The sequence below is a fragment of the Lactuca saligna genome, chromosome 9, assembly GCF_052625555.1.
Source record: "Lactuca saligna cultivar CGN05327 chromosome 9, ASM5262555v1, whole genome shotgun sequence".
NCBI classification, from domain to species: domain Eukaryota; kingdom Viridiplantae; phylum Streptophyta; class Magnoliopsida; order Asterales; family Asteraceae; genus Lactuca; species Lactuca saligna.
In genome coordinates this window covers 173,256,751-173,328,839 of record NC_136425.1, presented here as the reverse complement: position 1 = coordinate 173,328,839, position 72,089 = coordinate 173,256,751, and the positions used below count along the sequence as shown (strand labels likewise).

Sequence of the window (72,089 nt, the reverse complement as noted above, 5' to 3'; positions counted from 1 at the left end):
AAATTTTCATATGTTGAACCCATATGCGAATATTAACCCAATTGACTTCAAATTGATTCATAGATGCGAACACTCGATTGTTTTACTTTCGCAAAATGAGCATCAACAACTCCACAATCGAATTTTTAAATTCTTGCAAACAACAATTTCATAGTCCTTGACTTCGCGTTTTTCTTCATGAATCATCCCTCAATCATCAATCCAATTGCGAATCAAAAACTCATATGTTCTTGCTTTATCGATTCATCGACCTAATACACAAGGTTTAATAGAGTTGACCGGCTTGACTTGATGACCTGACTTGACTCAAGATTGACGATTGTCACAAATTGACCCGAATATGACGGTTGTCACAATGTCACTGACCAAGTCTGACAGTCATACAAAATCAAGAGGCACTAGCTTTGCAAATGAATTGTCTTAAACACTCTTAGGCCCTGATTGATATGTGTCTGACCGAGTCAGGAGAGACATTTTTGGCTAACTCGGTCAGCAGAAGTTGTTTGATAAACAACATTTAGATGGTTGACTCGGTCAACAAGATATGCGTGAGAAAGAGGTTGGGGCTTAGCTGACTGAGAAATGGAGAAAGGATTTCTAAAGTTACCCATGGGATTTTAAAATCTGACAGTGGAAAAGAGGATGATAGGAATCGAACCCATCACCTCACACTCACAAACCCCCATATTTACCACTAAAATAGAAGTTTTCTTTTGTTATAGTTGCTCAAACATTGTATATATTGTATAACACTGATTATTATTATAATTTTTATTATAATTATTATCATTTTCATTATTATTATTATTATTATTATTATTATTATCATTATTATTAGTATTATTATTATTATTATTATTATTATTATTATTATTATTTCATAGAAATGTATAGAGCATCATGGTAAAATGGGCATTTTGCATCAGTTGGCACATTTAGTCAAATGTACAATCAAACAACATGGTTTCTTACTCAGTCAGAATTTCTTACTCAGACAGATATTTCCTAATCAGCACTTTCTCAGTCAGCAAGTATCAAACGAAACCTTAATTTAGTTTTTTTAAAATATGAGAACTTAAAGCAGTATAAGTGTTAATTCGATTTGGCGATTATTAAATGGGGGTCTTAATATATGATGGAGTTCGGTCATTTTAATTAGTTTATTATTGTGTTCTCCTTTTGTATGAATGGAACCCACTTCCTGAGTATTAATTTAATCAAACATCCACAGTCGATCATACTTTTGGAAGTAAGGAGTGATCCAAGACTATCATGAGTATTACCAGATTTTCCATAATGATTGCACATAGCATAGAGATTGTACTAACATTCATGAGTACTTAATAGAGATTTAAGTATTGGACCAACCCGCGCTTAGAGAATACTTCATGGATCCAACCATGAGTAATTCTAAGACAATAATATCTTCTATTCTTCAAACCTAGATACATTTGGGATTTTTCTCTATGATTCTATTATGCATTGGTCTACTCCAGCACTATCCATAACTGGTAGTTATAAAGGGAATGTCCATGTGTGACATGATGAAATAGACAAAAACTATGTAGTTGAAGTTTATTCGTTCCTTCTACTTTAACAGGAGAAGAAATATCTATGGGTCCCTCAATGATTTGGTGCTGACATGTAAAGTGCTTGGCCGAGCCTTGGCTGGACTTGATGTGCTCAATTTAGTATTCAGATTCCTTCGTCACAAATCTATATCGGGAAACATAATATTGAATTCTGAGATTGACCTTTATCAATGTCTTGAATTCATACAGATATCATACAATGAAGACATAATTGATCACTTATCTAAGGGTTGAATCTTGATTAGATCAATAGTTTGGTATTTGCATTTGATGGATAACTCTCTATTGATTATTGGAGAAATATTAGTCCTCGTATAGTTGTGACTTGTCCAACTGGGAGACTGGTGGAAAGTGTGTCCAAGATCATTAACTATTGGTAATATTTCTAATAATAACAAGGTCCTTTTGGGTTGTTTTCAAGACCCAAATTGAGTAGAATAAATAAAGGAGAAATTGATTTATTAATTATTATGGTTAATAATTAATTACAAAAGCATTTTGGGAATTAATTAACAGATAAATTAATTAAAGGGTTGAATATTCATTAATCGATAGTTGGTTAAACAAGAATATTCCAGAACCCTTATGGAATTAGGGTTGGATGAAAATCACTCCATCCCACATGGGAAAATGAGTGAATTTCATGGTTACCTCCTCATCCTACATGGGAAGGAGTACAAAACCTAGGAAGGGGTCCAAGGATATAAATAGGGCCTTAGGGATTTCATTCTTCCTTGCACCTTGGCTTAAAGTTTTGCCAACCCTTCTTTCTCCCCCTCATAGGGACGATTTCTAACCCTCTTAGGGTTTGTGAAATTGATCCTTCTACTAGTTATTTTTATTCCACTCTTTGGTGTCATTAGGTGTGATACCATTAGAGGGATTCTAGTTTGTGTCCTCTCATCCAAACGACTTCATGTACGATCAAGATCTCAAGCATGGAGATCAATGGGATACATAAGAGGTATGTTTTCTTCTTTATGTTTATGTTTTCATAAGGTATATGTAATTAGCCTGAAACCATAGATCCATAGGTTGCATGTATACTTAGGTATATTGTTGTTTTGATTTTTCCGCTACCTAGTTTAGAGTATATTTGATGCTTAGAAAATTTAATAGTCTCCATGGCTCCACCTCCCAAAGTGAAGTCTACCTCCTCCCACCAATCTCGGGTTCTGTCTTTCAGAAGACAAGAGGCAAATCTGACCTTCGACCCCTCGGGGAAGAAACTCGTCCGGAAAGCATTAGCCATAACAAATAACCATCTCCTACTGGAAATGAGGTCCTTCTCCCCAAAGAACACGGGAGATCCACAAGCACATAACTCACGAAAGGAAACAACGCGAGCTCCAACAATATACATAACCTCAGTACGAAACACGCCCAGATTCTCACCCAAAATCTCCATAATCCCCTCCTTCACCATACCAAGAATCACTGGAGTCTGCCCTAAAATATTACGGGTAATCTCCGACGAGATGAACTCCCATGTCCGCTCATCAATCTGCTCGGTACCTGCACCTGATCCAAAACAAAAACATGAACCCCTTTCCCGAGTGCTCATCACCATTCTGAAAAAACAACCATGCAAAAAATCATAACATAACCATGAATCCTTATCCAACACCCTTCCTAGATGCTTTGCGACTCTCCTCGATTCGAGTATGGATCTTTTGCTTTCAGTATTATGGGCCCAAAACTACCTTCCACACCTATCCATAATTTCCTCCAGAATCATCTCGAATCCTCCAAGTCACCTTCTCAAACTGATACTCTGAGTACTCGCTAAACAGCATATGCCAACCCACTACAGCACATCCTAGGCTCTCCTAAGTTCTAACCTCACCTTACATCAGCTACTGAAGAACTCCCAATAATGTCAGTTAACTACTTCATGAATCCAATCATATGCATCAAAGATTAGATAATCCTTCGAGTGAAAGAATCATCCCTACAATGGTTAGACTCAAACGAGAGCTACATAGTAGGGTCAAATCCATCACTCTGAGATTATTTAACCTATGGAACATGTAACTTAACATATTCACTCAATAGTTAGCTCACATCATCATGAGTACCACAAAGCACAAAGCAAGCCGCATTCATGCAGTAACACTCCAAGTCATAGCCAAACATAGAACATCTCTACCCACGTCCTAACAAGAAAGATTTCAAATATAGCATAACATCCAATTACTCATAGGCTATACGGCATCATATATTAGTCCAATCCATCCACCAAACATTTCTACAACTGATTAATGTGAAACACACTATGGATGTAACTAAACAACTCAGAAAGATCCAGTCGATAAGCAACCCGACCCACCGAGACCAAAAGCCTAAAAGGAACCGATGTACCTGGGGCAACCACCACACTACTTACTGCCTTCAGATGCATAAGGAACTTCCCCTAACACCCTCTAACTAGCTCAGGAATGCAATTACATATCGTCGACACCAAATAATTTAATGAGTGGAAGGTCTCACACTACAATGCTTGGACTCAAACAAGAGTTGCGCAATAGAGTTAAAACCTAACTTTCTAAAAATTTCTAGTCTCAACAATATGTAACTTAATATAATCGATTACTAGTTAGCTAAGATTAATGGAAACTCCTAAAAGCACAAAGCAAGCAGCATTCGAGAATTGAGTAATCAGAACAAGCATAACCTAAACAGGCCATCCTATCACTAAATGATCAGTACAAGCATGCAAGTCTATAAGCTCATACAGTAGGTATATAAAGACATCTCTCCTAGCATTCTATCATGTAAACCCTGAGCAAATCCTTAGCCCTAACTAGCATGTGATTCACAGATTCATAAATCAAAGCATATCATAAACATATATGGGTATTTTAGGAAAACTTACTTGAGCTCGGCCGATTGCATGCACCACACCCTTTTTCTTTTACTAGAAAACCTTTTTTAAACATTTCTTTCTGGAAAATTTTACCAAACCCTCAGTTTGAGTTCAGACACACCTGGGGGTATGTCTGAATCCCTTAAACTAAGGCTCTAATACCAACTTCTAACATCCCAAAATTCAAGACAAAGAATTTAAATCTTATACTAATAAAACCATTATCCAAAAAAATCATAAAGCCATAGTGAACTCAGAGTATGTCAATAAACGTCCAAATACATGAGAGTTATATAAAATATGGGACAATATGGTGTGTGTAATGCAGTCGTCCCCAGCTCTTCCTTTTTTGAAATCGAGGTACATGAAACATAAACTGAAAACTATAAGCACGAAGCTTAGTGAGTTCCTCCAAAATACCACATACTAAACAAACATACCGCAAAGCATATCTAGGTGTTGGCCTACCCCATCGGTCTATTTCAACCAGATACTATCAAGAATATATGGCAGCTTGCCTACCCCTTTGGTTTATTTCAACCGGATACTACTAAGTATATTTGGGTGCTTGAAATTCCGTCGGTCCATCTCAACTGGATATCGGGTCTATCTCACCCCTACTACTACCACATAATATCACAAGAAGTATTACATAGTCATCAAGCAAATATAGGCATAACTGAAAATTTTCACAAAGACAATCATCACACTACATCATAAACTAGTGGGTCAACATTGGTGCCTTCGACCCACGAATGCTGCGAAGGAAGACTCACCTTAAACAACTAATAACCAACTAACTACTCGGGTCGCTAAACCAGATAACCTCACACCAAATAACAATAAATACAACCTTAATTAATAATAAACCCGATAACTCAACATCTGAGGCCTACCCCATAATCCAACTTCGTAAAGGATAAAAGATGATTTTACCCTTTCCTTACAAGGAAAAAAACCAAGGCCCATCCCATTTGTTCAAAAATCCTAATTTCCTAAAAGGTATCCCAAGGCCTAATATGTCCTATTTTCCTAATTAGGCCCAAAAACCATCATGGACCTAATTACATGAAAACCATTAGTGTATCCATGGCCTAATAAGGCCTAAAGCTTAAAAGGCCCAAAATTGACTTACTGGGGAGTATGCCTCGTTTACACACCCACAAAGCACAAGGTACAATCCATATATGCACAAAACTAGCATTATGTTGAGCGTAAATACTACGTACACCCAGTGTACTCATCAGAGTCCCAAAAATATGAAATTGGCTCTAAATGGTTAAGTCAAACACATCAAATCCTTATTTCGACCCTAAATGATGTATTAGACCATAAACTTGAAACCTTTAAGCCTTTGCATGGATAAAGAGGGCTAAATCTCCAAAATCCTTACTTTCATAACACTCAAAACCACTTAACTCTTACATGGTTCTATGGAGACAATCAAGCAAACATTTTTATGACTCATAACACTCCAAGACCTCAAAAGGACAGATAATATGCTCTAGAAGATTCAAAATTTGGGACAAAAAGCTTATGAAACTATGCCATAAAAAGATCTAAGAATTGAGTCATCAAGATAGAAACTTTATACCTCTAAAAGATAGATCAAGGTGCATAAAGTTTGGATCCAAAAGCTTCAAGCAATTCCACACTTCTCCAAGAAGCTCCTTCTTATTCAATGATCACCAAAATGTATGAAATACCACCAAAAGCTCAAGAACCACAACGATGGAGGCTATGGTTTTGTTTTTGGGGTTTAAAGGGATGGAGACTAAAGATAATAGGGTTTGGTGTTGAGTTAAGGAGCTTAAATAGGATCCAAGACCCTAAATCAAAGTTTGGGTCTGACTAGAGTACGCCACGCGTAAGTCTAGTATGCCTACCATACTCCAAGGAGAACTCGTGATGCATCTTCCTAATACGCCCAACATACTCCTATGTACGCCTCGCGTACTTGGCTTAACCCCAAAACTGCCAATCTTCTGAATGCCATAACTCCTTTGTTCTATGTTTGTTTTCGACTATCCTTATATCCACGGAAAGGTAACGAGAAGCTCTACACTTCTATCAATTCATCCTTTCCATAAAACTTCCCGAAATAAAAGCCAATATTCATAAAATTCCGAACTACCACTTTACGGTTATACCTTGGGCTCCAAATCACAAACCGAACTCCCGGATCATCTAACTTACCCTTCTCAAATCCAAATATGTCTAAATCTCTCTTTACCAAAGGCCCTATGCCTTATGATAATCGATATTTGGGTCAACTCCCCGAATTAGGAAACGATTCAAAATAGGATGTTACATTTGTTTTAGTGTTTGCGATCATTCCATTGATTTTTGTTTAGTTTTTTCTCAAGCCAAAAAAAACATTTTCCTTGACTAAGGTCAATGGAATGTTAATTTCGATTATGCTCATCTTGGTTTATGATAAGGATGTCATGGATCAGAGATTATATGGTGAATCAACCATGCAAAAATTGTGTGATCCTCGGATCAAATTACACTTGTGATCTACAAGCGCCACTATATTTTCAACTATATTGTCAAATTGATGTGTTAGTAAACCGCACATGCTCCATCAACATGTTATAAAGAAATGTGTGTTTTTCATAGGAATCGTATGATTCACATTATTATTTATATAAACCAGGATTTTGAATTAATACTTTAACTTAATACTTTAAACTTGAACATCATCCTATCAAATCCTTTTGCTAACTCTACATAAAACACAAAAAGTCAATGAGGGTGGTAAACAATAAGCTTTTAAAAACTGACCTCGTTAGGATTCTAAGAAACCTCCTTAAACCTTTCTTATACATTATAATGGGTGAACCTAGTCATGATAGGAATGACAATGTTATGTGAGAACGCAATGTTGTATATATCTCTCACTCATATAGATACTTTTCTATTATATATAGGTTAACTTCAAAATTTAAATTTAAGTTCCCTTTATTAATTTCATCCACTTTCAAAGAATAGATGTTTGCTTGAAATCACCATGAACATGTTATCTTGGTGTGAAAATAAAGAGGAAGGAAAAGAAAGAGAATTATTCCAGAATGAATATGTTTCTCTTATTGAAGAAACAAATGATCTTCATATTCTTAAGATTATTGAATTTCAAGAAATGGGAATTCAATGTGATTTTGATGAAGATGAAAAAGTTATTCGTTCAACTGGAGTTCAAACCGATCATATTTTGTGTTCTTGTGATTCGTTTGAAGGAATGATTCCTTATCAAAAGCCATCAATCCAAGAAATTCACAAATATCAAACTCCAAAAGATTTGATTCAAACTTACAAAGTTGAAGTTGTCAACAATGAAGTTGTTCTTTAATTCAAATCTTCAAGATTCAAAAAGATGAGAAAGAAAAAGAAGAAGAAGTACAAAAGTAAGAACAGATGGGTTTCTTCACAAAAAATCTTCAAATGTTGTTGTGAAGCCGAGATCTAGGAAGCAAATTTGGGTTCCTAAGAAACAATCATCAAATGTTTCAATGAATTTGAATTCGATACCCAAAAGTGTTGATGGTTCTTATGAAGATGATGCTAGATCGTTGAAGAACATGAAGAACGAGTTGTACAACACGCATCGTAGGTGGTATAATGTAAAGAATGGTAATTTTCTTTTTCCAACAAAAGAACCAAGATCATCAATGATTGATTCGTGTTTTGCAAATGGAAAAAAAATCGTCAAGAATATTTCTCACATTCTTAAATGGATTCCAAAACATTCTTTATTTTTTATGATCCCATGAAGATCAACCCAGGTTTTATCGAAATTCAATTTTAATTTTGATTCGTAAATTTTGTTTTTCATTTTTGATCATTTTGATTCATTGGATCTATTTTGTTTCAAATCCCATTGTTGATCCAATTAAATTTTTTTGCTTAGATCAATCCAAAAATCAAAATCATATTCTCACATTCTTTTAATTTCGAAATCAATGTTATTTTAGCCAACCATTTCGAGACTCTCATTGTTCATAAAGCCCAATCTTATTAATTCGATTATTGCTCATCTTCAACCCAAATTCGTACCATTTCTTACTGCTATTTCCTTCGAAGTTCAATAAACTTTCATTTCCTGATCTTGTAGTTAATTTCAAATCAAAAAACATGTTCTGATTCTAGCCAAAACTCAAAATCATGTTTTCATTATTCATTCTAGATTCACAATTTTTGTTTCCAAAAATGATATTTGATCTCATTCTCTCTTAATCGACAATATATGTTTGATAAATTCAATGCATATAATTTGAAATTAGTCAAAATCGGAGTGAAAGACAAAGCGAAATTTCTCTAGATATTGTAATGAAGAATAACATAATGGAAAAGACTGGATATCAATGTTGATTGAGAAGTGATAATAACGCTTTTTGATTTTGGATTTCAATTGCGAGATCGAGAATGGTCGATTTTTGTTTTCAAATGGTAAGGATTTTAATCATATGAGTCATAGAAGGTAACTACGAGTGGTTTGTTGGGTTTCTTTGATAACAAAGATTGGATTCATTTTATGGGCGTATACGAAATTTTTTAGCTGGATTTTGAATGAGTGAGTGATTGATTTTGATTTTGAATGGTTAATTGAATATCAATTTTTTATAGAAATGGCAAAACATTTCACCCTAACATTGAGGGGGAGAATGTTAGAGTGCAAAGTCATGTTAGGATGCTTCTAGTAGCTTATCCTTTTGTTTGTAAGTAATCAGTTGTCTTTATTATAAACAGGAAGTGAGTGACTATAATTTTATGTATGAACTTGTGAGATATTAGTCTAGTGAGAGAAATAGTACATGACTTACTTTATAATACTTTCTAGACTAATGAGAACTTAAAACGAGATTATTTACATCCTTTTGTTCTTCATTTTCATCATTCTTGCATCGTTCACTAAATTATTTCATATTCTGATTTTGTCATCATAGATAGGATCACTACTAAAATTGTAAGCACAAAACTTAGTGAGTTCACCAAAATACAACATACCATACATATCCTTGGGCCTAACCCCAGGGTATATTCCAACCCAATACACATATATGGGCCCTGCCCTGGAGCCTCACTCTGGGGTGTTTTTCAACCCAATAAACACATATGGGCCGCACCCTAGGGCCTCGTCTAGGGTATCTTTCAACCTAATCATACTATAGTGGGCCATGACCTAGGATGTATGTCAACCCAATCGTATGTTAGTGGGCCCCGCCCTGGGGTATATTTCAACCCAATAAACAAATATGGTCTCCGCCCTGGGGTTTACTTCAACCCGAACATGCAGAATGTGGCCCCGCTTTAAAGTTTATTTCAACCCAAACATGCAATACCTATAAGCCACATAACAGCAATCATAGCATGCAAGATTCATAAAGACAGCTAGCATATAATAGATCCTAGTGGGTCAGCATTGGTTCCTTCGACACACGGGTATAGTGAGGAGACTCACCTCTCCATCTAAAAGATCGCAGAACATGACACTTCTCTAAATATCAACTCTGTCAGTCACCTATTCATTGGAACATAACCAAACCTAACTTATAATCAATATACCCAAAATACCACTAGGTTAAACTTGGACAAAGACAAGTCAATGTCGACAAGTCCAAAAAGTCAACCGAGTCAACTCGGCTAAGTACGCCCAGTCTACTCAGCTTGTACGCTTAGCGTATACAATCCATGACCAGAAACAGGGTGTTGACCTCGTACGCCTTGTGTACCATAGTGTACGCCCGGCGTACATGTAGCCAGCATTTCCTTCTATTAAGAGCTTAATTCCTTAAGCTCTTTCATCTGAATGCTAGATCTAGTCCTCAAATGGTGTCCTTAACTATAAAGTTTCGAACTTTATGGTCTTGCATGGCCATTAATTGCACAATACCAAAAACCGTAACTTCTTAACTCTTTAAGACATCCTAGCTCATGTATGTAAGGAAATTAAGGTCTAAGATTAAATTTTTATGGTTCTTAATAACTCCACAATGGATAAAGTTTCCAACTTTATCCATTAGAATGGTCCAACCAACCAATATCTAGTATTTAAGTCTCAAAAAGACCAAAAGTGCATCTTTCTAACTTAATCCATTAGGTCTTAGTTTCAAGCCTTTAGATCTGAATTAGTATAATGTTTAGACGAATAAAGTTTCCAACTTTATCCATAATAAGGTCACATACTTTCAATATCTAAACTTTATGCACTAAAGTGACCAAAAGCTCATAACACACAAGACTAGCAAGATCTGTCAAATGCATCATCAAGATTCTAACTTTATACCTCTAGAAGAAAGATCAAGGTGAAAATAGTACGAATCTACAAGCTCCAATGTAACCAAAACTTCTCCAAAGAGTTCCTTCCTCTCCAAGATGCACCAAGAACACTCCAAAGCACTCAAGCACATCTTATTTTGCTCAAAAGGCTCAAACTAGGGTTAGTGTTTTCAAGGAAGGGTGTTGGAGAGATGGAGGATAAGAATGGAATGGATTTGGAGAAGTTAAGGAGCTTAAATGTAACGTAAAACCACGAAAATAGGGTTTGGGAACTGATCACGTATGCCCGGCATACTCAAGGTACACACATCATACTCCAGGTATGCCTGGTACGCCCAGCGTACTAGACTAAGCCCAAAACCTTCCTGACTTCAAACAGTGATAACTTCTTTGTTCCAACTCCGTTTTCGGCGATCTTTATATCCACAAAAAGGTATTAAAGAGACGTAAAATATTATCTAGATATCTTGGACTAAAAACTTCCTGAAAAAATCCATATTTCATGAAAAAAAAACTCCAAAACAACACTTTTCCCGTTTTACCCTTTAACCCCAACACAAACCAAACTTTTGGATGTCGTAATATACATTACTCAAATCTGAATGGGTCTAAATCTCTATTTCCCAAAACCTGAAGCCTTATGATACTTGATGATCCGGTCATAGCCCCGAATTACGAAATGACTCAAAATAGGGTGTTACAACACTAAAATTAGATTTTATCCTCAAAATCACTCCTTGCTACTTTCCATGAAATCAGACGATCTGAACATATATATTCCAGATCCCTGATAAAAGTCGACCCTAACATACAACGTCCTTCCAATAATAGAACCCATCCTTAGTAGAACTCACATATTGACGACGAATGAGTCATTGCTCCCACTAAACTTAACTAATAAAGGACAACCATCACTACTCAGCTCAAATATTGGAATCCAATACTTTACCTGACTTCCAGACATATAAAACCATTTTAAATTCACAGCCAATATGGCTCCAATTTGAAATCTAATCCGAACGAAATCCTTAACATCCTATATTACCCTACTTACTAAACATTCGCATTTTCGATCTATCAAAGATCTATTGAGCTCCAAGCTGATCTGTCAATTATCTGAAGTGTTAGATTCTCGACCGGTTGTTGCAACCGATATCCTTTCGTATTACTATACCAAGAGACTCTATCCAAGAGTTTTTCTAGCAAAGCTACCCTAACCTACTTGTACATAAGGCTTCAAAATCCCTCCTGCTCTAACCAGGGATATTATAACCAACCATCACACCGATGCAATGTAACTTACATTTCTCTAAATGAATGTTGCATGCCTAGTTGTAGTCTTACATCACGATCGGCCCCATATGGCCCACAACCTTCCTTGATTCCATGAATGTTGTGGCCTTCTGATAGTCTCACTACCCATCCTGCCATGGTCCAGTCCCACCTAAAGGAAACTATAAGCCAAATCATAGATTCACCCCACTCTCACAGCTGCTCATGGACCAGGTGAATGCTATGGGTCACCCCCACAATCTAACAACACCTCTATCACTATTTTCCAACCTAGTGAATGTTACGGTCACCCCCACAGTCTTACAACACTTATATCACTACCTGCCAACCTAATGAATGCATAGGCCACCCCCACAGTCTTACAACACTTCTATCACTACCTACCAACCTAATTAATCCTAGGGCTACCTCGTAGTCTTACAACACTTATATCACTACCTAACAACTTGGTGAATGCTACGGCCACCGTGAAGTCTTACAACACTTCTATCACTACCTGCAAACCTGGTGAATGCTATGGCCACCCCAAAGTCTTACAACACTTCTATACCGCCATGGTCCCAACCCATGATCTTATCGCTCATCTATCATACTAACCATAATCATCATGAGTCCAAACCACATCCGAATATACCCTAATTAGGTGTTTGCGTTATGCTTCAAACCCCAAATCCTTAATCAACAAGAACAAGAAGAGCCCCTAACACAACCTTTAACATGTTCCCGATCACATACCGACCATGTGTCACTATTGATGCACAATGTAACCCGAATATCTATTCTTATGCAACCCTTAGACCAAATGACTCTACCCCACTTGGATACGATTGTGCTCTTCTAATCCATAAAAATTGATGGATTTCCAATCTATCTCACAACCTTACAATTCAAATTGTTGATAACCTGAGCTTACAATAACTAGCATTCCCCTACTATCCAATCTTAGTCATCTCACACATTCCAAAACCAGATGACTACTTCCTAAAATCTCAACGAGCTCAATAATCCCAACTATTCCCATGATATAAATCTAAATCATTAAGCCACTTCAGATCATGACAAATAAGTGTAACCCTTGACCAGAACAGAAAGGATCACCAAGCTAACTACCCACTTGTCGAAAAAAATCGATGTTCTCAGAACATCTCTAACAAGGTCCATTTACATCCTCTTGATAATTCCAACATCTGATCAAACCCATGCACTCAGTTCATCACCTATACTCTAAAGTGATGGTTTACTACTGCTCTTACCCTACAATTCAATTGGTTCAAATCATGACAACAATTAGTTGATATCCACTCTAAGCGATACAATATCTCCTGAATTTTGAATTTGTTATCCCTGATGGGGACAACCAGCTTCCATGAGAACTTTCCTAAAAGCTCCTCATATGAGTACCACACTTACATTCCTGAAGACATGAATTTGGCAGTTACTTATCCAGCACTTGCGTTCTAAAAAATCCATTAAACCTATCAATCACGACATATCTTCACCAGCTCAAGTTCCAATAATCTCATGAACTTGACAACTGTTGAGCTTACACCTACGATCAAACCAATTCATTATTGCCTTGAAACCAAAAATAACCCCTACATATCCTGCCTTCAAACCCAACATGCCCACCACATGGATCCCTTGAATTCTTTTTGATACCACCAAATACCAAATCGACTACCGATCCTCTCACACCTTAAGCTTGTTCCAATGATGGCAGATGCCTCCCGTATCGAAATCCAAAGTTGGTTCGCCGACATATCCCCTAAAGACGGCCCTCGGGCTCTAGAAATCATGTTCTCCAAATTCTGACAAGCTGAAAATGTCACAAAGTCCTTGATATCGTCTTGTAGCATATCAAGATATCTCACCTTCTTCATCTCCTTGTCCACTGCATACTACAGAGCCAAAAAAGCTTTCTTCTGAAACTTAGCAGTGGTGTCTGCCACAGTCTTAGTAATCTAGCGAAGGCCCTGAAACCCCCTCTCAACTGGTGCACCTCATTTGTTGGTGCAAACTCCTCCTGGAATCTCGTTCCAAACTCTTCGCAACACATTACCATTAAGGTCGCAGATCCCAAATCCCTACTGACCTCTTCCACCAATCACGGGCTCAGTCCCTTAAAAACAATATGAAAAACCCATCTTCACCCCCTGCAGGGCAGAAGCTCGTCTCTTGAGCATTATCCATGTCAACGATCCATTGGTGGCTACCAATGGGGTCCTTATCCCCAAAGAACTTTGAAGCTCCACAAACATTATACTCTTGGAATGAGGGAGTTCACGCTCCCAACTATCCTAATGTGAGTAATCTCTGACAACTCTCACATCTACTCATCAATCGGCTCAGTACCAGCACCCGAATCTGAACCAGATCCTTAACCATGACTGGTCACCACCATACTCAAAAACAACCATACAATAATCAGAACATATTCAAAGAATCATCATCCCTCGGGATTCCTAGATCCTCTATGACTCCCCTCGATTTGAGTATGGATCATGTTCTTTTAGTAGTACGAGCTCAATACTACCTTCCAAACCTACCCATACTTTCCTTAAGAGTTATCCCTAATCCTCCAAGTCACCTTATCAAATCAGTACTCCAAGTACCTGCTAAATAGCGCAACCCAACCCACTAAATCACTACCTAGGCTCTCCTAGGTTCGTGACCTCACCCTGCCATCAGCTACTAAAGAACTCCCACTAATATCAGCTAACTACATCATGAATACAATCACATGCAACAAAGCTTAAATAATCCTTTGAGTAAAAGACTCAATCCCTGCAACGCTTGTACTGAAACAAGAGTTGTGCAATAGGGTCAAATCTATCACTCTGAGTTTATTTAACCTTTGCAACATCCAACTTAACATATTTACTTAATAGTCAACTCCAATCACCAATGGGTCCCACAAAGCACAAAGAAAGTAGTATTTGTGCAGTAACACTCCAAGCCACAAAACAACGAAGGGACATCAAGCTCACTTACTACTACCATGCTAGGAACTTCTATCATCACTACCGGTTTCCTTATGCATGAAAATTATTCACAATATAGGAAATATGATCCTAATCGTATACAATTTTTAAAACATACACTTAGCAATCACTTCTACCAATATAGATTCCAAATCTAGCATATCATCCAATTTTCCTTGGATACAAGGCATCACATATCAGGCCGAGCTATCATGCAATTCCGCAAAGTAACCCTATTCTTATCGTAGAATATAAACATTCATATCATATATCATATCAACATCTATGGGTATCCTCATAATCACTTACTTGAGCTCGACTGATTGCATGCATCACACCCCCTTTTTCTTTATAAAAATCATTTCCAAAACATATTTTCGTTAAAAAAATCTTCTTAGAAACTTACTTTCCTTCAGAAGATTATCAATTCCTCAGTTTGAGTTCAGACATACCTAAGAGTATGCCTGAATCCCTCAAACCAAGGCTCTGATACCAACTTGTAGCATCCCAAAAATTCATAGTAAAATTTTCATTTTAAAAAAATAAACCATACAAACGAGTTGTTCAAGAACCGATCAAAGTAAATATATTATTTAAACATCAGAGTAAATATTGAAAATTGCTAATGCAGAAAACATTGGTGGATGCGGTGCAATCATATCGGGCCCTTCCCTTTCGTACCGGAAGTACCTGAAACCATAAACATAAAACCGTAAGTACAAATCTTAGTGAGTTTCCCAAAATACCACATACCATACATATCCTTGGGCCTAACCCTAGGGTATATTCAAACCCAATACACATATATGGGCCCCACCTTGGGGTGTACTTCAACCCGATCGACACATATAGGTCCCATCCTAGGGTATCTTTCAACCCGATCATACTATAGAGGGCCCCGCCCTAAGGTTTATTTCAACCTAAGCATATGTTAGTGGGCCCTGCCCTATGGTATATTTCAACCCAAACAAGAAAAAGTGGTCCCTGCTCTGGGTTTATTTCAACCCGAACATGCACCACCTATAAGCCACATAACAAAAATCATACCACCCAAGAGTCACAAATAGAGCTAGCATATACCAGATCCTAGTGCACCGGTATTGGTGCCTTTGACCCACAGGTACAACGAGGAGACTAACCTCTCCATCTAAAAGATCTTTGAACAGAACACTTCTCTGAATATCAACTCTACCAATCACCTATTCATTGGAACATGACCAAACATAAATTATAATCAATATACCCAAAATACTACTAGGTTAAACTTGGTCAAAGACAGGTTAATGTCGAAAAGTCCAAAAAGTCAACCAAGTCAACTCAGTTGAGTACGCCCAACGTATTCACCTTGTACACATAGCATACACACTCCTTGACCAGAAATGGGGTGCTGACTGCATACGCCCTTCATACCATAGCATAGGCCCAGCGTATGTGCAACCATCATTTCCTTCTATTAAGAGCTTAATCCTTTAAGCTTTTTCATCTAAATTCCAGATCTAGTCCTCAAATGATGTCCTTAACAATAAAGTTTCCAACTTTATGGTCTTGCATGTCCATTAAGTGCTCAATACCAAAAACACTAACTTCTTAACCCTTTAAGACATCCAAACTTATGCATGAAATGTAACTAAGGTCCAAGATTACATTTTTATGGTTCTTAATATCTCCATAACGGATAAAGTTTCCAACGTTATCCATTATAATGGTCCAACCAACCAAGATCTAGTCTTTAACTCTCAAAGGGACCAAAAGTGCATCATTTCCAACTTAATCCACTAAGTCTGAGTCTCAAGCCTTTAGATTTGAATCAATATAATTTTTAGATGGATAAACTTTCTAACATTATCCATAACAAGGTCACAAACTTTCAAGATCTAAAATTTATGCACTAAAGTGACCAAAAGCTCATAACACCCAATACTAACTAGATCTGTCAAATACATCATTAAAATTCAAACTTTATACCTCTAGAAGAAAGATCAAGGTGAAAAAAATTCGGATATACAAGCTTCAATGCAACCAACACTTCTCCAAAAAGTTCCTTCTTCACTAAAATGCACCAAGAAAACTCCAAAGCACTTAAGCACACCTTCTTTTTCTCAAAAGGCTTAAACTAGGAATAAGGTTTTCAAGGGAGGGTGTTGGAGAGGTAGAGGCTGAGAAAGGAATGGGTTTAGGGAAGTTAAGGAACCTAAATAGGGCTCAAACCATGAAAATAGAGTTTAGACACTGATCACGTACACCCAACATACTCGAGGTACACCTAATGTACTCCAAGTATACCCAATATGCCCAGCGTACTAGACTAAGCCCAAAACTTTTCTAACTTCAAAGTGTCTTAACTTCTTCGTTCAAACTCCGTTTTCCACGATCTTTATATCCACAAAATGTAACAACGTGAATTTTCAAAACAAATATTTCATTTCTTAAAACATGTTTTCCACCAAATTAAGTTATAAAATCCACTGTATCATAACATAATACAAATCATGTAAATCTCAAGATCATAAATAAATCCTCTAATAGTCTGTACAGATCACGTCGGCGCCTTCCCACGGTCCTCGCTAGTACCTGAAACACGTAAAATACATCTGTAAGCATAAATGCTTAGTGAATCCCCTAAAATACTACTTACGCACATACTCCCTTCCAGGTCGTGACCTTCCAGTCCATGTGTCTCAGGGGACTTCCATCCCGACCCGGTAAACCTTCCACTCCTACCCGCATCGACCTTACGGTCCACATCAAAACGCCTTCCGGCCCATAACATATATGCCTTCCGGCCCGTAACATAATGCCTTCCGGCCCATATCAAGCATAGCATACATAGCACATACAAACGGTTAACTTATCATATACAATGTATACAACTCATAACATGTCCGACCTTTCGGTCACACAATAATACCCTTTCGGGTACAGTATAGTGAGAAAACTCACCTCGTGGAAAGTCTAGAATCTCACGTGCTCGCTATCTCCGAATCTCGAAACGAAGATCCAACCCCGCCTAATCATAACGAAATATCATTCTAATTAATATAGACTTCTAAGACTAGGCTTCACCCTTATTATTATTCCTCAGAGGGGTAAAAGATCATTTTACCCTTCCTTGACTCAAATTCCACATGTTGACCAAAACCCTAAAAGTCAACGAAAGTCACCATATCACAGTACGCGGGGCGTATTGACTTAGGTACGCGGGGCGTACATCACTGATCCACAATCGGGGTTTCAACCCCGTACGCTGCGCGTACTGGGAGTTACGCCCAGCGTAACACCCAGATTCAGCCACACTTTGTTTTTTGTCTTAAATGGTTAAGACACTTCTTCAACTTCTAGATCCGGCTCTCTTTAAGCCTCCTTACCCATAAAGTCGAAACCTTTAAGCCTTGGCATGGCTGTAAAGGCTCCTACACTCCCTAATACCTTTCCTTTTCAACTCAAAAGATCTAGATCTCATGCATGGCTAATCATTCACATCCAAGATTACATTTTTATGAACATACAACTCAAGTGGACCAGAAATATGATAGATCTAAGACAATGCAGACTACTTGCTCATAAAGTCTCCATCTTTGGGACCAAAACCCTAGAAAATGGTCCATGAAGCATACCACAAGAACTACAAGGCAAGATCTGAACTTTTTACCTTAGGAAGAAGCTCCAACCTTTGCTATTCACGGATCTATACTTGTACACCAACTTCTAATCTCCACAATGGACTCCTCTTCTCTTTTCCTACCTGCATTTCGGGCTGTTACAATTCTCCCCCACTAGAACCAGACTTTGTCCCCGAAGTCTTATACTGAAAACAATTCCGGATGCTGCTCCCGCATCTCCGACTCGAACTCCCACGTCATCTCGGACCCCTTCCGATGCTGCCACTGCACTTACACCAAGGATACTTCCATGTTCCTCGGAACCTTAACCTTTCGATCCCTAATTGCCACTGGTCTCTCAACATAGTTTAGGCTTGCATCCACCTAAATATCCTCTAATGGTACTACTGTCGACTCGTCGGCAATACATTTCCTCAACTGTGATACATGAAAGGTGTCGTGAATCTGACCCAGCTCTGCAGGTAGATCCAAATGGTAGGCCACCCTACCTACCCTTGCGATTACCCTGAAAGGTCCAATATATCGAGGTCCCAACTTGCCCCTCTTCCTGAATCGAATCACTCCTTTCCAAGGAGAGACCTTTAAGAGTACAAGGTCACCAACCTGAAACTCGAGCTCGGACCGACGCCTGTCCGCATAACTCTTCTGGCGACTTTGAGCGGTCAACAATCTCTGCCTGACCTACTGTATCTGCTCGGTCGTCTGAAGCACAATCTTCGTACTACCCATTACCCGTTTCTCCACCTCTCCCCAGCAGATGGGGGTTCGACACCTCCTCCCATACAATAGCTCAAAGGGTGGCATACCAATGCTCGAATGATGGTTGTTGTTGTATGAAAACTCTGCTAAGGGTAAATAGGTGTCCCAACTCCCTCCAAAATCCAAAACACATGCTCGAAGCATATCCTTGAGCGTCTGAATTGTCCGCTCGTTCTGTTCGTCCGTCTGCGGGTGGTATGCGGTACTGAAATGCAGCCTCGTACCCAAATCCTCGTGAAACTTCTTCCAAAACTTGGAAGTAAATCGTACGTCCCGATCTGAAACGATCGACATCGGAACCCCGTGCTGCGATACCACCTCCCTCACATATAACTCTGCCAACCTTTCTGCAGAAGAGCTCTCGCTGATAGCAAGAAAATGAGCGCTCTTCGTCAATCTATCCACAATCACCCAAATTGCATCGACCCCTCTCGCAGTCCTTGGCAATTTAGTGATAAAATCCATGGTAATATGTTCCCACTTCCACTCGGGAATCTCCAGCGGCTGCAACTTACCATGCGGACGCTGGTGCTCGGCCTTAACCTGACGACAAGTCAAGCACCTCTCGGCAAACCATGCAACATCCCTCTTCATACAAGGCCACCAATACTCCTTCTTTAGGTCCAAATACATCTTAGTAGCCCCGGGATGGATCGAGAACTTCGATCGATGCGCTTCTTCCATCAAAATGGTACGCGTCCCGCCCACAAACGGTACCCAAATCCGACCCTGAAATGTCATAAGTCCCCAACCATCGGTAACGAATTCCGATACCTGCCCGACAACCCACTCCCTCTTTTGGTTTTCTGGTCTCACAACCTCAGCTTGGGCCCCTCGGATGGTGTCCAATATCAGAGTCATCACCGTCAACCTCATACAAACGTCTCGGATCGGGGCGCTCTCCGCCCTACGGCTCAACGCATCAGCTACGACATTAGCCTTGCCCGGGTGGTACAAGATCTCACTATCATAATCCTTCACCACATCCAACCATCTCCTCTGGTGCATATTCAGGTTTGGCTGATCCATCAAGTACTTCAGACTCTTGTGGTCCGTGTATATGGTACACCAAACCCCATATAGATAGTGTCGCCGGATCTTGAGGGAAAACACCACAGCCCCTAGTTCCAAGTCGTGGGTGGGATATCTCGACTCATGAGGCTTCAGTTGCCTCGATGCATACGCTATAACGTGCCCCCTCTGCATAAGCACTACCCCTAACCCAGATATGGATGCATCACAATATACCACAAAATCCTCCATCCATTCCGAGAGTGCGAGCACCGGGGCTCGCACAACTTTTGACGAAGGGTCTCAAATGAGGACTGCTGCTCCGGACCCCATGAAAATGCAACACCCTTCCGGGTCATCTTGGTAAGTGGCATGGCGATCTAGGAGAAATCCCTAATAAACCTCTGATAATAGTCGGCCAATCCCAGAAAGCTCCTGATCTCAGTGGGTGATCTCGGCACTTCCCATCTCATCACCGCATCTATCTTGGCCGGATCGACCAATATCACCTTCTGGTTAACAAGGTGCCCTAGGAACTGGACCTCTCGTAACCAGAAATCACACTTGGAGAATTTGGCATACAGCCTCTCCGATCTCAGAACTCCAAGAATCTCCCTTAAATGTTCCTCATGCTGCTCTCTAGACCTCGAATATACCAAAATATCATCAATGAATATGATCACCGACCGATCCAGCATCGGCCTGCACACCCTGTTCATAAGATCCATGAACGCAGCCGGGGCATTGGTGAGCCCAAAAGGCATCACCACAAACTCGTAATGTCCATAACGAGTTCTGAATGCAGTCTTCTGGATATCTTCATCCCGAACCCTCATCTGATGATAACCCGACCTCAAGTCTATCTTAGAGAACCAAGATGCCCCCTGCAACTAATCGAACAGATCATCGATCCTAGGTAGCGGATACCGGTTCTTGACCGACAACTTGTTCAACTCCCGGTAATCGATACACATCCGGTGTGAACCATCCTTTTTCTTGACAAAAAGAACCGACGCTCCCCAAGGTAAGCTACTTGGTCGAATAAACCCCTTTCCCAACAGCTCCTGAAGCTGCGAGGATAACTCCTGCATTTCTGGTGGAGCGAGGCGATAAGGCGCCTTGGTGATGGGTGCCGCTCCCGGAACCAGATCGATACGGAACTCGACTTGCCTCTCCGGAGGCACGCCCGGCAGTTCCTCGGGAAACACATCCGAAAACTCGCACACTACTGGAACCTCGTCAACCGAATTTCGCCTCCCCGCAGCCACTCGTGTATCCATCACATAGGCTATAAATCCACTGCAGCCCTGCTGCAAACTCTGTCTCGCCCTGGCAGCCGAACAAAACGCTGACCTACATCGGGTCCCCTCGCCATACACAGTAAGCACTCCCCCACTAGGGTCACGTATGGTCACCAGCTGTCTCTCGCAGTCAATTACCGCTCCAAACTTACTCAACCAGTCCATGCCCACGATGACATAGACATCTCCCATCGCTATAGGAATGAGATCTATAGGGAACTTGACACCAAAAATCTCGAGCACACATCCTCGAATCACGTCGGTGGCGTAAACTGCTTTCTCATCAGCTATGGAAACCCTCAGGGGTCGACTCATCACCTCCCGATCAATACCGATGTGCCGACTAAAAGCCAAAGATACAAAAGACCGACTCGCACCCGAGTCAAATAATACCAAGGCAGGTACAGAATTCACAAGAAAAGTACCTACGCATAACATAATATAAGCACAATATCTTAGCACGAAAGTAAATACACGAAAGAATACATACCATCCACGACATCGGGCGCCGCGCGGACCTCCTCCGCAGTCCCTGTGTTGATCCCTGGTGAAGCTGAGGACACTCGGCCTTCCGATGGCCGGTCTGGTTGCAATGGAAGCAAACCATAAATCCCTTGGGGCAATCCCTAGCGATGTGCCCCTCCCTGCCACATTTGTAGCAAGGACCTGGTCAACAGGCCCCCTCATGACCCTTGCCGCACTTTCCGTAGGTGCGGCCCTTCTGTCCTCTCGTCCTTGAATCGGCGGACTTGGTCCGCTTGGCTGCTGGCTGGGACTGAGCCGGCCTCCGAACCAACCGCTGAGACTCGGCCTCCTCCCTGGCCTGAGTCTCCAACTCGATCTCCCTCTTCCGGGCATTTTCCTGGAGCTCAGCAAATGTCTGATATGTCGAGTTCGATACAAACTCCCGAATGTCCCTCCTCAGAATACCCAATTATCGGCTCATCCGTGCTTGCTCGGTGGACACCTGCTCAGGGCAGAACATCGCCCTCTCATGAAACTTCCGGGTGACCACAACAACTAAATCGTTACCCTACTTGAGGGTCAAGAACTCCTGAATCAACCATTCCCTCTCCACCGTGGGAACATACTCGTCTCTGAACATAATGGTAAATCTCTCCCAAGTCACGGCCGAAATCTCCGCAAGAGTGAAGTTCATCGTCACGAACTTCCACCAATCCTTTGCTCCTATGCGGAGCTGGTTCAAAGTGAACCGTACCCTCAGATGCTCCGGACATGAACATGTGTAGAAGCATCCCTCAATGTTAGCAATCCATCTCATCGCAGCGATCGGATCCTGCGTCCCGTCAAACTTGGGTGGCTTCGTGTTGGTGAACTCCCGAAATAGCAACGAGTCACCTCCCTGAGGTCTGACAGCAGCCACAACTATTGTAGCTGCAGCAGTTGCGGCCTCAGTCACCGCGGCATACCGCTCATCGAAAGTCTCCATCAGCGTGGTCTTGATAGACCCAAACATCTCCGGAATCTTGGCCCGGATTGCCGCAGCCACCTCATCGTGGATTATCTGACGAAGCTCCTCGTCACTCACACCGCTCGTCCCAGGTCTGTGGTGTGTCCCAACCATAATTCCTCTGAAATACAACATAAAAAATATCAGAGACTCAATCGAGCATACTCGCACTCGATAACGCAACCCTACTCGGACTCCGATACCCAAAGGATTCTTACTTGGGTTGCCCGCTGATTTGGTGTCTTTAGTAGTACGGGCCCTATACTACCGACTACACCGCATCAATATTCACCATAAGTCCTCCTCCTTGGACCCCGGATCACGAGTACTCTATTCTTGCTATGCACTGGCTACCTACTGGCTCTCAAGGCATCTCATAGCAGCAGGTTCCCCTAGACTAAGGCATCACAAATCAGGCCACTCTAGTCCTAATATGAATATCTAGTCTACTCTAGCATGCATAACATATCATAACATATCTCATAACACATATTGTAAGGGTATTTTGGGGGTTTTACCATTCGGGCGTTGGCTGACCGTACATACTACTTCTCCTTTGGTTATTACAAAATATCTTATAAAATTTTATGCCTTTATTATTGAAAAATTTTCTCAAATCCTCGGTTTGAGTTCAGTTACGCCCGAAGGTGCACCCGAATCCCTCAAACCAAGGCTCTGATACCAACTTGTAACAACGTGAATTTTCAAAACAAATTTTTCATTTCTTAAAACATGTTTTCAACCATATTAAGTTATAAAATCCAATGTATCATAACATAATACAAATCATGTAAATCCCAAGATCATAAATAAATCCTCTGATAGTGTGTACAGATCACGTCGGCGCCTTCCCACGGTCCTCGCTAGTACCTGAAACATGTAACACAACATATGTAAGCATAAATGCTTAGTGAATTCCCCAAAATACTACTTATGCACATACGCCCTTCCAAGCCCTGACCTTCCGGTCCATGTGTCTCAGGGGACTTCCATCCCGACCCGGTAAACCTTCCGGTCCTAACCGCGTTGACCTTACGGTCCACATCACAACGCCTTCCGGCCCATAACATATATGCCTTCCGGCCCATAACATAATGCCTTCCGGACCATATCAACCATAGCATACATAGCACATACAAACGGTTAACTTATCATATACAATGTATACAACTCATAACATGTCCGACCTTCCGGTCACACAAAAATACCCTTCTGGGTACAGTATAGTGAGAAAACTCACCTCGTGGAAAGTCTAGAATCTCACGTGCTCGCTATCTCCGAATCTCGAAACGAAGATCCAACCCCGCCTAATCATAACGAAATATCATTCTAATTAATATAGACTTCTAAGACTAGGCTTCACCCTTATTATTATTACTCAGAGGGGTAAAAGACCATTTTACCCTTCCTTGACTCAAAGTCCACATGTTGACCAAAACCCTAAAAGTCAACGAAAGTCAACATATCACAGTACGCGGGGCGTACTGACTTAGGTACGCGGGGCGTATATCACTGATCCACAATCGGGGTTTCAACCCCGTACGCTGCGCGTACTGGGAGTTACGCCCAGCGTAACACCCAGATTCAGCCACACGTTATTTCTGGTCTCAAATGGTTAAGACATTTCTTCAACTTCTAGATCTAGCTCTCTTTAAGCCTCCTTACCCATAAAGTCGAAACCTTTAAGCCTTGGCATGGTTGTAAAGTCTCCTACACTCCCTAATACATTTCCTTTTCAACTCAAAAGATCTAGATCTCATGCATGGCTAATCATTCACGTCCAAGATTACATTTTTATGAGCATACAACTCAAATGGACCAGAAATATGATAGATCTAAGCTAATGGAGACTACTTGCTCATAAAGTCTCCATCTTTGGGACCAAAACCCTAGAAAATGGTCCATGACGCATACCACAAGAACTACAAGGCAAGATCTGAATTTTTTACCTTAGGAAGAAGCTCCAACCTTTTCTATTCACGGATCTCTACTTGTACACCAACTTCTAGCCTCCACAATGGACTCCTCTTCTCTTTTGCTACCTGCATTTCGGGCTGTTACACAAAAAATTATTGAAGAGCCATATAATATTCTCTAGATATCTTGGACTAAAAACTTCCCAAACAAAAATTCATATTTCATGCAAGAAATCTGAAACATCACTTTTCTCGTTTTACCCTGACTCCAACACAAACCAAACTCTTGGATCCCATAATCTACATTACCCACATCTAAATGGGTCTAAACCTCTCTTTCCTAAATCCTGAAGCCTTATGATACTTGATCTTGTGGTTACGGTCCTGAATTATGAAACGATTCAAAACAGGGTGTTACAAGATTTAAGGTTATTAAACCCTAGCTTAGGGCGCAAGTTATCAAAAGCCATTTAAAAACCGAAAAATAAACTTTCTAAAACCCTAATTTTGAAAATCATACAAACAAGATTTTATTCCAATCAAGTTGGATATTGTAGTGTAAATAATCTTGAACTAAGGATCTTATACTTGTGATAGGTTTCCTACATAGTAACACATTATTATGCATGGTGGAAACTACAATAATTCATATGTGTTTATACAACCTATAAGGATCTAATTTTCATTCTATTATTACAACTACCAAAGTAATAAGAAAAATTACATACCCCTTTTAAAGCTAGAGATATTCATGCTTGAGATCTAGTTCTTTCCACCTATGTAAGGATCAATATTTATCGTTTATAAATTAATCACTTTTATGTTTTGCGAAACAATTAGTTTTATAAAGGCTAAGATTTGCATTAAACTTGATTATACTCACCGGGTGGACCGAGGTCTATTGGTCTTCTTGTTGTTGGTGTGTTGGTGGCAGCCATTGCCCAAGGTTGTTTGGTTGAGGCATGTAAGTGTTTGATTTTTTAGCCAAGTAAGTTGTCTAGACTATTAACTATTACGGGTTATGCCTTCGAAAGTTTTCCATTATTACATTGTTAGACTAAAAACTACAAGAAAATAAACCCTAACTATTACAAATATTAGGCTCAAAATCGGCCAACAAACATTGAACATACATCAAATTTGAATAAAAAACAATTAAACTTCAACCGCATCCAAACCAGGCAAGAAAAACGCATTCATGCTAGTGAAGTATCTTTAATAGCATTAGAAAAAATTATGCATGTAATTTTTATAAGTAATAACATTATCTAAAATAAATTACATCAAACCATCAAAATGTTAGAAATCTAAATTTTAACTTAATGTATATTAATCATTACTCGAGAACATGAAGAATGAAGAATGATGACCAAAGAACGATCACGATGATTTTTAAAAAAAAATGATTATTATATCTAAAATTGTTCTAGTATCATTGTTAGTTTAAGTGGTTCAAAATAAATTAAATTAAACTACCGTTAGAAATCTAAAATTGTTCTAATATCATTCGATGTGATTACAGCCATCCTGAAGCCTTCCCACAATCAGAAGAACAACTTGAAAAATAGTTATTCAATAATTGTATGCCGAAACATAGTCAGTTCCCCAAGCACCATATATCACAATACATATACACGCATGCAAACAATGACTCATGACATTTCGCCGCTCTACCGATAACAAGGGTTTGGACTCCTGGCCTATCGTCATTGTGTCTTCAACACAAGTCTATAGGATCATGCCTTGACATCGTTCCATCGTTAACTCTTCACAAAACAATAATGAATAAATCAAATATATTATATCCTAACATACATGGATATATTGTAATACATAGTATAGTGAGGTAACTCACTTGAACAGTATCAACCTATAATGTATTCTACTACTTATTAACAATTTGAGCATAACGGCTAGTATATAGATTCTTAACCAATCTCAATGAATATTGAGTTTTATCAAATAAGGAATAATCAAGTAAAATTATATCGGAGGTATGATTCCTTTAGTATACTAAGTATATTGTTTGGAAAATTCTCTTTAAACACCTCATTAGATCTAGCCTAGACATCATTTTCGTATGTACATCAATTAATATTATGACATGAAATCACTGATAAATTTTATTTATAGGTTTATAATGACGACTATGAATATAAAGATAAGTTACACTTAAATCATAGTAACTGCAGCTTAACTTACAGAGTTTTTTTGACAAAAGTTCAGAAAGTTTGCAAACAGACTTCGACCCGAAAGCTTCTATTTGTCGGTTCTCTGGCGACTTAGAGCTCCGCTAAAATACTCCAAAAGAATATAACAATCCAGGATCAAATGTGGGAAAAGCTAGAGAGAAGTAAGTCTAAAGTTTTGAGGAAATAACAATTATCAGCTCCTATTTATAGCTAGATTTTGAGGGTGCACAACGCTTGAAGATAAGAGTGTGTCGTGCTCATGGCGCGTTGGCCCCATTAAGTTCTTGCCATGTGTCTCCGTTTCTCTAGTCCACATGACGCCTTCTGGTGGTGCCATGTCATCGTCTCGTAGGTAAAACTTTGAATATTCTAAAAATCATAATTGTCGCATACGAGCTCCGTTTTCGACGTTATTTATATTGCACACATTCTTATCAACGAGTACTACAATTTTCTTTTGGGAAAATGACACATATGTCCTATGAAGTTTCTAGGGTTTACCCTTTTAGTCCCTAAACTATTTTGATGGTTTTATGAGGGAATAAACGATGAAGTGACCTGTTTTTAGTCCCTATAACATGTTATTACCGGTTTCATGTACGAGGGTGGTTTTTTATTAATGAAAAAAAGTTAAATCAACTCTTCTTCCATCTTACAACAATTTTCCACTCAAAAACTCATCCATCCATGGTTGTCGGTGTTTTCTCTACTTCTGAAGTTCCTCTAAGACCGTGAATGTCCTTCTCCCTTGATTTCAATAATCCATCCTTCCAACAACGTTTTCCTCTTCGAGTTTTTGGAATAACCTTAACATGGTCATCAGTTTTCGTAGTCTTCATCTTCTTCAAATCTAAATCCATTGTCGACGGTTATAAAATCCCATCAATCTCGTGAATCGATATTCTTCCGCCGGTGGTCAATTTTACCAAGGATTGGTCATTCGATGCCAACACCGTCAGTACGTATCACTCTTATACTAATTTCCCCATTTTCGTTGCAAAATTTGTGAGATTCACCAAAATGTCAGGTTGTTAGCCATCTCATTATACCTTAACATGAAATCGAATTAGGGATTTTTGGATGATGTAGAAGCGTATGGTTGAAGTCCTTGACCTGGCTCTCACCATCGAAATGGTAGAAAGGGCCTCTAGGGTCGGGGGTAGAAGCCGGAGCCAACGAAGGACCATGCGCTATGGCGGAGTATATCAGAAGAACAGGGGTTGAACCAACAGGAACATAAACAACCTGTGGTGGTTTTCTCAATCTATTCATCCTGGGATCCACCTCCGGTGCTCCATTCGGTTTAACTACAGAAATAGCACGCAAGCTCCGGCAGGTATTGAAATCCTTCAAAGAAGCCTCCTTGAGCCGATATGAAGTTCTCATTTCCATAAATTTCCTTCCACCTATGGTGGTTTTTATCTTGACACCGACGTGATAGTCTAAAAACTCCCCAAATTTAAGAACTCAAACAGAGCACAGTTGGTGATGTGGCAAGTTTGGTCAACAAATTGGAAAAATTCAAAGTCAATTTAGGGAAATTGGTCAACAAATGTCAATATGGTAAATGATTAACCGGGTGACCCCTTCACTTTGGCCAAATGACTTAATCGACCCGACAAAAAGGACTTGGTTCCCTCATAAAGCCATTAAAATAGTTTAGGGACTAAAAGGGTAAATCCTAGAAACTTCATAGGACGTATGTGTCATTTTCTCATTTTCTTTTAGACTTCGTTGGCTAATTCTCATTCTAATTTTAATTTACGGCTTATGATGATTACATTGTAAAAGGCCGTGTAAAATTCATAACTTCTCCATACGAACTCTATTCTCGACGTTCTTTATATCGGCGGTTTTGTATTTACGAGAACTCTAAATTTCGTTTTGATTGTTTTAGCTAACAATCAACTGATTTTTAATTCGATTTCTGTATAGCATTAGTGGTGAAGTCAAGGTCAAAATAAAGGGGTATCCTAAAAAAATTGGGCTAAAAATTTGGATAGCCCAATTTTTTTTCGGGATACTTCGGTTTCGGTTTTAAACCTAAAACTTAATAGAATCCTTAGATAACCTAAAGTCATGTTATATAAACATGAAGTTGAAGTATCTTTTGATATTTGAATCGATGTGGGAATCAAAGTAGATATCAAATGAAGCATGAAGATAACAGGTTAATATAATAGACGAAATTGGCTAAATTTACATGTGTTTGGTGATTTGGGATAGAATAGCTGGAAAAATAAAAATAAAAAGTAAACAAAGAACATGTAAGAAGGGAAATTTGATCCTTGGACCTCTACTTCAATATACTAGTGCCTTATCCAACAAACCACATATTTGTTTAGGTTTATAAGTGAAGGGAAACATATATATACACTATATAAAACGAAGGGTCAGAGAGACGGTGGCATTGCAATTACTTCTCTCCCATATTACATTGAATACTAGTATTTTTTAGGGATATCACCAGAAAAGTCCCGATATTTTGAGCAAATTTTTAATAAAGTCTTAAATTTTATTTTTTTGAATAAAAAAGTCCTGACTTTTTCACATTTTGAATAAAAAAGCCCAAGAAACCGGCTAATTTATTCACTTTAGCCATTTTTGACCTGTTCAGCAGGTCATGAGACCAAATTGTTAATTTTTCGAAAATAACGGGACTTTTTTGCAGATTCGTCAATTTTTTTATATGATGCGTAAACATATATTTTTTATAAATATCTTTATCAATTTTTACGTATTTGTGTATTTTTTATGTTTTTATAAGTATACATTTATGTATTTTTACGTATTTTAAATATATAAACGTATTTTTTTACTTATTTATATGTATTTTAGACCATTTTACATATTTTTTTATATATTTTTATGTGTAATTTTTTATGTATTATGTATTTTTACGTATTTATGTATTTTTAAGCTTTTTATATATATGTTTATGTATTTTAAATGTATCAACGTATTTTTTACGTATTTACATCTATTTTTAAGTATTTTACATACGTATTTATGTATTCCTTTAAGTGTTTTATATAGATGTTTTTATATATTTATGTATTTTAAATGTATAGACGTATTGTTTTAAGTATTTATATGTATTTTTTTAACTATTTTACATATTTTTTGTGTTTTTTTATGTATTATGTATTTATATGTATTTTTGTGTATTTATGTATTATTTTAATTTTCTTATATGGATGTTTATGTATTTTTATGTATATTAAATGTTTAATTGTATTATTTTTACATGTTTATATATTTTTACGTTAAAATAATACACTTTAACATTTAATGTACATAAAAATACATAAACATTTATATAAGAAAACTAAAAAATACATAAATACGCAAAAATATATATATAAATACATAATACATAAAAAAAACACACAAAAAAATATGTAAATTACTTAAAAAATCCATATAAATACGTAAAACAATACGTTTATACATTTAAAATACATAAATATACAAAAACATCTATATAAAAAACTTTAAAAAAATATATAAATACATAATACATAAAAGATATGTAAAATACTTAAAAATAGATATAAATACGTAAAAAATACGTTTATGCACTTAAAATACATAAACATCTATATAAAAAGCTTTCAAAATACGTAATATATATATATATATATATATATATATATATATATATATATATACACGTATAAATACATAATATATATAAAAAATAACACATAAAATTACATTAAAAAAATATATAAAATTGTTAAAAATACATATAAATAAGTAAAAAAAATACGTTTATACATTTAAAATAAATGAAAATACGTAAATACATACTTATATAAATATAAAAAATACAAAAGTACGTAAAAATAGATATACATATGTAAAAATATGTTTATACATTATATAAAAATTTTGACGAAATCTGCAAAAAAAAAGTCCTTTTATTTTCGAAAAATTAACAATTTGGTCTCATGACCTGCTGAACAGATCAAAAAGGACTAAAGTGAATAAATTAGCCGGTTTCTTGGGCTTTTTTATTCAAAATGTGAAAAAGTCAGAACTTTTTTATTCAAAAAATAAAATTTAGGATTTTATTAAAAATTTGCCCAAAATATTGGGATTTTTCTGGAGATATCCCTATTTTCTAATATAAATAGGGATAATGACTTGATAGGGTAAGATATTTTTTGAAATATATATTCATTTAGTCCTTATTCTTTTTTTCTTGTAAAATAAACCCTTATACTTTAATAATATGCACACATTAGGTCTTTTTCACTGGATTCTACAGGTTTTGCTGACGTGGAGGGTTTATTTTACAAAAAAAATAATAATAAGGACTAAATGTGTACATTTCAAAAAGTATCTTACCTTATCAAGTCATTTTCCCTTTCTTTTATTTTGTTAAAATGAAAAACCAATGTGGCATCCAAATATCCACACCGAGATTTTTCAAACTTTTATTCATCATGAAAAAGAGGGAGAACCCCGATCTCCGACGACTCCTTTGTGTGTTCCTACACATCACTGGTAGCAAGAAGGTGTTGGGTTATGAGCATTCTAACACTCCTAAGTGTACATGCAACCCTAAATACCTTGGATCTATGTTTTCTCTATTATACATGCAAAGGTATTATCCTAAACTAGCATACACAACTATCAATATAACAAGATAGAATACATACCTCTTTGATGGAGCTTGTCTTCATGAAGCTTGAGTGCCTAGTGCCCCAAGTGTGACACCTCAAATGGTTCACAATCATCAAAACACTTGGAATAACTTAGAGAGAATTCTACACTTCATGAAATCGGCTAGCCCTTTCTTACTCTCACTAGTGGCCGATTTTCCTCAAGAATAAGATGCTTATATAGTTATACAATTAGGGTAAACTCTAATTGTCATGACTTTCCATTTCCTTGAATCCATGGGTTCAAATACACCATGGAGCATCATATGGGTTTTGGCCCAACTAGATAATCCATGGAGCATTAGCCCACTATACAAGTATGGATGATTTACACAATCAACCCATATATTTAATTAGTCTTCTTTTGATCACTCAATTAATGCTAGATTAATTCTTGATCAATACTAATTAAATAATCTCATTATTCTTATTATTAATATACTAGAACTTATAATATATTAATAACCATAAGTGTCTTATTTCTCTCATTTAGTCTATCCAAGTGCATGATGGTATGCAACCCAAATGGACCATACCGGGTCGGGTCAAGTCTTACCAATTATAGTTATGGACTTAGACATTAATCCAACAGTCTCCCACTTGGATAAGTCTAAAACTATTATTGTGTATGACTTCAGGAACCAACTGGCAATCGTAGCTCTCAAAAGCTTCTGTCGAACTCTAACCTTGTAGATGAACTCTGATCTTGTCAATGACTTGTCCATTAGATAAGGGATCATATATTCCTCCATTCTAGATATCATATGGACTGAGACATGGATTATAATCATTCTCTCTGTCCATTTGTTGTTTCCCGATTTCCGATTTATGACGACTGACTAATTGAACAAATCAAATCAGCCCTGGCCCGGCTGAGCACTTCCATTTGTCATCATCAAATCATCGAGGGGCCCACAGATATCGCTTTTATCCCGAAGGTAAAAGGAATGGATAAACTTCGACTCATATAGCTTGTTCTACTACTTGTTGAATCATACACAAAGACACGTTTTATAGCACCGAGTTACCAAATGCAGTTTCGTGCAATCAATGTACAACCAACTCATAGTAACAACTCATATCTCTAGGTTTGAAGAATATAAGATATTATCGTCTCATGATCACTCGTGATAAAATCCATGAAGTGATTCCAATGAGCGCGGGTTGAATCCAATACTCAGAACTTATGAGCACTCATGAGTGTTGTAGCCATTTGTCCAACACCTTAGACCTCTACAAGCCAACCCATGACAGTCTTAATTCATATCTACTTCCAACATATGACCGACTGTGGATGGTTTGAATAACTTAGTCATTCCGGAAGAATAACCTAGTTTATTCTGGAAGTCAAAACATGCAAAGTGCAACACAATAATAATTGAATCCAATATGGTCTCAGAACTTATGAATATAAATAAAACACCTTTTATTTATCACCATATGATTACACATTATTCATTGTATACTGTTTCAGCTATCAACATTATTCTTGAATTTAAAACAATAGTTGTCCCATACTCCAAGCATGTACACTATGTTTTCTAAACACTAGTCATGCCATACAACAAGTATGCATACTATGTTTGTCTATGATCTTTACTTTGTGAACTAGATCAATTGAACATAACTTCAATGATTCTCTTTTCACACTCTCAAATCCTTACTGTAAATACAAGAATTCCAAATTCATGTCATTTACTGAAATCTGTTAGATTCTAAACTTATATGCATTGATCCTCTTGTAATGATTATGCACAAAGTCAGAAAGACTTGGCAACAATCATTACAGAGTATTCCAAAGGAGATCAATTCCTTGGAAACATCCTTCTTGCATTAAGTTTCCTTAATCTTACACAGATTGAAATTTCTGACTTTTAAACATTTCCATATTCATTTTGACTATCACTTATGAACAAGAGTTGCCTCCTTACAGATTATGTCAATATGGTCCTTCCAGAATTATCACTATACTTCCAACTGTCCTTGAGCAACCAATCTTTGGTAAACCTTAGATTTTCCTCGACAATTGTTTAATCCTTTTAGTCATATCCAGTTCTAAACCTTTTCCCTTCTAAATGCCCTAGGCATTTGGAAAATTTTAGAAAGGATGAATATAGCACATGTAATCGGTCCTATATCCGAAGCATATGGGACACGATTCATGATGTCTCACATAAAGACTAAACCAGTCTTTTGCTATAACATTTCCATTTCTATTTGCCAAGTTCTCATAATTCAGATTATGAAAAGGGATGCCGTAATCATGATCGAATTTTAGAACGCAAATAATGGACCCATATACAGAATTTCCTTATGTTGAGCCATTCCAACATGAAATTCATATATATTCTTGACTAAATGATTAAAACCTCACGATCTAAGCTTATAGATTTGAGATGAAGTATAATTTCCTCTCCCTTAATTATAGGAAAACAACTTTTTCCCAATTGAAACCTTTTGTTTTCTATAATTAACATTGCTAACTTGCAATCTATATCATAATTATCATGCTCCCACTAACATGATGATTATTAGCATAACACTTATGCTCCCACTAGCTTTGACATGTACTCAGAAATCAGCTGGACTTCTAGAAATCAATACTTTATTGACTTTCTTACCAAAGTTCAGATTTCTGATACTGGATTGTTTTGATAGAACTTTATCAAAATCATACACCTTCCCTTAGATAGCACACTTGTGTGTCTAAACAATTATGAAGAGGGATGCCGTAATCATAATGGTTAGACCTTTTTGCCACTTCTCACAAGTCCAGGTTAGTGTGCCGGTAAACCACACACGCTCCACTAACGACTTTGAGAATGCAAATATCACAATTGCTATCTAGCTAAAATCTACTTAGTGAAAGTGTTTCCTCACCATCATTTTCATGAATCGTAGAGAAACCTTATGACACTTAGATTTAATGGTGTATGTGTTCTTATCCATGTGAATTGTCAAAACCATAGTCACAAGACAAAGATAATGACAAATCCAAAACCATATGGATTGAACTCAATCTTAATTTCTTGCCACCTGGCAGCTCAAGGGCCTGCCATTGCTTCCAAGTTGTTGTGCAACACATTGAGAACTCTAAAAACTCATATGCAAAGCCAACTTTAACTGGAATGGGCACAGAATATGTCAACACGATAGGTTATAAACCTCAAGTTGTGTTCTAGTGAGGAACTTCAGGTTTCATTCTTGATTAGCTCTTGAGACTTTCAAGATCTTTAAGACTCCCACTGTCCTCTTGACCTATAAGACTCCCTTGTCAAACATCCAAGAGATAGTGCGGATTCTAATCAAGACAAACACTTCACACAATTGGCCTAAGTTGGTCTTTGTTTTATCCAAAACATCACAACTTACCAATTTCAAATGTACAAGAGTAGGAAACTTTTACTCTTACATTTGATAAGTGTTTTAAACCTTCTTTGAGACATGTGACTCAAGTCACAATCTTGGAGTATGACTCTAAGACTTGTATTAGAACGAAGTATGACTCATCTTCTTGATTTAACCATTTCAACAATTCAAGATCCTCTTCTTAGTCGTAAGAATGTACTAAGATTTTCCTTAGAGAACTAATTTTGATATGGTTTCTTAATCATTAAGATGATCACAAAGCTGATACTAAAGTACTCTCCCATCTTTTCAGATTTGATAAACTTTTATCCTTCTGCCTAATTTGATTCTTCTTATTCGCTCTGCCTTACATTGGAACCTTTTCCAATGTCTCAGAGTTACACTTACGCTTGTAAGTATAATCATATTTACTAAGCTTTAGTAAACTATGACGAATAGCCTTATATCTTTTGTGGTGGACTTAATCAGTGCACATGACTTTGTACTCGATCCCTTAGTCCATTACTTGACTCACACATCCATGTGAACAAGTAATTAGTCTTAATTTTTCCAATACTTGAAAGTTCTCATTCACCATGCTATAGAACTTGCATGATTCCAAGTCCTGGTCCAATTGAGACTTTGGATGATGAGAGTCTTTCCTTATTTGGTAAATTTAGACATTACCACAAATGAAGAATCAATTTCATATTTCCACTCTTACTATTAATGGAATCATATAAGCAACATTTTTTCTCAAATGCCATTGTAAGGATATTTTAAAATAACTAAAATGAAAAATTTTCTTTTATTTTAAAACTATGCGGAAAAACTTATCCTTACAATCCATATGAAAACTTGTTGTTATCTATTCCTTAGCAATATCTCATAACTCCTAAGAAGTAGCTCAAGAATCCGATTTTCAAACTACGCGATAGAAATCCATCTATGCGATCAGATTCAGCATATTCTTTCTTTAAGTTCCTTTACTTTTCTTTGATTCTTAAAACATTACCATGTGACCCAGTCACATCATGTATCAGGAATCTCAGAATAGAAACTTAACAGAGTTAGATTAGTGGACTTTACCTGAAGTAGAGCCAAACTTATTGACTTTAACATCCTTAGGTAAACTTGGCAGCTTCGCAACCAATGCCCCTTCCTTTGGCAATATAAACATATGGACCCTTTGATAATGGTACACGAGACTATCACAAACTTAGACTTTTCTCTTTACTATTTGGTCAACCGAATTGACTATGGCCGATCCCTTTCCATTGGGAAGAGAATGCTTTCTGGATTTCCTGTGTCACCATTTTCAATGTCCATAAAGTTTCAGGAAGTTGATCTTAGCAAATAGATAAGATCATTAAGGGTCTTGTCATAGTCTGTTTCATAGGTGTTCCAAAAGAACTCACTATGTGACTTAGAAAGTAGTTGAGCCACTAACTTTCTCAAGACTTTGACACCCAACTCTCCCGGCTTGTCAATATGTGACTACATCTCCAAGATGTGATCACACCTAGACCTTGCCTTGCCATTAGGGCTTGAGTGATCTTAAACTTTTCAAGAACTTGTGGGTTAGGGAGAATAATTGGAGGAGGAGAAAGAAGTATGATATCCATGGGACATCATCTTCATTAGGAATGCTTGTTTCAAGAGATTTGGGAAGATCATAAATGTCTAAACCAGACATCTTTTGGGAGATATTCAAGATAGTTGATCTAAAGTCCTTAATATGACACCCAATATGAAATATTAAGGCTAGGACCCAACAAACTATTTTATAACTTAGAAGAAGTATGCCGTAATCCAAGCTATAAAACAATTTAAAGGTAGGTGAATGACGATTCACCAATTTCCACCAAGATAAACGAAATGTATTATTAGGTTTTAATTGGATTTGAAACTCCTAGATCTTTTGAGATTCATTGAACTGTTCAATGGCATGTTTCAATCTCGAGTGTGCCCTTCAGGTTTTGTGACTGGGATGCCGAGGATCACAAAACAAGGTGTGAAGTAACCATGCAAATTACTTGGTACCCTTAATAAATTACCCCTCAATCGATGTGCCGGTTAACCACACACGCTCCATCGATACTATGATAAATGTTAAGTCACCCTTTACCTACCTTGTTAAGTCCAAGTTAGTGTGCCGGTTAACCACACACACTCCACTAACCGACTTAAACAAAGTGCAAAGTGTAATTTCATGGATTAGCACCTTATTCACATTTTCCTAAGTAACTAAGATTGGGTATTATTTAGAGTTTAGTTACTTAGTATTTATCATTAATACTTTTAATGAAGGGAGAATTATAGTCATGTCAAACCCGTTCGGCTAACGACCCTCCACCAGTCAAGCAAGCGGTGGGTGAGAGTGGACACCCATTAAGTTGTCATTTTATAGGCAACAACCTTATACCCACCTTATAGACCGGCTTCGTGAATGAGGCGTACTAGCGGTAAGACTGACTTTACTCTTATACATATATATATATATATATATATATATATATATATATATATATATATATATATATATATATATATATATATTATTAACTTATAATATTATAAAGTATAAGGGTTGAATTTTAACTTTTAAAATTCTAAGGGCTAACTTGGAATTAAAGTATTCATAAGAGAAAACTTTACAAATTCCAAAACTTGAGGGCAAGTTTTGAAACTATTCAAAACTAATTAATTCCATAACTTATGTGTTTAAAGTAGTTTTAATCCAAAAAACTCTTCAAGTTCCATAACTTATGGAAGACTTTAAATTAATAAAAGAATTAACTTTTCTTTATTTTTATAACTTATGGAATTAATTAAGGTTACATTATTTATATATATATATATATATATATATATATATATATATATATATATATATATATATATATTATTTAATGAAGAGACTCTTGGTCCTCCATAACTTGAGGACAAATTATGGAGTCATAACTCCAATTAATTAGAACTAGACTCTTCATTTTTGTAACCTTTGCCAACTTTTATGAGTTTTATGAAACTTAAATGTGACTTTTCATATAACTTGAGGACAAGTTACAAAAACACATTTTAGAATCAACTCTTAGATTAATTTGGATTGAAAACAACTATTTCATTCAACTTTTCTATTAATCTAAGCAACTCACAAGAACAAGATAATTCAAATCAAACTTTTTCATGTAATTAGTCTAACCTTTAAACTAATACAAAACATGAATCTATTGACAAGTATCTTTGAAATTGGATTAGCATGAACATTACCACAACAAAAACAAGTTTATAAGTTCAAAAACAACTTAGGGTAATGTTCCTAGTCCATTTCTAGCCAAAAAAACTCGAAAATATGCTGTCTGGGGTCCAACTCGTCGAGTGCATGAACACAACTCGGGGAGTTGGATGCATTTTGCCTTGGACTCGTCGAGTCCCTTCATGGACTCGGCGAGTCTGCTGGGCTGACAGCACCAAAACTCGATTTTTCCGCTTCTATTGCAAGTATAACAAGAAAACAAGCCTAGGCTCTGATACCACTGTTGGGTTATGAGCATTCTAACACTCCTAAGTGTACATGCAACCCTAAATACCTTGGATCTATGTTTTCTCTATTATACATGCAAATATGAATATCCAAGGTATTATCCTAAACTAGCATACACAACTATCAATATAACAAGATAGAATACATACCTCTTTGATGGAGCTTGTCTTCATGAATCTTGAGTGCCTAGTGCCCCAAGTGTGACACCTCAAATGGTTCACAATCATCAAAACACTTGGAATAACTTAGAGAGAATTCTACACTTCATGAAATCGGCTAGCCCTTTCTTACTCTCACTAGTGGCCGATTTTCCTCAATAATAAGATGCTTATATAGTTATACAATTAGGGTAAACTCTAATTGTCATGACTTTCCATTTCCTTGGATCCATGGGTTCAAATACACCATGGAGCATCATATGGGTTTCGGCCCAACTAGATAATCCATGGAGCATTAGCCCACTATACAAGTATGGATGATTTACACAATCAACCCATATATTTAATTAGTCTTCTTTTGATCACTCAATTAATGCTAGATTAATTCTTGATCAATACTAATTAAATAATCTCATTATTCTTATTATTAATATACTAGAACTTATAATATATTAATAACCATAAGTGTCTTATTTCTCTCATTTAGTCTATCCAAGTGCATGATGGTATGCAACCCAAATGGACCATGTCGGGTCGGATCAAGTGTTACCAATTATAGTTATGGACTTAGACATTAATCCAACAGAAGGAATGATGGCAAAAACAGCAAGGTCGAAGGGGGAGGCAGGAGGAAGTAGAGACGGTAGTTGGCGGTGAGGAGATGCTCTGGTAGCCCCCTCATCGATTCTTTCTTCTTTTTCTAGCAACATATCTCAAAGATGGAGGCAAAGAGAGACAAATCGAAGAAACACAACAGGTAAAGGGTGTTTGGTTGTTGCTGTTTGACCGGAAGGAAGACAGACGAGAAAGAGAAGGGCCGCCACCCTTTTCTTGTTGCTGGAGGATCACCCACCTTCGGTGACTAAACTAATTAATTGTTATTTAGTGCCACTTGTGCTTCCATATCAGCAAAACATGTAGAATCCGGTGAAAATAACCTAATGTGTACATATTAATAAAGTATAAAGGTTTATTTTACAAAAAAAAAAAAAAAATTAAAAAAAAAAATTAGGACTGAATGTGTACAATTCAAAAAGAATCTTACCCTATCAAATCATTTTCCCTAAAAAAAAATTTGTATATGACCGGTATACCGGGTTGCCGGTCACAAGGATTGCATTGTTACAAAAAATAAAGTATAAGAGTTTATTTTACAAGAAAAAAATAATAATAACTAAATGTGTACATTTCAAAAAATATCTTACCTTATCAAGTGATTTTCCCATACCAGAAGCTTTTTTAGAATTTCTAAAGCTAAGCAACATTTTATTTATTTATTAGCGTATGATTGTTTTTTCTATTTTCATTCTATTGCAATATTTAATTTTTTATTGAGACATTATATTTTACAAATCTATCTAATTATAAAATTAAAACTCTCTTTCTTAAGAACCCTGTTATGGATTATGAACTGGATCTACAAAAGTGAATTGATTTGGATTATTTTTATTGCTAATGAACTAAATGAGTATGATGAGGACCGGCCTCATAAAATCTGGGTCCATTTCCATAATTCTTTTGCCTCACAGACTAAAGTTTAAAATTTGCATTTCCATTTAAAGCGTATTTATTTACACATATGGTGATTGTTATGATTATGATATACAAGTAATTATTGAGTGCTTAAGTACTTCATAATTCGATTTTAAGAAATTTTTTGCTTTTTCTTTACGTTAACTCTAAATTTCGTATTCATATTTTTTAAAAGCAACTTGTTTGTAACTTTATTTTGGAAGATTTTGTCTGCTATTGTAATAATATTATGTTTTTGTTTTTATGTACATAAACAAACAATTTTTTTTTGCCAATTTACCACTAAATTAATTTTAAAAGCCATTTTTTGGCTTTTACCGGGCCTTAGATTTGTTAGGATCGGTCCTAAGTATTATTTAGAAATTTAGACGAAGAAAAACATAGATGATGTGTCAAAAAGTATAATAGCTAAACAATATCCATGTATTAATATTAGCGACTGATTATTAACAGATCTTTGATGAAAACGACAGATTAATGACAGTGAAAAATTTTGGTTTTTGCTATTTTTATAATAATTATCGATTTATCATAGTATTAATATTAATGATTTTGTTTTTATAAGAAATTATATTTAGGGCATACTTTACTTTTGCGTAATGCTTTCAAAATCAACAGATTGGCAATAATCATTAATCTAATAAAACTATTAATGCAACTACATTTAATTTACTTGAAATTAAAAACAGTACTAAAATTTGAGGGGTCAATTCAAAATAATTCAACGTGTATAATATAATTAAAAACTATATAAGAAGATAAGATACATCATTGTTTACATGATATAAGCTACCAAGAAAATACAGAACAACCAGAATTTAAGGTTACCTACATTTTTCCTCGATCATGTGCGGGGATCATGGCGAAAATCAGTCAAGGGCCTACAATATGTCACACACGCCAAAAATTGTTGTTACATATATATATATATATATATATATATATATATATATATATATATATATATATATATATATATATATATATATATATATATATATATATATATATATATATATATATATATATAATATATTTAATCATTTTGTTTTATTTTTCAATTAATTTATAATTTATATAAGGTCGGTGGCTACGAAAGTCCGATGTTGGCACCAGATACAGCAGCTACTATAGCCGGTACCTCACAAATGTATGCCGACGACATCAGCCATGTAGAAGCCGGTGGCCTTTACCTCTTTTTGGGCTTCTGGGGTTAATTGATTGTGGGTTTAACTTCTTGTTTTTCCATGTCATTTATTAGATGATAACTAAAATGTCTTCTAAATAATATATTAAATATGTATTTAGAAATATATATATTAAATATGTGAAGTACCCTTCATTGTGCTGATCAATTATGTCGACTTTTTCAAAAGAGGGATTATCATCATCAGTTGAATAAAATTCATCCTCACTTGACAAGAATTCATTATCAGTAATGCAGTTTCAACTTCATTGATCTCGTCATCTTCATTGATCTCGTTTATATCATCAAGTAGTTAGGGAATGACAAATCCATTACTGAATTCTTATGGACAACTTTGAAAACAAGCTTAAATTGAATATTCGATTAAGTATGGTTTGTTTGTAGTAATATTAGAAACTTGGAAATTTTCAATACAATGCCTAATACACACGATTGATGACACACGATTGATTGACTATTTAATATTAAATGTACCTTAATTATAGGAGGTTACCATCGAAAGAGTCATTAAATTTGATTAACCAATCCAACTTTGCCATTATTAATGTAAAATAATATTTTTTTTATTTAATTAATTATATATATTGATTGGTTGAAATTTGTCTAAATGTTCTAACATTAATTTTTATTTTCATATGAATATATATATATTCAGGTTCATTTGATATCATTCTAATTTTGTGAGACCGTGAGACCAAATCTAAAAATAATTTTAAAATATAAAATAAATGGAAAAATCCAAAAATTCTTTTTTTAAATATTATTTTCGGAACTTGAATTAACTAAAAAAAATAAAAAATAAATCCTGTTTTTTTTAATATGTGAAATATTCTAATAGAATATTAAACTGACATATTCTAAAAAATAATTTTAAAATGCAAAATAAATGGAAAATTCTAAAAATTCTTTTTTTAAATATTATTTTCGGAACTTGAATTAACTTAAAAAAATAAAAAAATAATAATAAAAAATTTTTTTTTGAAAAATACGTGAAATATTCTAATAGAATATTACATTGTACATATTTTAAAAAATAATTTTAAAATGAAAAATAAATGAAAAAATCTAAAAATTCTTTTTTTAAATATTATTTTCAGAACTTGAATTAACTAAAGAATAAAAAAAAACCCAATTTTTTTTTTTTGAAAAATACGCGAAATATTCTAATAGAACATTACATTGTACATATTCTAAAAAATAATTTTAAAATGATAAATAAATAGTTAAATCCAAAAATTATTTTTTTAAGTATTATTTTCGGAACTTGAATTAACTAAAAAAAATAAAAAAAATAAAAAAAATCTCGTTTTTTTTTAAAATACGTGAAATATTCTAATAGAATATTACACTGTACATATTTTAAAATGCAAAATAAATGGTTAAATCCAAAAATTCTTTTTTTAAATATTATTTTTGGAACTTGAATTAACTAAAAAAATAAAAAAAAAATGTGTCTCACGGTCTCACAAAATATAGGTGGTCTCAAATGAACATAACCATGTATATATATATATATATATATATATATATATATATATATATATATATATATATATATATATATATATATATATATATATATAGGTTTAGGTTCTATGGAAAACAAAAAACCTTAAAAAAACCCTAAAAATCATAAAAATGCATAAAAAAATACTTAGAGATCACAAAACTTTTTTTTGAATTTTTTTTATAAAAAATCGCAGCTTTTTATAAAAATTCGCTGAAAAAAAAATAATTTTTTTTTTTTTTTTTGTAAAAAAAAAAGTTTTTTTTTCAAATTTTTTTCAGCAATTTTCTTTAAAAATCTGCGATTTTTTCTTAAAAAATGTCAAAAAAAAAGTTTTGTGATCTCTAGGTATTTTTTTTATGCATTTTTATGATTTTTAGGGTTTTTTGTTTTCCAAATAACCTTTCCCTATATATATATATATATATATATATATATATATATATATATATATATATATATATATATATATATATATATATATATATATATATATATATATATATATATATATATGTTCAGGTTCATTTGATACCAATCTAATTTTGTGAAACCGTGAGACCAAATCTAAAAATAATTTTAAAATGCAAAATAAATGGAAAAATCTAAAAATTCTTTTTTTAAATATTATTTTCGGAACTTGAATTAACTAAAAAAAATAAAAAATAATAAAAAAAAAATCCCGTTTTTTTTAAATACGTGAAATATTCTAATAGAATATTACACTGTACATATTATAAAAAATAATTTTAAAATGCAAAATAAATAGAAAAATCCAAAAATTATTTTTTTAAATATTATTTTCGGAACTTAAATTAACTAAAAAAATTAAAAAAATAAATAAATAAAATGTGTTTCACGGTCTCACAAAATATAGATGATCTCAAATGAACATAACCCTCTATATATATATATATATATATATATATATATATATATATATATATATATATATATATATATATATATATATATATATATATATATATAATATGTGATTATATGGAGTTGATTAGACGTAGTTATAAGAAATGCAGGAAAAAAAAAAAAAGCAAATTTGGATAATCCTATTAAATTGAGTCGAGCAAAAATTAGTTACAAAGAAAAAAAATTGTATGATTTTCGTTATTTATGAAAATCTTTTAAATGACATTATTTTAATGACTTTAGATGGCATATGCAAAAAATGGGTCTCAAATAATTCAAAAAAAATACATATGGGATCTATAAAAATGCAAATGCAAAAATTCAGCAAGCTTTATTTGTGAGAATCTCATCTATATGCATAAGAGCATTAGAGCATTGGATACGGTCAACTAGATGTAACACTAAATTGATGTCATCTCATCCATAACACTAAAAGGAAAATGATATTCCTATGTTGTTACATGTTAAAATGTAGAGAGAGAAAAAGAAGGATAAAAAGAAAATGAAATTTGATTGATTTGTTTTCACATTGTAAGATGTCATAATGACCACAAGATGCAACATAAGACTAGAGGGTGTGGACGCGGTTTCAACCGCGGTTCCACCACATCATCACCCAAAACACCACTCCCACAGTGCGGTTTCTACCGCATATTCTTTCTCTTCACCCAAATTCTACCGCACTCCCATTCTCTCTCTTCTCCTTTATTTGCTTTCTCTCTCCTCTCTCTACCAATCAATTTTTTTCTTTTTTCTTTTTTTTTTCTCTTTCCTAACCATTCTCTCACTCCGTTGTTGTGGTATCAAATTGATGAAATAAGAAAAAATATGAGTTGGTATCTATGTGCCATAAAAGAAAGTACGGTTTCAGTAGTACCACTCCCTCTACTCTAACACCAAAAAGATGTGGTTTATGGTGTTATGATCCTATTATAGTTTGTCACATTAGTCATAACATCATATGATATGACTCATAGTCATTGCTCTAAAAGTGATCCCAACTAGATTTTCTTTAAAAATAATAATAATTAAAAAAAATCCGAGATGCTTTCCGCAAAAATCTAAGTTTTACCTTTAAAATAGTTTTTTTTTTTTTTGAAGTTTTTTGTTTTAGAAACCTCGAAAACCATTTCGACAACAAAATAAGGTTTAATATAGTAATAACAAAAAAAAAATCGCAAATAGGATCTACAAAAGCCTCTAAATTGACGCAATTTTTAGGATTTTCGAAGGTAAATTTTCAATATTAATGTTTTTTTTAGTCTAAATAGTTTTCTGAAAACTTCAAAAAAAGAATTTTCTTTTAAATTTTTTAAAGTAAAACCTGAAATTTTACAAATAGTATTTGAGAATGTTATCGGCTAAAGCACTCAAAATTCAAAACCACCATGTCTTTGACATATTTTCTAGTTTTAGGATATTTTTTTGCATATGGATGAGATTTTTGCAAATATTATTGTTAAAGTCCTCAAAAAGTATGTTGGTTCAAATATTATCATACATGGCAAAAAAGTTTCGAATTTCGTCTAAGAATATTACAACTATTTTAGTCTATTAATTAATTTTAGAGTAAATTACACGAATGGTCCCTATGGTTTAGGGTAATTTGCGCGTTTGGTCCCTAACTTATTTTTTTAACTCGGAAGGTCCCTACTATTTGTTTTTGTTAAGCGCTTGATCCCTGTCTTATATAAAAAGTCTATTTTCCCTTTATTTTTTAATTTATTTAAATAAACACACCCCTAATCTCACCCTTCTCACCTTACCTTACGTACTGCATCATTTTTTCCTATTTAAATAATAGTCTTTTAAGTATGATAGGGACCAAGCGCGTAACAAAAACAAACAATAGAGACCAAATACGTAATAAAAATAATCAGTAGGGACCTTCCGAGTTAAAAAAATAAGTTAGGGATCAAACGCGCAAATTACCCCAAAGCATAGGGACCATTCATGTAATTTACTCTTAATTTTACATAAATTTTAGAAAGCCTATAAATTCTCCCTAATAAATAAAAATAATTTTATCATTTGTCATCTTTTTATGCATTATTCTTTATATTATTTTGTGGTAAATTTAGATTAAATTATTTACATGTGTCATTTTGTGTTTTTTTCTATTTTATTAAATTTTATATAACACTTAAATATAACAAATTTAATAATAAATATATATCCAATTTATTAACACAACTTTCTTTATAATTTTAAAATCTCTAAATTTAATCCAATTAGTTTAGTTGTTTATTTATTTAAATTATTAGTTTAAATTTAAAAGATAAATAAGCATTTCAATTTTAATAATTAATATTTTATTTTTTTCTTATAAATTTAAAAAATTTAAATGGTTATATATTCATGTTTGTTTATTTTTTTAAAATAATCTTATATAATACATATCTTACAATTAGTTATATTATCATACATACTGTAATTTGTCTTTTTTTTTTAAATAATAATAATAATAATAATAATAATAATAATAATAATAATAATAATAATGTAATTTGTCTTTCTTTTTTTAAATAATAATAATATTTATTATATTATCATAGAGACTGTAATTTGTCTTTTTTTAAAATAATAATAATAATAATAATAATAATAATAATAACTAGAAAGGTGACCCCCGCGTTGTGGGGGTCGGAAGGTGTCGCTTTTGTGTGGAAGTATAGTACATTCTTCTAATTGATAGCTACAGTAAAGTATGTTGCTATTATCTACGTTTCGCCCATTTACAAATACACAAATATATTGTAGTATGTTATAATATAATGACCTCTTTGTGTTGCAAAGTAAATAGCAAGTGTGGCAGCAACACCCTGTTGAAAAAAGTAAAGTATTACCTCTCGAATATTAAATAAAGCACATGTAATAATTTTTTTCTGTTGTTTGTTCTTTGTTATGGGGCAGTAATATTGTTTCGTTATGGATAATTTTTTTGTTGTCGGATAAGCTATTTATCGAAATATATACTTCATGGGTTTATCCTTTGGTTGATGGGATGGAACTGCAAAGCCATTGATTTTGAATACAGCTCTTCGCCACTTGGATCTGTGATTGATTTTGGCTCCACGTAAATGCTTTCGTAACCAATCGAGCTAAAGGATGCAGTTGTATATATGTAGGAAAAGAAAGATTTGATGTTTTTCTCTAAAATTGCAAACTGTTAGCTGCAATGAGAATATAAGAAATGACGGAAAAATATTGAGCGGGAAAAATATATTTTTTTATTGACTTAGTATTATTTGTTTACTAAAATATTTGAATTTATTAATCATGAATAATTAAACAATTAAATTTATTTTGTAATGCTTAAATGAATCGAATTGAAATCGATCTATTTTAATTTTGAATCATTTATGATGAAATAGGTAGAATCAAATTGAAAATCACATGATGACAAATTAATTGTTTTGATACCAAATTGAAAATCATGACGGAATTGATAAAGATTATGAAAAGATTATACCTGAATAATGCGTTGGATTATCTTGATGATGGATTGTGTTGGATAATTGAATATTTAAATGGATAGTTTGGATAGGATTCTGCTATTCAGAAATAGAACAACTATTTCAACAGAGAATACAATTGAGATCAACTCAAGTCTTAAACACTCAAACTTAACTTGTTCATTTCATTTGGGCAAAGGCCCTATTTATAGGCTCGAAGGAGCCGGTTACATAATTGGTTTGCAATCGTTTGATTGCAAAACGACACACATATTTACATTATAGCCTCCTATACTATTGAGGGTTACACACTTTATGTTACATCACAAATAATACAACCGACACTTACCGACACTTTACATAAAAATATCCTACCGACACTTTTATAAATAAAATAACACTCCTAATTATTCTAGTGACACTCTACATAATAAATATAATAATCCCTTCCCCATTGAAAGGACAAGTGTCTTCAATTATGGATGGATTTTTCGTCATTGCTTACGTCATTCCTTCCGCCTCCGAAAAAGCAGATATATTTTTTTTAGTTAGTCTTCCGTGAATAGTGTTGCTTTATGATGGCTTCCATTCTCTTGTTAGTGTGTCTGCTATATGGTTGTTGGCACTTTTGATATACTTGAGGTATGGGTGAAACTGATGTAATTGTAGTTGCCAATGGATTAAACGTCCACGACAATAATCTTCTTGTAATTTGTATCGCCAAAAGCCAAGTAGATATTTGGAATCTGTGCGTAGCTCGAATCTGGTTTGGAGTAGATCGACTTTCCATTTTTTCAATGTTCTGAGACATGCTAATGTTTCTAGTTCATGTGTGCTGTAATTTTGCTCCGTTTGGGAAAATGTTCCCGATACATACTTGCATAATTTTTGCTCATATTTATCGGTTTTTAATACTTCAGATGATATATCTGTCTCATTGTATGCTTTTGGTGATATTTTCATATTACTGTATACTTTATCATTGTTTACTTCGGATGGTATTTTCATACCAATGTATGCTTTACCATTGTGTACTTTTGATGGGTTAGATGTGAGGTTTCCTTCACTATCTAATCCTAATAATACTTTTCCATGTATGATTGCTTTTAGGCATCCTGCCCAAGTGTCTTGTGATGCATCTGTTTCCACAATTAGAAAATCGTCGATTTTTGCATTATATAAGGTAGGAAGAACTTGGATATTTTCTTTTATATTTTGTACTAGAATAGTATCTGTATTTGTCCAAGACCAAGGTATTTTTTCTGATATTTTCTTTTGTAAAACTCTTCTTTCTTTTGCTAAATTTTTTAAAAATCCTTGTTCTGCAATATAATTTAAACAACCAAGAAATCGTTGTATTTGTTTTCTATTTTCAAGTTTATTAGGAAACATATTTAATTTTTCTCGTATGTTGTCTGTTAAAGATGGTTGGCCATTTTCTCCAATTTTTAAACCAAGATATTCAACTGTAGTTTGAAAAAGTTTTGATTTCTTTTTTGATAAAACTAAACCTTTTTCTTTGATTCTTTGTAAAACTTTAATAACTGCATCGATGTGTGTTTGTTCATTTCCTTTTGTAAAAACAATTATATCATCAATATATGCAAGACAAATATGATCTAAACCATTTAAGGTTTCATCCATGAATCGTTGATATATTGCTGGTGCCTGCTTTAAACCGAATGGAAGGACATTCCATTCATAGTGCTTCTGAGGAGGACATGAAAAAGCGGTTAGTGGTTTCGTATTTTCATGTAAGCGTAATTGTCAATATCCAGATTTTGCATCAAATGTACTAAAGTGTGTATTTCCTTTTATTTTTTCCAAAATGTATTCTTTTTATAGTAGCATCGTTCATTTTTTTGTAATTAATTACCATTCTTCGTTTTCCTCGTTTTATTTCATTATTATTTTCTACATAAAATGCAGGTGCAGAATGAGGACTTGTGCTAGGTCGAATGATTCCCTTTTCTAGTAATTTAGTACATTCTTATTTAAATTCAGAAACATCTTTGATACTATATGGAATTTTGTTTGGAATATTAACTTCATCATTAGGGTTTTTTAATAATATTATTATTTCTTGATTATTTTTATTTTTTAATTGATCTAACGGGTTTCACTACATACTTCTTCGAGTTGTTTTTCAGCAATTTCTTTAGCGAATGTTAGTAATATGCGTAGTTGAAAGCCAACTTCCTGTTTAATTATTTTAATAAGATCAAACTGTTTGATAATTGCAGTTTTTATAATACCTTTTGTTGGGTGATTGAGACTTATATGATCATTTGTTTGTATAAATGGTTGATATAATTTAAGAAAATTATTTCCTATTACTAAATCTATTCCCGAATCGTGTTGATATATAGTTGGAGTTTTAAATAGTGCTTTTTCAATTACTATATCTATGTCTCTTCCTACGAACCAAATTTTGTGAATTGATTTATCAGCAATTGTAATTTTTAATGGTTTTTCTAATTTTTCCCAATTTTTTAATATCTTTTTTCTTCCGAAACATAAAGTAGCTCCTGTATCTATATATGAGACTAATTCTTTTTCTTGTATTTTAGTTGTAATAAAGGTACTATTTGGATTAATATTTGTTTTTTTTCGACTCATTAGAGTTGGTTTATAAATTTCTATATGTGCAAAGTTTTAACAAGTTGTGTTTGTTAGAATGGTTGAAGCATTGCGTATTGTTTTTAAATTACGATTTTGTGATTTTTTGTATTTCTTAATTCCTTCTTGTAATCGAGATATCTTTTTTAATTGATTACTATATTCTTCACTTTCCGAGTGTAATTTTATCAAACAATTTTGTTCATATGATAAAGTTTTTTCTAAATGTTGAATGGTATTAGAGATATTAGAATTTATTTTCCAATGATTTTTTAATATATTAGTCCAAAGCATGTTATCTTTTGAAGAATTAATTTGTACTTTTGAATTCATTTTAACAGATTATTAAGGTGTCTGAAAGAAAATTAATTGAATTGTTAATGTTTTTTATTACTATTTTAAAATGATTAATTTGAGTTCTTAATCTTCCTATTTTAATTAATTGATATGCAGTATAATTTTTGTTTTTAGAAATTAGTTCTTGTACTTCAAATTCTTTTTCTTTTAAATGTTTCGTGGAATTTTCTAAATCTTTCCATAATTTTTTAAGTAAATCGGCTTTATATTTATTATCGAAATTACAATATATTTGAGTTTTATTGCTCATTATTTATTTTTACCATGTAAAATGTGGTTTAATAGTGAGTGGTTTTTGTTCAAACGGTTTCTCATGTGGCTCTTCTTTAATAGTTTTTATTTTTAAATATTTTTCAAGTAATATTTTCTGTTGAGTTAAACTTTGTAATAGCTCAGGAATTTGTTTTAGTACAAGTAAACTTTCTATTTCTAGAATATTATTCAATTTTTGACTAATTATATTTAACTTATCTCCTATTGATTTATCTTCTTCAGAATCAAGACCAATATTATATATTGTTCCTTGTGGTAAATTTTGTGGTATTTCTATAATCATTTCTTTATCTGGTATGCACGGTTTTGTATTTTGATATGAGCCTTCAAGTGTTTTAAAATATTTTAAAGGACTACTAGATGATTCTGTCATATTCTTAAACTTAATGATTTAATCATTTGTTTTATGTCTTCTAATTTTTCATCTTGGCTATTAGTAAATGTTGTAGGTTGATTTTCTGATATAGAAAATCTACCTGTTATAGTTGAAATTGGAGGTTCTATAATCGGATTTCTTTTTATCAACGGAGTAGTTATTATTGGTTGAAAATTAGTTTCATTAAAAATTCTATTATTATTCATATTTGGTGATTCAAGTGATAATAAAGGGATAAATAACGTATCTATATAAATTCTATCTTCTGTTTTAAACGTAATACTATGATGAGAATTTGTTAATGCATAATTTATTTGATATGTAATAGTAAATGGATGATTCCCTTTTAACATAAAATTTTGTCTTAATAATTTATATCGTACGGTAATACTATTACTTAAATTTTTATCTTTTAGACTTAATCCTAGTTGTATATTAATATCAAATTTTATTTTTCCTTCAATTAAATTTCCTTTTCCTTTTGCAATAATACTTTCTTGATTATTAATTATACGATCATCTCTAATTTCTAATTCTATTGGTGTGTCTAAATCGCTAAAAGTACTTTTTAAAATTATTTGAATAGTTGATATATGAATATAAGCGATTTTTGTTCTATCTACTTCTTTAATATTAGATAATCTATTTCTAATTTGTTGTTTATTTATTATTGGTATAATAATATTTCCTTGTGTTGATTCTATTGGTATTGGTTCTTCTCCTATAATTTTTCCATAATATATAATATTTTTTCTAGAAAAGAAATTTTTTAATGAGTTATATCTAAAATTATGTTTTTCAGATAGTGTAAAATTTGATTTTCTTATAGCATCTTTATTAATATTATTTTTATTAATTAGAGCATCAAAGGTGTATCCTGATTCATTTTCTTCGTTATTAATAATAATTGGTGTATTTTCTATTTCTTGAGACATATTTAATAAATTATTCTTGTTATTTTATCTTCAAGATTTTTAAACCTGAAAAACTCATGATTATAACTTTTAGAAACAAAATGATAATTTATTTATTTATTTATTATGAATGTTTGGAACGATGAATATTCATGATGTATGATGAACATGTATTCATATGAACGAAAGATTTATCATTCATAATTATAATAAGAACGATACTTGGCTCTGATACCAAATTGAAAATCACATGATGACAGATTAATTGCTTTGATACCAAATTGAAAATCATGACGGAATTGATAAAGATTATGAAAAGATTATACCTGAATAATGCGTTGGATTATCTTGATGATGGATTGTGTTGGATAATTGAATATTTAAATGGATAGTTTGTATAGGACTCTGCTATTCAGAAATAGAACAACTATTTCAACAGATAAGACAATTGAGATCAACTCAAGTCTTAAACACTCAAACTTAACTTGTTCATTTCATTTGGGCAAAGGCCCTATTTATAGGCTCGAAGGAGCCGGTTACATAATTGGTTTGCAATCGTTTGATTGCAAAACGACACACATATTTACATTATAGCCCCCTAGACTATTGAGGGTTACACACTTTATGTTACATCACAAATAATACAACCGACACTTTACATAAAAATATCCTATCGACACTTTTATAAATAAAATAACACTCTTAATTATTCTACTGACACTCTACATAATAAACATTTGACACAAATAAACATAAGCCATATTAGTTTTCCCTGGTCTATTTTAGTAAAAACAAAGGTATTAAATCTCACTAACCATTACAAAATTTGCATCATAAGGAACAAATTTTAATAAATCATCCAATAGTCTATTTTAGTAAAAATGATATTATTTGAACAACTTTAAACAAACTGCTAAGGGTGGGTTCCACAAATAAAAATGATATTATTTGAACAACTGCAAACAAACCGCTAAGGGTTCCATCGCAGGTGTCATGGTGTTCTTCTCCACCGAGAAAAAAATAGACCGATGACTCATCACAAACTATTCATAAAAGATAGAGCCATTGAGCAGGGTAAGCTGCATATTCTTAAGAGAGTGGGTTTATTCACTTATTAGGCATGAGTAGTTGCGGTGCATGACGAGCTCCCTACAAAATTATAATTCCCGTCATGACCTTAAGTTAGAACTATTGCAGCGAAATCCAAACCGACATTTTTTTCCTAATATGTTCATTAATTCACTTAATTGATTTATTATAAATGTTTAAAAGATCAAATTTTTTACCTGGCTGAGATTGCCATTGAATCGGGTAAAAGTGTCACTGTCTGCAAAGCTATAAAGATTTCGTTTAAAGAAAGATATAACCCACAACCTTCACATGTATTCGGTTTTTGTTTCACTTCCACCACCATACAAAGAAAAAACAACAAAAAAATACAAAAGTAAATTTTCTAATAGTGACTGAACATCAAAATCTCCGCCAAGATATATGTTTATGTTTATCCCAAAAAAAAAAAAAAATTATAGATATATGATTTTCTCTCCAAAAAAGCACTAAAAAAATGGTTTAGACTCCAACATACACAAATTGCACCGTATTTCTAACCAATGTGGGATGCTAACAAAAAAACATAAGTCATCTTTGTTTCTTTTTAACTCAATGCGTTGAGCACTTAATCTGACAAGTATATATGGCTGTTTTTTTTACTTAGTCAGGACCAAATGACTTAACAGATTAAGTCAAAAAATAAAAAACTTTGTTTATTGTATTCCGTCACTAACCCTTTTCCTATTTGTCTTTTTTTTTTAATTGCTCTCACGTTAAAACAAATAAATATTATGAAAATTGTTGCATATTTGTGAGTAAGGGTTGTAAGGGTAAAATGGTCACCTTACCGGAACTTGTTAATGGGAAAAAAATAACCCGAATTTTACCCGGCAGTAGCTGCGATGCGTTCTTGAACAGATGTGTTTGGTGGAAGCTTTGATTTGTACACAGGAAATGTCAAAACTACCCCTAGATGATTAGAACCCAGAAGCTTGAAAGGGCTTGCGAGCACGGATTTCCCAGTTAGTATAGCCCTCAATATGTTCTCGTTGCCCTCCTATCATCAAATTCGAGTTCCTTAAATTTAACTTCGAAGGGTATATATTTTATATTTTTATACCTGTATAACAAACATTTATAAAATATAATTATTAAAATAAGTATAAAAAAACATACCTTGCCAGACATCATATCTACCGATTTAAGATAGGAAATGGTTTCTTGGGCGAAAATTACAAGGGCATATTCGTCACGAAATGGTGAGGGCTCTTTCGTCCTTGTTCTTATGGTCCCATCATGTTGTCTCTGGAGGTCTTCTCCCTCGTAATTCATTACCCTTTGTGCATATGCAACTCCACTCAACAAAGGTCGCTCAAATGTTGTTCTTGCTGTGTATTCTGCAAATGTTTCCTAGATTCGAAAAAAAAAAAACAAATTCAATCACAAAAAGATAAACAAACACACATTAATAATGTTCAAACCTGATCGATTGCTAATGGGTTCTTGTAATAATGAAAAGTCAACACCAGAACACCCAAAGCATGTACATGATTTACACTAATCCTAAATTGATCTTGCAACATTCTTGCCCTTTGATCACACATACTCACTAAACCCTATTCGATTCTCTCCTGATGCCCTGCATCTATGCATTTATAAACATAAATGGCGACAAATCCAAAAGAAATGATTCATGACGCTAAGTAAAAACATCAAAAACAGAACTTTGATATTAAATTAACAGTACCTTACAGAGACCATATTCACAATCAAATATATATATATAATTTTCAAGTGTTGCTTTCGATTTTAATTTTTAGAATATTATATATATATATATATATATATATATATATATATATATATATATATATATATATATATATATATATATATATATATATATATATATATATAAGGTGATGTACTTGTGAACTTTATCGCCTCTTCTTTTAATCATTTCCCAAGTTAATCCCTCATTGGATTCAAGTCCAGCTTGCGAAATTTCTAAACATGTTGAGTTAGCAAATACCTTAGGTTCTTTAAACCCTGAAATTTTCAACATCCTTTAATAATGAACAAAACTTAATAGCTAAACTAAAAGATATAATAATTAATAAATATATTATACACCTCTGCGGGTGCACTCCATAATCTTCTCAAATAATAATCAGTGTCTCTGTAGCTAAACAACAATAGTTGGAGGCAACGGTTCTGCTCCCTGAGGATTTGTTGGAACATATATCTGAAAGCAAAAAAGTAATTTATTTAATCTGATAATTAGTCACTTATTTAGTTATTTACATACTTTTATAAAATAATCGATAAGTAGAAGATAACCAGTAATGCGATTGACTACCCCTCCCCTTAAACATATTAGTTTTATCTGAGCCACTGAAGTTGTATAACATATATTCTGAAAACCAACCTTCCAATACCTCATCGAAGCTGCAACGAACAAAAAACGTTTTTAGGCCAAAAAAAATTGAATTGACATTAGTCAAATTATTTCACAAAATTAAATACTTACATTCTAGAAACAAACAAAAAGTTGAAGTAAAATAAATCTCGGAGACTAAAAAAAAAAAAAAAAAGTTGATGTAAAATAGGACATTGATGATTGATCATGATTTACAATCAAAAATCATCATCCCATTGTGTCCAATTAGTTTCAGTACCCCTAGATTAAGTGTCCTCTTTAAAATTAGGCCCACACATCTCGCCTTCACTATCCACCCTTAGGATTGCCTTTTGTTCATTGGATGGTCAAAACTCATCAAACTACCCTTACTATGGAACATACACCCTGCAATTTCATCCCAAAAACATGTCAAATGTTGATGTGGAGTCATTAAATCTTTAAAAAATGAAATCTTGAAAATGGGTTATATTTACTTCTTAGGAAAGGTGCAAATTAGTTGGCAGAACTTGCTTTTATGAGCACCAATTCATCGGAAATGACGACAGATCCATCTGCAGCTATTGAAAAACAATTATCTGTAAATGAAAAGTGAAAGAGAAGTAACCTGTTGTGGGTTGGAAATATGTGAAATTGAATATAACCAAGAGTTGTATTAACACTTATTCCAAAACTACTGGAAACACTGGTAAAGTAACCTTGATATCTGAAAGTAGTATCCTGATAGACATTTTTTGTCATCCATTGAAAGCATTCAATAAATTTGAACTGTACAAAAATTGAAAGTGTCATAGCATGAATAAAAGAAGAAAACCTAAATTGCATCCTTCCGTCCAAATGACAGTACCAATTGAATGATAGTGATAATTATAAAGCTAAATTGCTGTGAACCTGTGACATCCCCAAAATCTCGGCCAGAAAAGACCGATTTTCATTTATGCTTTTAAAATAATTTCAGAGTAAATCCTTTTGATTTGAAAGAGTTGCGGAATTTGTTCCCAAAAAACAAAACGTGATAAAATAATATTTACCAAAGCATTTCATAAAAGAAATGTATTTTCATTATATAATAAGAACTCGGGATGTCATGTTCCGATACAGACCATAAAGCATAAACGATAACATTACAAGTCATTCAACAAATATATACATATACAGACTTGTAAACAAAACAACTTGATGATTCATCCATCTTATGCCCTTGCGCCACTTCCTGGAATACAAATAAAACTGAGTGGGTCAGGCTTGGGAGCCTAGTGAGCATATAGGGTTTTCAACCCACAATAAATAATTATATATAATTTCACCAACCAACAATAACCCAATTACCCATTCCCGTTATTCTCACTTTACGTCCCTAAAACAACTAACACAAGGGACCTAGTCTTAGAATATTTCATCGGGGCGACAACACATGCATTCGGGGGTTTCCCGGTAATATATGTCAAATAAGGCAACCATGAAGGGGGTGGAGTACACCGAATGAACACCCAAGTTCATTAACACCTACAGGTGGCGAACCTGCTAGCGTTCCACACGACTGTCTAGAAAAGTTTGCGGTCGTCATCTAAACTCCGCTAGATGACTGAATAAAAAACAACATCGAGGCCTCTCATATGTTTATCACATGTCAACTATCTACCCATGTTCTACCCGACATATTAGTAGATAAAAATATATATTTTTATACATAGTTTAAAACCTGTATAGCATTCTCACTCAATACATATTCCAAAACAACATATGAGACACAAACACATAACACGTATTTCATAGAGAATAAATCGCATCTATGAGATAGAAAAAAGTGAATATCCATTCACGCATATAACAACAAAATATACACATAACACATATTTCGTATAAAATACTTCATAATTATGCGTTAGAAGAAAGTAACCACACACTCACTTGATCAGAAGATGATCGGACAGCACTACGGCTTATAGAAGTAGTATTCTTCAGTAGATCTGGAAGATCTTCACAAAAACCTGACTCCTCGCGGGCAGAGCTTCGGCTCGGGAAGCGCACTTCTCGGGATCTCGGGAGCGTAAAACTTCCTTCTCAACTTGGATATAAGATCCGGGGTGTCGGGATGGCTTCAGGGGTTTACGCACAGAGCTTCGGCACAAAAAGGAGAAGAAATGAGCAAAAATACCTGGAACCCTCGCATCCTATTTACAGGAGGCTGAGGCCTCGCAGTACGTTGGGCGTACAGCTGTACGCGGGGCGTACACCTCCGAATTCGTCATGGCATGCATCATCCGAAGAACTCGAGTGTGAGGTGCGTCATGCTTCGCGCTACGTTGGGCGTACGCCAGTATGCTGGGCTTACTTCGGATGAGTCCGGTGACTCCTCTTCGGATAATATCGGATATAAGAATTAAATTTAAATATTAATTATTTAATAAACTTTGAAAATTCATATCTTCTTCATACGAACTCCGTTTTCGACGTTCTTTATAACCACGCGTAGGTGAGACTACGCTCTACCACTTTCGTTTAGACTCCGTTGGCTAATTTTGATTTATTTTTATTATTTATTTTTAGTAGGTCCGGACAGGAAAACTTCATTATAAATTCATAACTTCTTCGTCCGACGTCCGTTTTCGCCTAAATTTTCATCGTTTCGCTACTAACAACGAGATCTTTGATTCTCGTTTAGATTGCTTCGGCTAAAAACCGCTCGATCTCAAATCGAGTATTCGGGTTGCATACTGCTAAGTCGAAACTTCGAAAAATCATAACTTCCTCATACGAATTCAGATTTGGGCGTTCTTTTTATGCACGCTTTCGGTTTAACGAACTCTATGACTTTCGTTTAGATCGCTAAGGCTAAATATTTCTCTAACGTAAATTTCACTTTTTACGTCATTCAGCGTTGTCGGTTCTGTCGCGAAACTTCGACAGGTCATAACTTCTTCGTTATAACTCGGATTTCGGCATTCTTTATATCTTCGGAATCCTTGTTTCGACGACTACATATTTATGCAAAGATATCGGGATTATCTCATACTTTAATTTTGATGCTTATTTTATTCTTAATTCATTAAATTATAATAATTAAGAAAATAAACACATAATTCACATAATACTCAAATATTTCATCATTCATACTTTAAAAAGAGTTACGAGGGTTAACCTAGACTATTACATCAATGATAATGCCTAGCCTGGAAACGCGGGCGTTACAATTCTCTCCCCCTTAGGATGATTCCGTCCCCGGAATCACACATCAACAAACAAATGTGGATAGCAACTCAACATGTCACTCTCCGTTTCCCAGGTGAGATTTGACCCATTCATATGTTTCCAACGGACAAGCACTAGTTCCACCATCTTGCGTCGAAGCTTCTTAGTCTTTCAGTCAACAATTGCCTTTGGTTCTTCAATTAACCTCTTGTTTTCATCAATTCTCAATTCAGAAATTGGAATTATATCGGGAACTTCTCCCGTGAACTTCCTCAAATAACACACATGAAAAGTGTTGGGAATTCCATTCAGTTCTTCGGGTAATTCGAGCTTGTAAGCTTGGTTCCCAATTCTCTAAAGAACATTAAACGGTCCAATAAACCTTGGACTCAACTTTCCCCTTTTACCAAATCTTATAAGTCCCTTCCACGACGAGACTTTAAGCAAAACCGAATCTCCAACCTCAAAAGTCATCGATCTTTGCTTCTTGTCAGCATAGCTCTTTGACGATCCTGAGCTGCTAACATTCTTTCCCTGATCACTTTCAACTTCTCAACAGTTTGATGGACCATCTCGGGACCCATAACTGCTTTTCCCCAGCCTCAAGCCAACAAGACGGCGTACGACACTTCTGTCCGTACAGAGCTTGATAAGGTGTCATCTTTATGCTCGAGTGGAAACTATTATTGTAGGAAAATTCTACCAAAGGTAAATGTTCATCCTAATTACCTAGGAATTCCAGGGTACATGCTCTCAGCATATCTTCAAGTGTTTGTATTGTTCTTTCACTCTGACCATCAGTCTGCGGATGGTAAGCTGTACTTAAACATAACTTGGTACCCATTTCCTCTTGTAGACTTTTCCAAAATCTTGAGGTGAAACGGCTATCACGGTCCGATACAATCGTTAATGGAACACTGTGAAGCCTCACAATTTCCTTTACAAAAGAATTCGCAAGCTTTTCCATAGACCATTTCTCATTGGCTGCTATGAAATGTGCACTCTTAGTGAATCGATCAACGACCACCCAAATCATGTCGTGACCACTCTTTGTTCTGGGTAGTTTAGTGACAAAATCCATCGCAATGTCTTCCCATTTACCCATAGGCACAGGTAAAGGTTCTAAACTCCCGTATGGTTTCTGATGTTGTGTCTTGACTCTCGCATAAGTCACACACTCGGCCACATACTTCGCAACATCGAGCTTCATCGTCGGCCACCAGTAGTAGGGTTTTAGGTCCCTATACATTTTAGTGCTACCAGGATGAATCGAGTACATGGTTTTGTGAGCTTCTTCCATCAGAAGATCTCTTATTCCTCCTGACTTAGGTACCCAAATCCGATCTTGGAATACCTTCAGTCCATGACCGTTTATACCAAACACCAACATTTTGCCCAAACGTTCCTCCTTTCGGTCATTCTTCTCAGAAGCTTCCTCTTGAGCTTTCTTTATACTCTCCACAATTGTCGATACAAATTCTATTCTCAATGCTCTCGGTCTCCTTCTTTGAAGATTGACTTTCCGACTGAGAGCATCAGCGACAACATTAGCTTTACCGGGGTGGTAAAGTATCTCACAGTCGTAGTCCTTGAGTAACTCTAGCCAACATCGTTGGCTCATATTTAATTCTTTCTGATTAAAGAGATATTGGAGACTCTTATGATCAGTGAAAAGTTTGCACTTTGTACCATAGAGGTAATGCCTCCATATTTTCAAAGCGAAAACTACCGATACCAACTCCAAATCATGAGTCGGGTAATTCTTTTCATGCTCCTTCAACTGTCGAGACGCATATGCTATCACCTTTTCTCTTTGGTTCAAAACACAACCCAATCCAACCCCAGATGCATCGCTATAGACAACGAAGTCTTCAACTCCATCAGGTAGAGAAAGTATCAGTGCCTTGCATAGCTTCTTCTTTAGCTTTTCGAATGCTTCTTTATGCTTATCACTCCAAGCATAAGTAGCTCCTTTGTGGGTCAAAGTTGTTAATGGAGTAGCAATCGATGAAAAACCTTGGATAAAACTTCGGTAATATCCGGCTAATCCTAAAAAGCTTCGGATCTCCGTGGGACTTTTCGGTTGTTCCCACTTCATTACAGCTTCAATCTTCGCTAGATCAACCATTATCCCTTCTTGGTTGACCACGTGACCCAAGAATTGTACTTCACGAATCCAAAAATCACATTTGGAGAACTTCGCATACAGATTCTCCTTCTTCAAGACTTCTAACACTTCTCGCAAGTGTTTGCCATATTCCTTTTGGCTTTTCGAGTAAATCAGAATGTCGTCTACGAATACTATCACAGATTTATCAAGGAATGGATTACAAACCCTATTCATCAAATCCATGAATGCTGCTGGAGCATTGGTTAGTCCAAACGACATAACCAAGAACTCGTAGTGTCCATATCTAGTTCTGAATGCAGTCTTCTCGATATCCTGCTCTCTCACTTTTAGCTGATGATATCCTGACCTTAGATCGATCTTCGAGAAATAGCTCGAACCTTGCAATTGATCAAACAAGTCATCAATCCTTGGCAACGGGTATCTATTCTTTATTGTTGCCTTGTTCAAATATCTGTAATCGATGCACATTCTCATACTTCCATCTTTCTTCTTCACGAATAACACCAGAGCTCCCCAGGGTGATGAACTAGGTCTAATGAAACCTTTGTCCAATAACTCTTGAAGTTGCATCATTAGCTCCTTCATCTCTATCGGTGCTAATCGATAAGGTGCTTTTGCTATTGGTGTGGTCCCTGGTAACAAGTCTATTCTGAACTCCACTTGTCTATCAGGTGGTAATCCAGGAAGATCTTCAGGAAATACTTCCGGATAATCACACACCACTGGGATGATCTGCATCACCTGCTTTTCCTTCTTAGCAACAATCACGAATACTAAGTATGATGTACATCCCTTGGTCAAACACTTTCTGGATTTCATTAGAGAAATGATTCCAGAATTTACTCTGCGTTTTCCCCATCCACCATAAACGAATCTTTCCATGGCGGGTTTACTTTAACTATCTTCTTCTTGCATAATATTTCGGCGTCATTGGCGCTAAGCCAATCCATTCCCAGAACGACGTCGAAACCATTAAGTTCGATAGGCAATAATTCCTCATGAAACGTATTCCCATTAAGGTCGATTAAGATGTTTTTCATACGATGGCTAACAGGTACAAACTTGCCACTAGCAACTTCGACTAATAAAGCATTATCTAGTCTATCAACAGGCAAAGCTAGTTTTCTACCAAACTCATGCGAAATAAAGGAGTAGTTGGCTCCAGAATCAAACAAAATTTGAGCAGGTAATTTGTTTACGAGAAAGGTACCTGAAGCGACATCAGCTTCATCTTTAGCAGCCTCAAGTGTCATCTGGAAGGCTCTCGCCTTCGGCTTTGGTGGAATGTTGGGCTTAGTTGCCTCCTTCTTCTTCGGACAGTCTTTCAAAATGTGCCCCTCTTCATTGCAACCAAAGCACATCCTTTTGTTGGACGGACACTCATTGGCAAAATGCCCAATTTTTCCACACTTGTAGCAGGTTACATCCTCACTACACTTCCCAAAGTTTTTTTTCTTACACTTATCACACCATTTCGTTTCGCCTCCTTTTCATCCAAACTTTTTCGAATCAGATTTCGAAAATTTTCGTCTCTTACCGGAACCAGATGTTCCCTCAAACTTTCTCTTCTCACCAACCTCAACCTTGTTGGTGGTTCTCCCCTTAATCATGTTCTCAATAGACTTGGCAGCTCAAATATCTGCCTCTAGAGTAGGTGCCTAACGAACTGGCATTGCGTACTCCCATGAGAGTCCCTTTGCATACCGGTCAACCTTTGTCAACTCATCTGGAACGATGCGCAAAGCAAACTCCATCTTATCGCTAAAGTTATTAGTGTATTCATCAACTGACATGCTGCCTTTCGTCAATGTCAGAAACTTGTTCTCTAATTCCAACAGATTTTGAGCCGAGCAGAACTTGCACGTGAACTGCACCAAGAATTCCGCCCATGTCAATTGCAATGGCTCATTGGGGCTTAAAGTCTTACCTAGAGTGTTCCACCAACGAACGGATCCACCTCGGAACTAACGCACTGCGAACGTGGTCTGCAACTTGCCTCTGCAGCCACAAGTCATGAAGGCTAAATCCATTTCGGAGATCCAATCCATCACTCCGATCGGGTCCTCCTTTCCAGTGAAGGTCGCTGGTTTGCAAGTCAGAAAGTCCTTGTACTTGCATCCCATTCCATCATTCCTTCCATCATGGTTGTTTTGCCTAACTATCGGTGGGTTGGCTTGACCAACAGACCCACTGAAGTTTCCACCTTCCGAGTGCCCTTCATTTAATTCGGGATCTTCCACTTGAATTAACAGTTCTTCACGATTATATTGAAGCAAACGTCTCGTTTCATCCATCTAATGATCCAACATCGTTTGAATCATCAATTGTACACTAGCCATTGTTATCGGCTCAGGTGCTGCTGCTACGATAGGTATTTGCTCAATCAATAGTGGTTGGTTCCTGTTTTCATCAGCATTTCCGACTCCACTCCTCGTTCTCACCACTTTTATCTACACACCAAATAAGGTGAAATTAGATCCTCATTCACGATAGATATTCAAATCATTCTTATCACTCCGAAACGTTTATATGCTAGTTCTAATATCGTAGACGTACGCTTAGAATCCTACACACATAAAGTTTCTAGATCCGGTCGGCAACAGACCATAGATCCAAACAGATAATATCATATACGACAACATATAACATTTAGCACATAAAAGCATTTTAGGCCATTTTCCTAAAATAAACTAGTGCTCGTGTCAAAAACATAACAGACACATATCTCAAAACGTCACTTAGCATTCTAAGTTTAAGTCTAGATATCCAAAAAATTCCTAGTTCGCTAAAACTAATGCTATGATACCAACTGTGACATCCCCAAAATCTCGGCCAGAAAAGACCGATTTTCATTTATGCTTTTAAAATAATTTCAGAGTAAATCCTTTTGATTTGAAAGAGTTGCGGAATTTGTTCCCAAAAAACAAAACGTGATAAAATAATATTTACCAAAGCATTTCATAAAAGAAATGTATTTTCATTATATAATCAAAACTCGGGATGTCATGTTCCGATACAGACCATAAAGCATAAACGATAACATTACAAGTCATTCAACAAATATATACATATACAGACTTGTAAACAAAACAACTTGATGATTCATCCATCTTATGCCCTTGCGCTACTTCCTGGAATACAAATAAAACTGAGTGGGTCAGGCTTGGGAGCCTGGTGAGCATATAGGGTTTTCAACCCACAATAAATAATTATATATAATTTCACCAACCAACAATAATCCAATTACCCATTCCCGTTATTCTCACTTTACGTCCCTAAAACAACTAACACAAGGGACCTAGTCTTAGAATATTTCATCGGGGCGACAACACATGCATTCGGGGGTTTCCCGGTAATATATGTCAAATAAGGCAACCATGAAGGGGGTGGAGTACATCGAATGAACACCCAAGTTCATTAACACCTACAGGTGGCGAACCTGCTAGCGTTCCACACGACTGTCTAGAAAAGTTTGTGGTCGTCATCTAAACTCCGCTAGATGACTGAATCAAAAACAACATCGAGGCCTCTCATCTGTTTAGCACACGTTAACTATCTACCCATGTTCTACCCGACATATTAGTAGATAAAAATATATATTTTTATACATAGTTTAAAACCTGTATAGCATTCTCATTCAATACATATTCCAAAACAACATATGAGACACATACACATAACACGTATTTCATAAAGAATAAATTGTATCTATGAGATAGAAGAAAGTGAATATCCATTCACGCATATAACAACAAAATATACACATAACACGTATTTCGTATAAAATACTTCATAATTATGCGTTAGAAGAAAGTAACCACACACTCACTTGATCAGAAGATGATCGGACAACACTACGGCTTATAGAAGTAGTATTCTTCGGAAGATTTGGAAGATCTTCATAAAAACCGGACTCCTCGCGGGCAGAGCTTCGGCTCGGGAATCGCACTTCTCAGGATCTCGGGAGCGTAAAACTTCCTTCTCAACTTGGATATAAGATCCGGGGTGTCGGGATGGATTCGGGGGTTTACGCACAGAGCTTCAGCATAAAAAAGAGAAGAAATGAGCAAAAATACCCGAAACCCTCGCATCCTATTTATAGGAGGCTGAGGCCTCGCAGTACACTGGGCGTACAGCCGTACGCGGGGCGTACACCTCCGAATTCGTCATGGCATGCGTCATCCGAAGAGCTCGAGTGCGAGGTGCGTCATGCTTCGCTGTACGCTGGGCTTACTTCGGATGAGTCCGGTGACTCCTCTTCGGATAATATCGGATATAAGAATTAAATTTAAATATTAATTATTTAATAAACTTTGAAAATTCATATCTTCTTCATACGAACTCTGTTTTCGACGTTCTTTATATCCACACGTAGGTGAGACTACGCTCTACAACTTTCGTTTAGACTCCGTCGGCTAATTTTGATTTATTTTTATTATTTATTTTTAGTAGGTCTGGACAGGAAAACTTCATTATAAATTCATAACTTTTTCGTCCGACGTCCGTTTTCGCCTAACTTTTCATTGTTTCGCTACTAACAACGAGATCTTCGATTCTCGTTTAGATTGCTTCGGCTAAAACCGCTCGATCTCAAATCGAGTATTCGAGTTGAATACTGCTAAGTCGAAACTTCGAAAAATCATAACTTCCTCATACGAAGTCAGATTTGGGCGTTCTTTTTATGCACGCTTTCGGTTTAACGAACTCTATGACTTTCGTTTAGATCGCTAAGGCTAAATATTTCTCTAACGTAAATTTCACTTTTTACGTCATTCAGCGTTGTCGGTTCTGTCGCGAAACTTCGACAGGTCATAACTTCTTCGTTATAACTCGGATTTCGCATTCTTTATATCTTCGGAATCCTTGTTTCGACAACTACATATTTATGCAAAGATATCGGGCTTATCTCATACTTTAATTTTAACGCTTATTTTATTCTAAATTCATTAAATTATAATAATTAAGAAAATAAACACATAATTCACATAATACTCAAATATTTCATCATTAATACTTTAAAAAGAGTTACAAGGGTTAACCTATACTATTACATCAATGATAATACCTAGCCTGGAAACGTGGGCGTTACAGATGCCGACCATCGGAGACACTTACCAGCAGGAAGGAATGTGTTTCCCACTTTGATTCGAAGGGGAAAGGGAGCCGGTCTCAACGTATTGTATCAAACGCGGCGAAATGCCTTTTTTGACAAAATGGAACTTGGATTAAGAAAATTGAAACACAAAAAAGGGGGAAAAGGGATTGGGTTGTGATAACACCCAAATTGATGCTGGTCGGGGCTGTTGCGCCGCTTCGATTGTCCCAGTCCCGTCGTTAGAACCAAAATCGAAACCCGGTCGATGGTCAGAACCTAAATCGGAATGACCTAGATACAATGTTGCAAACAAAACATCGATGAAAAGAGTCGGAGGGGACGACCTGAGGATTTCTTCGCAATATCCAACCCATTATGTCCTCAAGGCGCGTCAATAAATGAGTCGAATGGTCCGATTATTTACCCTTTTCTTCTTCACACTGGAATCAGAGGTCTCTTCCCTGTCGATCTCCTCCAATGGAAAACAATTTCGTCATATATGAAGAATATTACAGATTTTTGGATCTGAATAGAAACTATCAATTCTAGGGTTTCATGTTTCCCTTGATGATTATTCCATTAAAAAATCGGTGGTTCATGCTGCTTAACTGGAGTAAAATCCAACCAACACCGTCCTCTACCTAAGCGGTAGCGGTTCATACCTCAATACCTGCTGAAGAAGAATGCCAACCGGACATAGAACACATAAATAGTGTAACAGTGAGATTATTTGAGGCGGAGGCATGCCGGTGGTGGTTTTCTGTAAGAAGCGGAGTCGAAGATGAAGAAAAAGATGTGTATGAAGAGAGAGGTAAGGAATAGAGAGGCGGTGGAAAATTCCAGATGCTAATATAAACATCAACAAATCTGACGGGCAATGAACGACGTGTCCACAAAGAATACAAATATTGACATAAAACGATTCTAAAGACGATTTGAACACACATACATAAAGGGGGACCATTCTTGCCAAAAAAAAATGCCACTTGACTGCTAAAACTTTTCATAACTTTAATAATAATAATAATAATAATAATAATAATAATAATAATAATAATAATAATAATAAATCTTCGAAAGAAGTGGTTTTAATACGAACTTTTTTTTACGCGCCATTCCGTTGTACCGATTGAGGATTACAGCCAAGCATGTTAGTAGGAAGGACTGAAATTAATGAGTCGGTCCTTTCATTCCTCATCCCAACCCCTTTAAGAAAATAAATTCCAAAAAGCAACAAAGCAGAAAAATATATTTAAAAAAAAAAAAATCAAAGAAGAAGAATAAGGCCAGAGGAGGTTGTTTGTTGTCCATGTTAAGTAAAGCCATCTTTTTTCTGCATATATATATATATAGATACACATAGATCTGTATCTCACTTTTCTCATTTCACTACAGAAAAACGGTGGACCAGATGACCAAAGCGTCGCCGTTTTTGGTGTCGGTGCTTCTTTTTCTTCTGTTTCAGTTCATCAATGGCGAAGACCCATACAGGTTCTTCACTTGGAATGTCACTTATGGTGATATTTACCCTCTTGGAGTCAAACAACAGGTTCCTTTTTTTCTTCTTTTTCAAGAAATCTCGCTTCCATTGATGAAGAAGTAAATATTAAAGAAGAAGAAATATCGATTTGTCTGTGCAGGGGATATTGATAAATGGACAGTTTCCAGGGCCTCAAATTGATTCTGTAACAAATGATAACTTGATCATCAACGTTTTCAATAGCTTGGATGAACCGTTTCTTCTTTCTTGGTTAGTTCTTCAATTTTCTCTGTGTGAAATTATGACTTTTTTTCGTTGGGAGTTGCAGGTTGTTCTTAAAATTTCACCATGCTTTAGCGACTTGTACTCATACATATTGTTGTTGTAGCTCACTATGCTATAATGACTTGTACTTTATTAGATTAAATCACTTTTTAATGACTTTGGGACTTGCAAAATCGTATTCATATTCAACGTGCTTTATGACTTGTACTTAATTTTGCATCTTCGTGCTTTACTGACTTGTACTTTAGGGATGGGATTATGCAACGGAGAAACTCATGGCAAGACGGCGTTTTCGGTACAAACTGCCCGATCCCGCCGGGGGGAAACTTCACTTACAGTCTTCAAGTGAAAGATCAGATCGGTAGCTTCTTTTACTTCCCTTCACTTGCTTTCCACAAGGCTGCCGGAGGCTATGGTGGCATCAAAGTCGCTAGTCGCTCAGTTATTCCAGTTCCCTTCTCACCACCCGCCGGAGATTACACTGTACTCGCCGGAGACTGGTTCAACCAAAACCACACGGTGATTACTCCTAGTCTTTGATTCTTGGTGTGGTCCAACTGTTTGATGAGATGCCTAGCTGAAAGTAGATCGTTTTTTTTTTCTTGAATGTAACAGGATCTAAAAGCAATTCTGGACAACGGGCATGATCTTCCGTTCCCAGATGGACTTCTAATCAACGGACGTGGATCAAATGGCTTTACATTTAACGTTGATCAAGGTTCGTACTTTGTAAAGTTCAAATCTTGAATCACTCATGGTGTTAATAATCAAACATTCAACAAGATTGATGATTTTTTCGTTTAAACTATTTTTACAGGTAAAACTTACAGATTCAGGGTATCAAACGTTGGTCTAACAACTTCAATAAACTTCAGAATCCAAGGTCATAAGCTAATTCTAGTTGAAGTAGAAGGAACTCATTCACTACAAAACACATATGATTCAATCGACATCCATTTGGGTCAATCTTACTCCATATTAGTCACCACCGACCAACCTCCTAAAGATTACTACGTTATCGTCTCAACCCGATTCACCACACCAGTCCTCACAACCACATCGGCTCTACACTACAGCAACGCAGTCACTGGTCTTGATGACACACCTCCCGGTGGACCCACAACTGAAATCGACTGGTCACTCAACCAAGCAAGATCACTCAGGTAATTCAAAACGCCTCACACACCAACTGTTCGATGAAATGCCTCAATGAACTTAACACTCACATACATGTCTTTTTCGTGTTGAAATAGGCGAAATTTGACTGCAAGTGGACCAAGGCCAAACCCACAGGGGTCTTACCACTACGGGTTGATCAACACTACTCGGACTATTAGGGTTGTGAATTCTGCACCGGTTGTTGGTGGGAAGCAGAGATATGCGGTTAATGGTGTCTCGTTTGTTTCACCGGATACACCTCTTAAGCTTGCTGATTATTTCAAGATTTCGGGTGTTTTTAGTCTTGGTAGCATTCAGGATGGCCCGAGTGGTGGTGTGAACCTGCAAACCGCCGTAATGCCGGCTGATTTTAGAGGGTATGTGGAGGTGGTGTTTGAGAATCCGGAAGATTCCGTACAATCTTGGCATGTTGATGGCCACCATTTCTTTGTTGTCGGGTAATCTTTTATTCTTCAAAACTCACATGACATGACAGAACAGGTACAAGTTGTACTGTGTTTGACAACTGATAGTCAAATAACTTGTTACATTGTGACAATAACAGGATGGATGGAGGGCAATGGTCAGAGGCAAGCCGGACCGGCTACAATTTACGCGACACAATTTCACGTGTTACCGTGCAGGTACAATCTTTAATCTGTCAGCCAGCAGTTGCAGTGTGGGAGTTTTAATTCCAATGTGGATTGGGCTCTTTGTGGGCACTGGACTTGTTGTGTATCTGATTTACATCTCATATGATGTTCTTGATACGTAGTGTGGTCCAGCTCAGGGGTTGTTGAAAATTTGGTATTTTGGTTTTCAGGTATACCCGAAGTCATGGACCGCGGTTTACATGCCGTTGGATAACGTGGGAATGTGGAATGTGCGGTCCGAGAATTGGGCTCGACAGTATTTAGGTCAACAATTTTATCTTCGAGTTTACTCGCCGGCTAATTCTTGGAGAGATGAGGCTCCGATTCCAAATAATGTTATTCTTTGTGGGCGGGCGGTTGGACATCAACCTTAAAATTTGTTCTGAAGTAAGCATTTGTTTAGGAGTAATGAAAGAGAGGCTGTTTACGAGGTTATATACAAAAGAAATTTCGAATTAGTACAAACATATTTTCTTTGAATTAAATGTGGTTAATTTGGTTGTAGAACATGGTTCAATATATTTATTTTGGGGTTATGGAATTTACATTTATAGTGCAAAAGCAAACGGTAATCAATATGTATGTTGTGTTTATTATAAACTCGAGCAAGGTATCCGAATAAAAGGTCACAAACATTGAGATTGATGAACTTGAGCAAAGGATCATAAAATTGGCCAAAAAGTGCAAACCCCAAACAAGAAGCAGTAACGTTACCACGTAGTAACTACCGGCGACAACTGACGCAATCGGTCATCCAAATGTCTATAAACAATGTAGCGATAAATTTATAAGGAAGTAGTGTGGATGTATATTTACCACAGTTTTTACGCATGGTCGATGTGTTCCACCTTCCCTAGTAAGAAGAAAATGTTTACACCAACACTACCACAATTTCATAAAAACATCCCTAGTAACCAGAAGAAAATGTTTACACTAACACTACCACAATTTAATAAAAACAAGTTAAGGGAGGTAAGAAGTAGGCAGATGATGATGGTGATGGTAGATAAAAAACTTTTGACAATGACATCCTGCATAGAAAGATAGAAAATAGATGTTGCGAGTAAGTGTCCACATCGAGTAATCCCGTGCAGTACGAAACATTAGTCCATGATAGAAATAAAAAAATTAATAAATAGATAAAAACTAGTTTGTCCTTAAGGCTGTCAAAAAGTCTTGTGGGATTCCGAATCCGTAGGGCCCCGATCCCATACGGGGAATATTTGTTAAAAAAATTGGGGGCGGAGACGAGGGTAAGAATCCTCCCCCCCCCCCCCCCCCCCCCCCCCCCCCCCACACACACACACACACATTCTTTGTATCATCAAAAAAATTCTTGAAACTTTTAAAATCAATCCATAAATCATCATCGTTAACAATTTAGTTTTCAAAACATGTTTAATATCAGAGTTTTCCCCAAAATCATAAATCCAAAACACGAGAAGGTGCATGATCATGCATTCGTCTTCCCGTGATCATTTGAAGTACCTGAAATATAACTTAAAACTGTAAGCCCAAAGATTAATGAGTTTCCCACAAGGTACCAACACACAAACTAATAACACATATACAATAACAACATATTATGGGTCCAATCAACCATCGGGTTGGAATGTCAACATACTATGGGTCCAGTCAACCATCGGGTTGGAATACCTCAAGCCCTCAACCATCGTGTTTGAATGCCAACATACTATAGGTCCAATCATCATCGGGATGGAATACCCTCAGGCTCATTCAACCATCGGGTTGGAATGCCCCAGCCTGTTGGCTTATGTAAAAAGCAGTGAAGCCTCAGCCACTGACCAAACATGTGCACATATAACAGAGAATCATATAACAGTCTACAGCCAGTTAAACAGATCTAACAGATCACCAAAGCATAGCATCATCCTATATACCAAGATACCGATCTAACATATCACTAAAGCATAACATCATCCTATAAACCAAAATATTGATCTAAAAGGTCACTACAATACGATAACATGCATAACCGGATATCAATCCAATAGCGCAACATTGGTTCCTTCGACCCGCGAGAACCGTGAGGCAAACTCACATCGCAAATTGAACAGAACTGATGAGGCCCGACTTCGAATCTCAACTCTCTAAACGATACCTATTTCCACCATATGACCAGTTCCATTAAAATCCAAAATACCCAAAATGTCCTCAAGGTCAAACTTGGTCAAAGTCAACTGGTCAAACCCACTAAGTCAACCGAGTAAACCAGCCGAGTCAACTCAACAAGGCTGACCCATACGAGCACGCGGGGCGTACTCCGGAGGTACGCTTAGCGTATGTGAAGCCTCGCATTGACCACCATTGGGGTGGTTGAATGAGTACGCAGGGCGCACTCCCACTTGCGCAGGGCATAACCTAGCAACCCCAAAAAGTTCATTAAGTGCTTAATGGATTAAGCACTCAAGCCCAAACTTCAGATCTACGGTC

At 35.5% G+C, this 72,089-nt stretch overlaps 2 protein-coding genes across 4 annotated transcripts; one reads left to right on the top strand and one right to left on the bottom strand.

Annotated features, from left to right (window-relative positions):
• Nucleotides 1-52,651: 52,651 nt before the first annotated feature.
• LOC145018109 (histidine kinase CRE1-like) lies at nucleotides 52,652-54,974 on the bottom strand. The gene is made up of 4 exons (XM_078976026.1): nucleotides 54,704-54,974; nucleotides 54,399-54,632; nucleotides 53,459-54,279; nucleotides 52,652-53,321 (listed from the first exon to the last, which is right to left on the bottom strand). Exons 1-3 carry the CDS (start codon nucleotides 54,824-54,826, stop codon nucleotides 54,106-54,108), a joined length of 531 nt encoding a protein of 176 aa, XP_078832152.1. The 5' UTR covers nucleotides 54,827-54,974; the 3' UTR covers nucleotides 52,652-53,321; nucleotides 53,459-54,105.
• Nucleotides 54,975-67,223: 12,249 nt separating this feature from the next.
• Nucleotides 67,224-70,180, top strand: LOC145014870 (L-ascorbate oxidase homolog). Of its 3 annotated transcripts, none has more exons than XM_078973309.1 (9): nucleotides 67,224-67,370; nucleotides 67,455-67,608; nucleotides 67,700-67,809; nucleotides 68,073-68,343; nucleotides 68,440-68,542; nucleotides 68,642-68,987; nucleotides 69,078-69,440; nucleotides 69,548-69,626; nucleotides 69,806-70,180. In XM_078973309.1, exons 2-9 carry the CDS (start codon nucleotides 67,471-67,473, stop codon nucleotides 70,007-70,009), a joined length of 1,614 nt encoding a protein of 537 aa, XP_078829435.1. In that variant the 5' UTR covers nucleotides 67,224-67,370; nucleotides 67,455-67,470; the 3' UTR covers nucleotides 70,010-70,180. The 3 variants fall into 3 exon arrangements, with proteins under 3 accessions (XP_078829435.1, XP_078829436.1, XP_078829437.1); XM_078973310.1 differs by having other exon boundaries at nucleotides 67,267-67,375; XM_078973311.1 differs by having other exon boundaries at nucleotides 67,321-67,354.
• The last annotated feature ends 1,909 nt before the right edge of the window (nucleotides 70,181-72,089 follow it).

Coding starts and splice junctions, on each gene's coding strand:
- LOC145018109 (XM_078976026.1), bottom strand. CDS start 54,826: ATGTGTGATCAAAGGGCAAGAATGTTGCAAGATCAATTTAGGATTAGT. Junction 54,633..54,703: donor ACCCATTAGCAATCGATCAG/GTTTGAACATTA, acceptor TTTCGAATCTAG/GAAACATTTGCAGAATACAC. Junction 54,280..54,398: donor TAGATATGATGTCTGGCAAG/GTATGTTTTTTT, acceptor ATTTGATGATAG/GAGGGCAACGAGAACATATT.
- LOC145014870 (XM_078973309.1), top strand. CDS start 67,471: ATGACCAAAGCGTCGCCGTTTTTGGTGTCGGTGCTTCTTTTTCTTCTG. Junction 68,344..68,439: donor GGTTCAACCAAAACCACACG/GTGATTACTCCT, acceptor TGAATGTAACAG/GATCTAAAAGCAATTCTGGA. Junction 68,988..69,077: donor AACCAAGCAAGATCACTCAG/GTAATTCAAAAC, acceptor GTGTTGAAATAG/GCGAAATTTGACTGCAAGTG.